Source organism: Cyrtonyx montezumae, unplaced genomic scaffold (assembly GCF_038088225.1).
Source record: "Cyrtonyx montezumae isolate F1298 unplaced genomic scaffold, pur_monq_1.0 scaffold_29, whole genome shotgun sequence".
In the NCBI taxonomy this organism is placed as follows: Eukaryota; Metazoa; Chordata; class Aves; order Galliformes; family Odontophoridae; genus Cyrtonyx; species Cyrtonyx montezumae.
The window spans coordinates 2,385,472-2,457,560 of record NW_027072033.1 but is presented as its reverse complement, the minus strand read 5'-3'; the positions used below and the strand labels follow the sequence as shown (position 1 = coordinate 2,457,560).

The following is a 72,089-nucleotide window of genomic DNA, read 5'->3' as shown; positions in this document are numbered from 1 at the left end:
ACTGAAGATGCATTTCATAGTTTTCTGATAAGCCTGCAGATAGCCATTTTTATTGCAGATATTTTGGAGCAAGGCTCAGCCAAGCTATTTTTGGTCACCAGAATTTACAAAGTCACCAGTTTTCTATGTATCTCCAGTACAGAAGGTATGCATTCATAAAAAATATGCTAAGTTTCAAGCACTGCTTGTTATCTATATGCAGGTAGAATTTAAAAATACGTAAGATTGCAGACTTTGTGGAATGAAGACCCTCTGACCTGAGATGACCTTAGTACTGCTATGCACAGAGATTTTACAGCCTTCTAATAGTCCAGGTGCCCTACTAGATACTGGCCCCAATCCCACACTAGTAAGGGTAATGGCAATTGCAGCCAAAATTCAGCTGGAAAAAAAAAATCAACATGGTGACAAAAAGTACTCTCAGGAATTTTTTTTTTTTTTTTAAAGAAAAGTTAAAAATGCACATGTAGGCTGGTCATCTCTGGTCAATGTATGTATCTGGTATTGTGCATTCAAGCTTTTCCAGTTTACACAGAAAAGATTCTTTTTACTACTGTTAGTCTTAAGTATCCACACAAAGTCATGCTGTTCTGATGACTTCAATAGAAAGTTTGCCATTTACTTGCAAAAAGATACTGTAAGTCACTTCAACTGTAGAGCTCTGTGCATATGCCATTTAGCTTTCAACAAAACCCTACATCTTTTCATTACGAATTGTCACTAATCAGATAAAAGTTTATCTCTTACTTCCACGACACCTTTTTCTGCCCCCAAATATTCTTATGCAAAGTTGGTAGCATTTTTACTGCACGTTATACAGACAGACTACACTCTGCTCAACTTTTCTTAGCCTTCAAAGATGTAATAGTTAATATGGGAAAAAAACCAAACCAAACCAAACAAAACAAAAAAAAAAAACCCTGAAAAAATAATCATATCATCTTTTTTCTTAAAGTTTTCTTAAAAAATTCTCCTTTGAGTGAACACAGAACTTGTGAAAGTGAGGCTTTTGAAAAAGCAGTAGCAGTTAAGGCTTCAGAATGAACCCTGTTGATTACTTACTGCAGTGTGTGTAGCCGCTGAAGTTATATGCACTGAGTGTTGAGCTCGTGAGCATGAGACACCAGAAACAGGGCTGCTACTACAAAAGAATTCACTGTATTCTAGGCTGACCAGAGCAGAACATTTTGACCCATGCCAGCAATTACATCTCGCTTTTCTTGTTATGCAGTGGCCTTATGCATCAAAGGTCTTCAGGATTATCAGCGCAGTAGCAACTACAGCCTTGACTGGAAAAACTGAAGGTTTCATAAAGTCATGAAAGTGGCTTGGTACAGCAGGTCAAAAACAGATATTTCAAAAAAGATATCACAAAATTGGGCTCCAGGGAAAAAGAACACTCAATATAGGAATAGGATTCAAGCAATCAAAATGCAAGCTCAAAGCCTTAGTCAGGAGATGTACAGTTTTAACCCCACACACCTACCAATCTGTAACAGTCAAAAATGCTATATCTAAGTTAAATATGGATATGAATACATCTCTTAACATTCTCCTACAGCAGATGACACATGAGAGGTAATCACATTCACCATTTAATTCATGTTTTTCCAGGCCCAAATACATGGCAACTTGACAGAAATCTCAGAGCTTCCACCATCTATCTCTTTCTCAGAAGAATCCAACCCAGCAGACTGGTTGAATGCTTATCTGAAGTGTGATAAATGCATAATGTATCTGGAAGAACTGAAAAATCGATTTCATTGGTGACAGAAGGAAAATGTACATGAGATGGATGAGATTAGATTTCTCATTTTAAAAAGAGGAGTTACACCTACTTTCACTTCTGTACAGATCAATCTACACTGACCACTGGAAAGATACATATGTCCTGAGATAAGGCCTAAAGTCCACTCCTAAGCATCACAGCCAAATTCAGGTTTGCTATCCTTGTTCTAGAATGTCAGGGGACAAACAATAGGGTATCTGTAGACAACATGAGTACTCTTTTGGAGCTATGAGTAGGAATAAGGTGATAAAAAACATTTAGCACAATGAAACAATTTGGAATCATCAAGATTTAAATGCAATAAAAGATCAAGTTTTACTGATGTATTGTTTATAAAATTACTTTGTTTCTCAGATGTAGTTGAAATTTGTCAACACAGACTGATCAACTTAGAAGATGAAGATGTCAGCAAACCAATTGGTTTCACAGAATCATAGAATCATAGGGGTTGGAAGGGACCTCAGGAGATCATTGAGTCCAACCCCCCTGCCAAAGCAGGTTCCTTACACCAGGTAAAGCTTTTTGTGACTATATGAATAATCTTAAACATGAGTAAGAATATGAACGAACCAGAATAGCCTCGGTATGCAAATACCTGTAAAAAAAAACTGTCTAAAGCCTGAGTCAAGTGAGAAAAAAAACAAAAACAACAATCCTGCACGCATGAATCTTAAAATACGTGGGCATGCTGAAAAGTTGATACTGTAGATCAACAAGAATTATAGATGTCTCAATTTTCTAATCTTCTAATTTTTTCAATTTTCTGCATGTTTACTACTGCAGCAGGTATTAATTAGTTTTCTGCCCATTCAAGGCCTCTCAGTAATTCATGAGTGCCAAAGAATAATATGGCAGGTAACGATAAGAAATTCTGAGAAGACGGAATCTTTAGAATCTGTTTTAGGAATGATGTTCAGAGGAAGAGAAACATAGAAATGGTCATTTTTATCACATATTGCTTTTAAATTGATCATGTCTTTACAATGTCATAAGAAAAACCCAGAAGTGACAGATTTGAACCTGAAGAAACTTTACAGATATAGGAAACTCATTAAGTTCTACAGAGACTGGAGGATAGCCACAAGAAGATAGTTCAATTTCAAATTTTGGATTATAGAAAACAGATGACAACACAAAAAGAATGTAGATAGAGTATGTGCACTTCACCTTGTACAAATAATAGTTGTTATAAAGTTTAATGGGCATGCACAGAATAGAACTCAAACAGAGAGGTATGTAACAGAATTATTTTGACTTAAGAAATAAGGCAATAAGCAAGATCGAAACCTTCAACTTCAGGAAAGTCAACTCTGTCATCTTCAAGGACCTACTTGGAATTATCTCATGGGCTAGAGCATTGGAAGGTAAGGGGACCAAATTGATTTGGTTGACATTCTAGCACTACTTCCTCCAAGCTCAAGATTGGTGCACCCCTAAGAATAAGAAATCAAGTGAAGGTGGCAGAAGACCTGCATGATTGGTAATCAATCAACTGGAGCTCATGGGAAAAGTTAACTGGAAGAAGTCTACTGAACGTGGAAAAAGGGTCTGGCCACATAAGAGAAATATGCACTGTCAGTTCATGCAGGGATATACAGGGATACAAGAAATGCTAAGGCCCTTGTGGAATTAAGTTAGGTGAGGGAGGCTGAGGACAACAAGAAAGACTTCTTTAAGTATGTGAATAGAAAAAGGAAGGCTAGGGAAAATGTGTGTCCGCTGCTGAATGAGGTGAGAGCCCTTTCAGTGGAGAACAAGTCTGAGTTGCTGAATGCCTTCTTCGATTCAGTCTTTAGTGCTAAAATTACCCCTCAGGAATTCCAGACACTGAAGGTAAGAGAGTGTCTTCCCACTAGTCAAGGAGGACCTGGTCGGAGATCATTTAGGCAAACTAGCTGCACAAATTGAAGGGCCTCAATGAGATGCACACGAGTAATGAAAAAGCTGGCAGAAGTGATCTCCAAACCACTCCTTATCATCTTCGAAAAGTCAAGCAGAATGGGAGAAGCGTCTGAGAACTGAAGGAAAGCCAGTGTCACTCCAGTCTTGAAAAATAAAAAGGATAAGATAGGAAAATACAGCCCTGTCAGCCTCACATCCATCCCTGGAAAGATGATAGCACAACTTATTTTGGATGTCATTGCCAAGCAAGTGGAAGAGAAAGTTATTTGGAATAGCCAACACAGATTCACCAAAGGGAAATCATGCCTGACCAATCTGGTAGTCTACTATGATACCATGACAAGCTGGGTAGATGAGGAAAGAACAGTGGATGTTGGCTACCTTGACTTTAGCGAGGCCTCTGACACTGTCACCCAAAACTTCCTCATAGGAAAGCTTAGGAAGTGTGAGATAAACAAGCAAACAGTGAGGTACATTGAGAACTGGCTGACAGGAAGAGCTCAGAGGGTTCTGATTAGCGGGCATTTCTGAAGGCTGAAGTTAGCAATTTTCCCAGGGGACAGTAATGGGTGTGGTCTTCTGAAACATCTTCATCAGTGACCTGGATGAAGGGACAGAGTGCACCCTCAGCAAGTTTGCAGATGATACAAAGCTGGGAGGAGTGGCTGAGGCACCAGAAAGATGTGCTGCCCTTCAGTGAGATCTGGACAGGCTAGAAAGTTGGGCAGAGAGTAACCTTGTGAGATTCAGCATGGCTATGTGTGGAGGCCTGCACCTGAGGAGTAACTGCATGTGTCAGTACAGGTTAGGGATGACCTGCTAGAACAGATCACTGTGGAAAGGGACATAGGTGTTCTGGTGGACAACAGGCTGGCTGTGAGCCAGCAGTGTGTCTCTGTGGCCAAGAAGACAGATGGCATCTTATAATGCATTAAAAGAGCATGGCTAGCAGGTCGAGGGATGTGATCCTCCCCCTCTACTCTGTCCTGATGAGGCCACATCTATAGTATTATGTCCAGTTCTGGGAACTTCTAGGGAGATTCCAGCACACTGCTACTGAGATTACTAAAAGCCTGTAGCATTTTCTTTTTGAGGAAAGGGGAGATCTTATAAATGCTTACAAATTTTTATAGGGCAGGAGTCAAGTGGATGAGGCTATGCTCATTTCTATAGTGTCCAGCAATAGAATAAGGAGCAATGGAAAAAAAAAAAACCTACAACACAGGAAGTTCCATATACACACAGGAGGAAAAACTTCTTTATTTTGAGGGTGATAGAGCACTGGAGCAAGCTGCCCAGAGAAGTTGGGGATTCTCCTCTGGAGACAGAAAAAAATTACCTGGACACTTTCCTGTTTACATGCGAAAAACGGGAACTCAGACATTAAAATGAGACAGAACAGGTGAGGTTAAGGATGCAGAGACTAAAACAGGTTAATTCTGACAGCAGGGGGAAAAAGGAGAGAAACATGAAGAATAAAATAAGCAGACAGAAAATTGGGATGTGAAACTTCACGTGTAAATTAGAAGAAACCAACTTATAAGTAAAATACAATGCCTGCAAGTCACTTGATTTTTATCCCTGAATAGGCCTGTCATAACATTTCTTGACAGTCTCTTTGAGAACTCTGCCTTGTTTCCTTTGCAGCTCAACTCCCCTAAGAGTTGACGCTACAGGTCACTATACAACCCTGATGCAAGTTTAAAATTTTGATAATTGACATGAAGGATGCTGATAACTTTCAAACCACGTTATCAACAAATTTAAAGCAATTGTTGCACTAGAATGCATTGACAGCTGTAGTTTGTGAGCATTTCTTAAAGCCTATGAGGCCATAAAACACTAAGTATTGATATAAGTGACTCCTCAAGATTGAGGTCATAACCTTGGCTATTAATGCCTGGGATATCCACTCTCGATTTTCTTTTCCTCCTAGAAAGGTATCTGAGAACTCTCCTTCCTACCCACCCACCAACGTTGTGCTTATACATAGTGCTTGCATCAAGTCACCTCAATAAGTTGCCAGCAAAATCTTCATGCAGCAAGGAAATTTTATAGAATTTGATCAAGTAAGCGACATAGCAAGAAACATGGGAAGAACTCTACCTAAAAAAAGATTTTGTGCTCTCCTCACATAATGATTATACCCTACAAAAGAACTGAAATGGAGTAGACTCAGACATGTGAAGAACATTGCATTGTCAGAACTGTACCTACTAAGAGCTCAGTATTTGCTGACTTGCTCATTTGCTTGCAATGGTTCTTTTTGTTTTGCCTTAACAGGGCAATTTAATGGCAGCACTGAAAGTTTTCTTCTTATGAGGTAGGTAAGCTTCTGTTTTAAGGCACGAGTAAGTACAGGAGAAGTTCTGAAGTAAGTAGTCACAAATAAATTTCTTGGGCATGTTATAAATAGGCATCTGACGAAGGATTACTGCCTGGAGAGAAATAAACCTCTGAAAACCACTGTCCAGAACTGGAATTACTGAACACTGTGCTGTGCTTTCAGCTCCAAGACCTCCAGAATCTATTCAGATACGTCACCAGGAAACAGGTGCTCATGCGGGGAATACATTTAGAACAGAAAGAGATTAAGGTGTTGTTTTGTTTATTGATACACCGACACTCAGGGCTTTTAACTAGCAAGGGCAGGCGGCAGCGGCCCACTCAACAGATAACTGTCACCGGCCAAGAAGCCCGGAGAACCTCTTTCCCTGGGGCTCAGCCGCCTCCCAGCCGGGCGGTCTCCCTGCTGTCCCCCGACCGCACCGGGCCACGCCGGGGTCAGGGCCCGCGGCGCCGCGCAGCCGCTCCGGGCGGCCCCGCCTGCAGCACGGGGGCGCTGCCCGCGCGGAGCGGGGAGGCCCTGCAGAGTGGGGCCTGCGAGCGCTTCCACGAAGCTCCGTCGGCGCCCGGCTACTCACCATCTCCTGCCTCAGGAGGCGAAGTTTGGTCTCCAGACGCGCGAGGGCGGCGGTGCGGCGCCGACCGGGGGCCTCAGCGGGGCCGCGAGCGGGCTCGGCGGCGGCGCGGCCCGGGTGCTCCTCCCCGCGCAGCGGCCGCGCCAGGCTCTCGGGCACCTTGCGCCCCAGCTTCTGCTCGACGTCGCGGAGGTCGGGGGCCGCGCCGGGCTCCATGGCTCGCCTCGGACGGGGGTCAGCGCTACCCGCGGCCGCCCGGTCGCTCCGCAGGCGCGGAGGCGCGGTAATCCGCGACAGCGCCGGGGCCGGCGCCCGAGCCGCGCGGGTGACCCGCCGCAGACATGAGGTTTCCCCGGCGCAACGACCCCAGCCCCCGCCTGACCCCGGGCCTCTTTTGCCACCAAAAAAGCTAGGAAGCGGGAGCGAGGGGAAAAGCCTTCCCCGAAGTGACGGGGTAGGACGAGCTCCGGCCCTGCTCCCGCCGCGGAACCGCGGTACGCCCTGGCGGCTGACCGCCCGCCCGGGGCTGCGGGATCCGAGTCATCGCGCGTCCCGGCCGGCTGCAACTTTAAAGCCCGCTGGCAGGTGGAAGAGGCGCACCCCGGCCCTCCTACCGTAATGCCTGGAGAAGATGCGCGGCTGCGGCGCGGCGCCCCCGCACGGCCAAAGGGGCAACCCGGCCGGCGGATCCCAGCTGCGCTTACCGAATGCGTGCTGCTCCGGGGGAGGGAGGCAAGGGGAGCTAGGTCAGGTACGGAAAGGAAAAGTGAAGTGAAATGAGAAAAGAGAAGAAAAGGAAAAAGAAAAAAAAAGCAAAAGAAAGAGGAAAGCAAGAAGAAAGAACATAAATAAAATTTAAAATAAAGGAAAAGGAAAAAGAAAAGGAAAAAGCAAAGAAAAAGGAAAACAAACAAAAAACAACAAGGAAAGAATGGAAACAAAAAAGGATTAAAAAAAAAACAAAACCCAAGACAACAAGAAACAGTTGGAATAAAAGTAAACAAAACCTGCAGAGTTCTGTGACCTTAGATCACTTTCTTACAGGGCTAGGAGTGTATGTACAGACTGAATGTGGTTCCCACTTCTTGAGCAGGTTTCACGGCAGGCAGGCTGATTTCCCCCTCATTTCAGTGCACTATTATTATTTTCTCTACCCTTTTCCCTTTAAAAATCAAGGAGTGTTAACTGCACAGGTGACTAAATCTGAAAACAACTTCCATGCTAGCCATGCTGATAGCAGTGCTGGAAGTGTTGTGTCATTCCTTAGCATAATGTGTTTCTCTGTAACACCACTGTGGCACTAAAAAACATTTTACACACTAATTGTGCCATGTAACCAGTCCCATCGATGGGGCTATTTCTTACATGTCATGGTGTTGAGTGTGAGGCCATCCACTGGTCACATCCCTTCTGGCAACTAGCACTGCAAAAACTGGTGTGGTGGAATTGTGAAAACAAAATATTTTTACAACAAACTAGATATTCCTTGACCAACAGTTTAATCAGCACTTTAAGAGTTATTGATCAGAGGACTTTGGAAGGGTTTGGTGCAGACAAGTAAAAACCCTGCTGGCATGAATGACAGTTTCGTAGGTGCATTGATTTAAGGCCAGGACCCTTACAGTCAATATAACACCATCTGAAAATTCTTTAATTGAGATGTAAACAAAGACATTTATGTCCCTTATGTTTTCTGGAACTGTTAAGTTCAGATGACAGAAAGCAGCAAAAATATTCCCATCAGAAAAGAAAGCCCAAAACAGCTACACACACAAAATCAGAATTGTCCCTACACCTTCCCCCTAGCCATAATATGTGTTCCAAAGTTCTGTTTTAATTTCTGTCTATTTGGAGAACAATTTTGGTATATACTCTAATTCAATTAAAATATGTTTTGTAAATCAACAAGGATTGTGCTGAAGTTCTTCCTGTGTGAACTATGATCATCTTGTTAAATGAAAGTTTGTGTTGCTGTTGCCACAGTACTGAACTATAAAAGGAGACTTTGTTATGTAAGAAGCTCATAATAAAAAAGGCATGGTTCAAATATATTTGAACTTTCCTTTTAAAATGAAAATACAGTATGAGAAGAAACAATCCATACAGCCCATGTAAATTTTTAAGAAGTGTTGCTATATCCCGATGAGCAGCATTCAGAAAGTAAAGTATGTGATGTAACTTACACATTTGTGAATTTATGCATTCCTGTCTTATGGTGTGATTCTCAGCCCTTTGCATTAGTATAGCGGTATGCACATCGATGGCTTTACTCACAAACTACAAAGATAAAACTTGGTGCATATGTTAAACCCACCCTCTCAGGTCCTCAGAGTTATCAGATAGATTGGTAGACAAATGTATTTTTCAAGGAAATACATAGACTTCTCTTTAAGTAAACAAAAACAATCTCTAAATGGCATTTTCATCCCTAGGGATAGATCCACTATCTTCATTTTAATACTATCGTTCTCTTCTGTGCTGTGCTTCCCACTCTTCAAGTAAGATATGTTTTGAATCCTTTGTCTTTGAATAAGGCCATGTGGAGCAATCTTTTCTAGCACTTTCAGTGCTTTTAGCTCCTCTAGCTCCTCCTACCACATTACTTCTGTATCCAGAAGTCTTGATAGTTCAACGGAAATGAAGCTATCCAATCTCCTGATGGATAGGCACTCAAATGTCAAAGCATTTCTTCTGCTTCTCTTACTGTATATAAAAGCCAAGGAATAAAAGTTTCTCCACATTTTGGTACTGAGCGCTACTTCAGATTTCCCTTAAGTCAAACCATGATTTTACATTTCCTAAAATAAGAAGTTGCAGAGTGGATGTTTTGTTAAATGCTTTGAAAATAAAGCAGTGGTACTAAGGGAATTCTACTCTATATCTTTTATTAACATCTTAAGTCTGTGAGATCTGAAACATGATACTATGCCAAAAGGCTGAAAATATTGTAAGCACAACACTAATGCCATCATGTCACACCTGCATTTTCCAAATATCACATTGTCAACTTGACTTCATGGACCTTGGTTTCATGGTTGGCCAGATCACTGCTTTTCAGCCTGTAATGTACGATATTTATTTCTGTGATCATCCATTGCAGGATTTAGCTCTTAGATGACTTCTGAGTTTGATCACACAGAAGTTGTATGGGCAAAGGTCATTAAACAAGGAAGAAACAGACATTGTGATGAGGAGGTTTTTCAGTTTATGCTTACTTTTCCTTTCTACAAAGGATAATGCTTATCAAGGAACGTAAAACACAAAGTGAAAAAGAAACAGAAAAGCATGCATATTCATTTACAGGTGTGTTATACATAAGGGAAGAGCAGTATCAGGTTAGTTATGTCATCAATTTTAATAACAACATATATTTATAACACATTTATTTTTAATTTGTAGTAAACAAAGTATTTAAGATGTCTCTCTGGCTGAAAAGTAATAGGAATATGATCCTGCAGTGCAGGAATTTTGTTGAAGCCATATGCAAAAAGGACATGCATAGTCAGGCCCTCCCTCAGCTAAAGTGCTATCCAAGATGAATTTGACCTAGCAGTGCTGTAAATGTTAGCTCAATCCAAAGACTACTCAGTGGTTTCCACTTAGCTGGATGGGCAGTCAGATGGATCTGGACCTTGGGCCACATGAAATGCTTAGCCATACTGAACCAGTGCTTGAATGTTGCCAGCACAGTTTTATAACTCATTGAAAGTTATACAGAAAGAATATCTTGAAAGGTGGTCAGCAAGTATCTAGGGTCCATTTGGGTTTTCTGCTTCCTTATTCTGTTGATTATATCAGACTAGTTCCTACGGTACAGCAAAATGTGTGGTTGATATTTAACCTGAGGTTACATCATATCGCATCAGGCTGTGGGCAAATAAGGACTGAAAAAATGAATAAAATTTTTGAGTTCAGTAAGTTTTTGGTGGTTATTTTTCATGGTGTAACAAAATTGTTTTTTTTTTAATGAATAAATGATTCTCAGTAATAATATAAAAATGTTAGAAAAAGACAGTGTTGTGTATAATGAAGAGAAAGTGTTTTTTGAATTGCTCATGCCAAAGAGCTGGGAATCCTGATGAATAAACCATAACGGATGAGTTTTTAATAATCTAGGCTCTGAACGAATCCTACATTCCCTCTGAAGTAAATAAGCTTTACATAAGTAATTTTTGTTAGTGGATCGTCCCTTGAAGTTCAGAGCTACTGAAGTGGGGCCTTTGTCTTCTCTTCAAAGGTTGCAGAATATTTAAAGGAGTTCCAGGTACATGAGAACATAGGGTGTGGTAGACTGGAGTCTTGCCTTACCTGCTTTTAAGTAGTTACCTCACTAATGACGATATTCTTTGTCAGAAGCTTCTAGGAAGCAATCATTATTTGTTTATTCAAACCAACACCCAAAGGAGGGTGAGGTGATTTTAGCTGAATGTTCATTGGTCATGCTTTAGTGTCACGTTGTATGACTCCTACTCAGGAAGGATAATGCTGAATTTTTCAATTAGATCCATTAGGAGAAATGAAGGTATTTGAAAACTGAAGAAACGCTGCAGATGAATAAGGCCAGGTGAACTAACAGCATAAGCCTAACAATAACCACTAAGGTGACTGTATTATTTAAATACACTAACTAAGCCTGTTTCTTGCTTACAGAGCAGGGAAAGTTCAGGTCATACCAATGTTAGTACTTTCTTCTGGGAAAATGCAAGAGGAAGTACTTGGGTAGTACACTCCAAAACAGGCTTTCCTCAGATTTAAGACTATACCCACTTTTAAGAAAGAGAACTTTGAAAGTCCTCAATGGCTATCATGGGCATTCTGCACTAAGAAATACTATCTCAGCAGCAGCAGGAGTACTGCTGCAATTCATTTGCCTGTGTCCAGAGCCCTCTGAATAGAGGAACCTTGTCACAGGTATGGAGAATGGAGCAGGGCATTTGATTTTGGTCAGTTTTCACACAGTGTCTCAGTGATGCCTTCTAAAAGTGATCACTCCCCTTTCCTGAGCTCGTCACCATGGACTAGAAAAAGAGAGCAAAAATAAGCATTTAAGAACACAGTTTAATATTTTGTTGGCTTTGTTTAAAGGGACGAGGTGATACCGCTCAACTTGCTGTTTCACTTGCTTTTAAAAGAAGCCAAGTAAATCAGAACTGAAGGCAGAGAAGGTCCAGTTTTTAAATTTGTTCACCTAAACTTGTACTCATACATCCTGCTGACTTCAGAGACATTAATTACTGCATATAAAGAACATACAGGAATATCTAATGCTTTGTTATTCTTTCTTTACTACTTTGTACATGTACATATATTATTTTATCTCATAATCACTGAGTAGGGATTGTGGATACCAGTAATATGTATGTTGCTCTGAAAGTAATGGCACATATTTATTTCAATAGAAATGACAACAGATACTAAGAGCACATTTTCTCTATTTGATAGAGAAAATTCTCCACCTCAAAACAGTATTTTTCAACATAGGCACCACCATTTGCTATGCATTTTTACCAGCAATGAACAAGAGCCTGCGTGTCTTGCTTGTAAAAATCTGCACCAGTGGAATTGACCCACCATCACTGTCACCACTGCTGAAATGCAACACCACAGACTCACTGTGCTCACATCCACTGTTTGGTCTCCAGAGACATCCAGCAAGTGCTGATGAATATCAGTGGTTGCCATTTTTTTTCTGCATGAAGGAATTGTTATGAACCTTTGCTTCATATGCACTTTTTTCTTCTGATGCCATTTGTCAGACTGCCCCCCTACTACCGACTGTCACATGGCGACAACATGTAATGAAATATTGTTTGAAGGTTCAACCCCTGTTGCCGTACCACCAACATCTGCCTTTGATGTGGTGGGCCAACATAATAAAATAAGAGACATTACTTTCAGAGCAGCCCTCATACATTTCAATCTTTAATTAAAAAATAAAATAAAATAAATAAATATATATATATAGAAAGTGAACTTCATCTTTGGTTACACTTAATATAAATGCCATAGTGTTTTATGGTAGGCATATATATCAGATGTTACTGCCCTTGAGTACATAAGGCTTCAAACAATACTAAAGACAGTAGAACTGTGGGCGACACCCAAGAACATGCAAGCATCATAATCACCTCTAAGTCCAGTGGTTTATTTTTTTTTTACTTTTCCCTAATTACAAAAATAATGTTTTCCTGCCAAATTGTACATCATGTTATGATAGCTTTAAACCTACTGACAGTGCTTTTCAGACTCCTTTGCAAAACAAGCCTAATAAAGTCACTGACTGAAAATCTACTCCAATGACCTATATTCCCAGTGCATAAACAGAACTCCGTTAGGTGATGTGAAAATCATACTTCAGATGAGTTTTACAAACAAAATGAAGAAGAGAACTCTAACCAATGTTACAGTCCAGATTGAAGGCTTTTTTTTTTTTTCCTGGAAAATGAAAAAAGATCCTCTTTCCCCCAGAGCTCAAATCCTCGTATCAGACTCAAATGTTGGATTACATTATATCTACAGCAGAGAGCAGTGCGATCAGACAAATAAAGAAGCAGCAGAATAGCAGCATCCTGTGAATTATGCTCATCCTTTATTGTTTTGACATGTCACAGGAGGAAACATGAAAATTGCCTAGGGGAATTTCAAAATTCTTCAATTGTCTTTCTTCCTAATATCACAGATTCATCATAATGCGAAGGACAAGTTTGAGGACAGCCTTTTCTATGAAACAGAATGTTACTGTTTTATTCCAATGCAGTTTTCAAACAATGCCAGTTTGGACCTTTGGAGACATTTTCATTTTTACTGCTGAGTGAGTTTACATGCACATAAGCACCAGTTGCTTTATTTTGATAAAATTCTGGCCTATACAGTGAATTAAGAAAACAGCATCTGGTGTCTACATATCTGACACAGTAAAGAAAACCTGAGAGGACGATTTTTAGTTTCTGACATACTGAAGTAAAAATGTTACTTGAAGATGTCTTTGGTACTGGAGAAGAAAGAACAATGAAGAGAACAAGCTAGGTGCACCAGCATGGCACAGATAGCCTAAAAATACTGACATTCAAGGGGCCTTAGTTAAGTTCTCAGGCCTTCTGAACACGGGGAGAATCACTTGAGGGCTGTTGGTACCACATTTCTGTCTGTAGAATGAATTAAATGGGGGATGGGTGGCCTCAGTTATGAAACTGATTCTAGTTATGGTAGTTCTTGCTTGTCCAGATGCAGAACAATTAGGAGTGTTGTTATTGTAAGATGTAACCATTAGTTTGGTTTCAGGTGGTTTGCTTCAAAAACAAAGAAACAAATAAATAAATGTAATCTTTTTTTTTTTTTTCCTACAAAGTGAAAGGCTTTCAGTGATACTGAAAACTCACCCACCTCTTTGTGGCCTAGAAGTCCAGGGTCTTTACTTACATAATTCCCACAGATTCTAATGAAAGCATTCCATGTATTTCACACAAGAGCCAAAAATACTCTTGCCAAAGGCAACAGCTTTTGTTTAAGTTTTATGAGAGTAGAACAACTTCCAGTCCTTCTAGCATGCTATAATAAAGCAAAAAGATCCCGTATGTTTCTCAGAAATTTTCATAGCAGCATGCAGAGGTACTGTTCAATACTCAGTAGGGTAGTATTAGATACTGTACACTTTTGCTTATTGCTTACTCTAAAAACAAAGCAAATGAAACAGAAAACAGTTGGAAAAAACTGCCCTGAACATTTGGGAACACATTTCCCTTCCACACTCTTAGTATTTTTCTTCTTGTTGGAGGAGTTTCAGCAACCTTGCTTTCTGTTTGCAGCCCTACATAATTGAGTTTTGGCCACATTGAGTCCTATTCTTTTACATCTCTGAAAATCATTGTTTTGCTTCAACCTCCATTTCTGTATTATCAACTGTCTACATTATCACATCTATTGCAACCGCTTCTGGTCCTATTATGAATGTGGGAAATATTTCACTGTAGAAAGACTGGGAAAGTATACTATAGAACAAACATGCTCATGTAAATGAATCCTTCAGGGTCCTCTTGCTCATCATCTCAAAGACAACCATACATGACAAAATAGTAGATTCATGTAGTGCTTGATGTTTTCATGTTTTAGAATGAAAATATTTGAATCATTTGTACTACGTTTGTTGCTCTGCAACTGATCCCTCCTATTTATTTCCATGAAAATTACAACAGATAAAAAGAATGCAATAACGTTGTTTGATAGTGCAAATTCTCTGCTACAAAACAGCTTTTCAACATTATCACCACCATTAGCTATGCATTTTTGCCAGTGCTGAAGAGGAGCCTGGATTCTCATTAAAATCTGCATTGCCATCTAGAGTGTAGCTTGCCTTTCACATTGCTGTTGTCACTGATGAAACGCATCACCCATTTTATTACTATGCTCATATCCACTGTTCGGCCTCCATAAACATTTACCAGGCACCACTGAATGTGAATGGGTGCAATTTTTTCAATTCAACACCTTTGCTACATACAGTCTTCCATGTCAGATGCCATTTTGTCAGACTACCCCTCTGCTGCCATCAGTCACAACAAAATGTAATGGAATATTGATGGAAAGACTCAGCCTCTACTACCGTTCCACCAACATCTGCCCCTGATACCATAGGCCAACATAGTAAAATAGGAGGCAATACTTTTAGATCAGCCCTTGTATAATACTTAGTGACTTGACATTTTACTTCAAGTATTGGAAAAAATAATCATTTTCTGCTATGACAACTACAAGTGGAGAGCCTTCACTAAACAACTTCAGTTTCCACTTACGATTTTGCCCTTCTACCCTACTTTTTGATAACCTCTAACATCTTCCTCCAGCGGAAGTATCCACTTCAATAGCAGTTCCAGAAATCAAGTACTCTGAAGTTTGGAAAGCATTGCAAGAATATATATAAATCTGTACAGGTCAAATCAAATTGTTTTGCTCTCTCATATTTTCTTTAATTTTGTGATTACAGGCTTTATTTTCACTCACATCTGACCTTTTCCCATTCAATTACTTCTTGACTTAACCTTATTTCTCTCACCAACACCTTTTAGCTCCTATCCTCAGCTTTCCTTTTTCAGTTTTACCCTTTTTGCCCTGTTAGAACTGAACTCACTGCTGAATGTCTGATTTCCCTTTTGCCAATCAAGTCTGAGTACAAATCTAACAATAACTATTTCTCTTTTTCCAGTTAGAGATGAGACAGCTTCTGAGTTCCCCGTTATATCTCCCAAACAATAAGAACCATTATATAAGGTCAAGGTGCTCTTTGTTTTACATCTTGTCTTTTCTCTTTGCTTAATCTCTGTTCTTTTGTTGTGTTCTGAATCTCCTTCACCTGATACTTCTTTTTTCCATCGTCTTTTACTTGGCTTTTCCTTTTTACCCAGTCTCTCATTCCTTAATCCACATCTGATTTATGATTATGTTTATGATAACTGCTGTTATTATTCTTTTTGCAGCATATAGCACATTTTTAATTCCCTTACTTCCTGAAGTTCACCATGATAGGCTCGGTAAAAAAAGGAAGGAGAGAGTAGTTTTCTGCTTTCAGATCTTGCACCTGACTCCTCATTATACTTGCTAAAAGCATACTCACTAGATCTGTACCATTAGTCAGTGACCAATGTAATGCTGCATATGCCTTCTCAATGGGCATATGCAGGGCAAGGGGACAGAATAAGCCTCTCTTGCCCTGCTCTCTGAGGGAGTACTTTACATGAGGAATTGTATGAGGAAGCATAAATCACTGGTAGTTTTATGAGTGGAGAAAGCCAGAAAGCACAGGTGAGTTACTGTTCTCAACAGCAGTTAGATTTACAAGATATGGCAGTATATTATACATGTTAAACTGGAAGGCAAGGAGGTGCAAGAAGAAAGGTGCTAGAAGAGAATCAATAGTTTCCAGTGGGAAAAATTAATGCATTTGTCTATCTAAACATAAAATGTGCTTGTCCCTGCCCAATTCCTCCCCACTCTTTATTTTCTTCTGAAGGTGTAGTGTTAGATGGTATGTTATAACTCTTGATTGAGTTTTCATTTCTATCTCTACCTTGTCAAACAAGGGGAAAACAAAACAAAACAAAACAACAAGAAAAAAGGTAGACTTATTTCATTAGTTGCCAGGAAAAATCTACCCTTTTACTAGATGTCAAGCTACAGCAAAGTTGCCTGAGGCTGTTGCAGGTGGAAAATGCTCAGAAGGTCAAGAGGGCACATCAATACTATGACCAATGCTCCCTGGCAAGCCCATTGTATTATCCCCTGCAGCTTGCTTCCCCTTTAAAGGGTGCCAACATTGTCAGATGTCTGGTGAACTTGTTGTTTTACTATTGTGAAAAACAGTTTAGAGTTTGTAATTAATTTATAGAAACAAAAACCGTGCTGCTATATGTTCATCACAATCTTCACAATCTTAATTTACATAAACAACAAACAAACAAAATAATTCCCCACACCAAAATCAAAATCATCACAACACTGACAAGGATGAACAACTTGTACACACTCGACCTCTCACCCCTTCATCATATTACAACAGCACAAATTCTCTACCTGAAGACATTGCTATGGATCCATGGATTTAGGAGTCATGGTTTGACCCTGCAAAGTGTTACAACAAAATAACAAAAGGTATGCCTCTATGATACAGTGGATTACTAAGAAGTTGGCCCAATCCTTTTTCTCAAAAGCAAACAATTTTTTTTTTTTTTTTTTACAATCTTACATATATATTTTCATATTAATCTACAGGTATTTGCCCAAGTTCAATGGAGTTACAGAAGAAAGGTTGTGTTTTAAGAAAGAGCTATCATTTTTGCCAGAACTTAACTGCAGTTAACGTGAAGCTACTCAGAGCTTCCAGAATTGCTAAAAGAAGCTTGTATGCTCACTGAACTATTCCTCAGAGGACAGTCATTCTTATACTCAAGGAAAGTACCGAAGTAGCTAACTACAGTTAGGTTCAAGCAAAGAACAGTTAAGTCTGATATACTGGGTACAAAATAGAAACTACGATCTCTTTTCTAACTGAAAGACCTGAGTGGAAACATCTTTGCATATTACATTGAAGTGAGATGTCTTTATTTGGAAAGTGATAGCAAAATAGTTAAATCGTATCTGAACTGAGAGATGAAAGGAGAAAGCATGGGATGCAAGATTATTAATGACAAGAACAACAACAGTAATAATACATATGTTTGTGCCAATCCAACTAATAAACTGAAAGTAATACAAGACTTTAGTTATTAGACTGATTCATAAGGAACAGCTGACTTGCAAAGCCATCCAAATTTGTTTTGCTTCATCTTGGCTGGACAGAGAATACTTTGTGGCTTTATTACTACAATTACAATGTTTTACTACTTTCTTGTACCATTAAGACGTTAAGGATCCTGAAATTTTAGTATGACATGAAACTGAATCATGTGAGGGTGTGTTTTTGGTTTCAGTGAAAGCGCAGTGAAGAAATTCCTATTTTTATTGTTCCAGCAGTATATGTGAAAGGTATTCCACACATCAATTGTGTTAAGAAGTCAAAGATAGGGTTGTTCTTGCTCCATAATTATGTATTTATCACCATAAAAGGTAACTCCTAACAGCAGGAACAGCAGGAGTTGGGCAGATCTTCAAGGAAAAAAATGACTGAAAATAAAAGAAAAAAACGAAAAAAAAAAAAAAGAATGATAGTTATAATAGACACAACTTCATCATCAGAACGTATACAGTCTCATGGGTAGCTAAGACATATTATTGCCAGATTCCATCAACTCAGTCTCAAGATAGGGTACCCATCAGTTCCTTTTGTATAAATTCATTATTGATATTAAGTCCCAATGAATGGAAATGTTAAGAGTACAGCTTAAAATTTTGACACCCAATGACACTGTCTAAACACGTCTGGAACTGCTTCCTCTCATGCATCATCCATGCAAAATCTGCGGGATACCATCATCTAGCAATTGTCTCCTTGGCGTTCTTCCCTTCTCCCTCTGCCTCAAGGAAATACTGACCATTTGCAAAACTACTTCCTTTGCTACTTTTCTGTCTTTAAAGCATGGGAATGCTCTTGCATGGCTATGGCTCCTAGATGATAAGATGATATCTGAAAACACTGAGTGTGTTATCCTCCATGTTTAGTTTCACTAAAAAAGAGCATTAGTGTATTCTTGACTATCAGCAAGAAACTGCTCTGCAGGTCAAATTTTCACAAAAAATCTGTGTCCACTCACTCTGGGAGGGCTGAGGGGGTGGGTGGAGGAAGGAAGATCAATGGGTACAAAATGCTTTTTACAGTATCAGAATTTGTACAGTTTGTAAAGGAGTGCATCAGTCTATCTTCAAATATGTAAATTCAAGTATGACAGATTTCCACCTTTTAAATAAATAAAGCTGTTTTATTTCCAATAAATTGTATTCACTTTATCTATCTATCTATCTATCTATCTATCTATCTATCTATCTATCTATCTATCTATCTATCTATTTGTTTATTAAATCTCCTGAATTTCTGATAAAATACTAGTTCACTTCAGGAATTAAATATTTTCATTTTGGTCAGTAAGATAAATAGTCCATTGGAATTTCAGGATTTCATAAGGTACATTAAACATCTCGGATTGCCACTAAGACTGTTTCTTGAGCTAAGAAAGCAGTATTCTTGTTGAGAGCACATTACTAGCTCTGCTACTGGTTCTGAGTTTTATAAAGAAGGAAAGTCTCCTGAGGAGAGCATAGCAGTCCAAACCCAGACTTGGCGCAGAACTGGGCTCTACTAGCAAAGATATCACATTCATTATTCAAAGTACGATGCTTCCCACCCTCCCTAGCCAGGCAGTGGAAGAACATGGGAGGTCAGGAAGAGCATGTAAAAAGGATCATGAACGCTGTCCTACTTTATCTTGCCGCTGAAAGTTTCACTTTTGACATTATTTATTAAAGATTGTTCTTGTGCATCCTCTTCCCTTTTCTCCTTTGTACACCACTTGATGTCAGCTAGTCTGCTTATTAGATAAACTAGGCAGATGTTTAATTCACTGAAGGAGTGGCTATGCAGACAGCCTCCAGACTTTGCAAAAACACCACAAGCTCTGCTTAGATTTACAGTGATAGAAAACACAAGATAGATGTCTATGAATGTGATTCTGAAGGCTGATTCTATTTATTGTTGAAAATGAACAGCGTTTTCACAGCTGCCAGGTACAGAAATTTCCTTTATTACAGACAGCATGGATATCTTTAGGAGGAATGAAATAAAGTAAATCCATTTAGTTGTTGGCATGAATGACTCCCCATCCTCCCCCAAAACAATTATTTTAAGTGCTGGAAGGAAAGGAAGTAGCTCATTATTTTAAGTAGCTTAAGTATGTTTCCAGTCGTCCTGTTTCTACTGGGAAAATATTAAGCATGGAACAAACACATTGGGATCAATAGTTTTCCTGTTGTCAGCTTTTAAGAGGAACTTCACTGACAGGTATGACCAGGGATCAAGAGGAAAAAAATTCCTAGGCTGAATTATTTCCTGCCTAGATAGGTAAAGCATACTCAAACTGTAATACATTCCTGATTTGATTACACACAATTTTCAGCTGATGTTTTTCAAATTATATACTTGTGAGTACAAACAGACAAGCACCACTATGCAACAGTGTCCACTCAGCTCAGCCAAAATATCCTTTATCGTCAAATAAATACTTTGATTTGATCTGAAATGAAAGTCTTTTCTGACTGTAGTAAATATGAAGCAAACCTCCAGCCTCAATTCAGCTTCAGCACTGTGGCTCTATGTCACTATCCAACCAGCAAGTTCAATTAAAATTATCTGTAGATCTGACCCAATGGACTCATCAACCTGATGTTGTCTCCTGGTCTTGACCCCTGACAGAACCTTATCCCTATTAGTTAGTGATAAGCAACCTATAGCCACTCACTTGACATTTTGAAGTCTAACAGTTTCATTTGCTCTGAGATCAAACATACTCATGATGTTGATTTAACTTGTGTTTTTTATTTATTTATTTATTTATTTCCATCTGCTAAATCAAGATCTGCTGACTTATATTCCACCTGTCAGATCAGCATACGATTTCTTACTGGTCTAAGTTTTAATAGCATGATAAACCAGTAACTCTTTATAGCACCTATGGATTTTATCACTATGTTTATTTTCTTTTATAATGATCTGACCTAATGTCATCTATTTCACTAGACAGCCCCAGTTCAGACCAGGAAACCTGTTTCAGACATTATAGTACTCACCTTCTCCTTAAAGGCATTCACTTTGTCACATACTCATCAAACCCAGTAAATATCACAATGACCTATATTTAAATGCTTCTTTATGACCTTGGCCACCTAGTCTTCACAGGCACCATCACTAGACATAGAACTATTCCTGAAACCTCTTCTCTTTAAAAAGTAATTCTAACCACTTTTCTGGCCTGCCAGCATTAATGTTAATCCCCATGCTATCACTGCTTTAATTAATCTACTCCCTAGAAATTTACCTTATGTTTTTACTCAAGTCTGAGTAAACTCGTAAAATCATTTGAGCTCGAAGGAACCTTTAAAGGTCATCTAGTCATAGAATCATAGAATGGGTTACTGAAAGGCCTCAATGAGGTCTTTCTAAGCCTTCTTTTCTCCAAGCTAAACAAGTCCTACTCCCTCCATCTTACTTCAAAGGTGTGGTGCTTCAGCCCAGCTCCCCTGCAATCAACAGGAATATCTACAGACAGACCAAATGCTCAGATCCTGGTCAAGTCTGACCTTGAATGTCTCCAGGATTGTAGCATCTACATTTCTGAGGAATCTGTTCAAATGTTTCACCACCCTTATTGTAAAGAACTTTTTCCTTATATACAGTTTAAATCTCCCCTCTTTTAGTGTGAAATCATCTCTCCTTTTCCTGTCACATTAGACCTTGCTAAAGAGTTTTTCCCCTTCTTTCTTATAACCTCCCTTTAGATACTGAAAGACTGCTACAAGCTTTGCATGGAGCCTTCTCTGCTCCAGGTTGAAGAGTCTCAGCTCTCACAGCCTGTTCTCACGGGAGAAGTGTTCCATCCCTTGAATAATTTTTGTGGCCCTCCTCTGGACACTCTCCGTCAGGTCTGTCTGTCCTGTCTGGAGGACTTCACATTTGGACACAGTACTTCAGGTGTGGTCTCACTACCACAGACAAGAGGGGTGGGATCACCACCCTTGATCTGTTGGCCACACTTCTTTTGATGTAGCCCAGGATATGCTTGGATTTCTGGGCTGCAAGGGCACATTGCTGGCTCATATCCAGCTTGCAATCCATCAGCATTCTCAAGTTCTTTTTGACTGGGCTGAGTGTCCAATCCATTCATCCTCCAGCTTGTGCTGATAGTGAGGGTTGTTGTGACCCAGGAGCAAAACTTTTCACTTGACATTTTTGAATCTCATGACGGTCCCTGACCCCATTTCTCAAGTCTGTCTAGGTCCTTCTGGTTGGCATCCTGTCCCTTAGATGTGTTGACTGCACCCCACATCTCGGTGTGATCTGCAAACTTGTTGAGGGTGCACTCAATCCCACTGTTGATGTAACTGATGAAAATACTGAACAGCATCTATCCCAGTACTGACACTTGAGGGATGGCAGTTGTCAGTAATCTCCATCCAGACACAGAGCCATTGAGACAGATGTAAAGCTCAGGCAAGTTGGCTTCATTTCTTGAAGTCACCTATCACTGTCCACCTGCAACCCTCTGCAAGTTCTTGATCATGGTAGATATAACCTATCAGCAATAATCTGTAATTACATATACATGACCCATGATATCATCCCCATGGATTATCCTTAGCTACTGGTGCCTACATGTACTAGACATGCAATTATGTTGTTAACCTAAATGACTGTAAGCATTAAATTTGTCTGAGCAGTCCCTGCAAAGCCTAAATGTGACTCCAGTTGATTCTGTCCTTCTGGCTTTGATTGTTTAATTCAAAATCTGACTCAGGCACATACTCAGGTATGTTTTAATAGTCCATAATAGTACCAGTTGCCTAGCACAAACTGTAGCTCTAGTCACCTCCCTTGGAATTTCCTGGTTTAATTAGTCTGCCTGCCACAGGGTAAGAGTCAGATTTCAGCCTGGTCAGGTTACTCAACCTCAAGTTCAGGTTCAGTTTTGATTTTAGGCTAAGGTTAATTGCAATCACTTGATTTTTACCGTTGCTGATCTTAACTTTACCAGATGACTCTGAGCAGCATGTCTGTCAAGTCCTAAATATAGTCAGCCATTTCATATATCTGCCAAAGCAATTCTTGAGCTTACTTTTCCTATCTTCGTGAACTGCAGTTGTTCAGAATCTCCTATTCCATGGAACCAACCTTTCCCTGAACTGATCTCTCTCTTAGGTTAAATCTAGCAAGGTAATGTCAGAAAGCACCCATATCTAGGTACAGCTGAGGAACTTACCAGCTGAAACTGTAACAATTTAATTTCTGTTTAAATTCTGTTTCTGTGTTGAATGGAATTTATCTCCTGTGCTTCTCAAAGAAACCTGCAGAAACAAGGTCTATGCTAATAGATAAGAGCATCAGCCAGGGATATGGAGAAGTGGAAATTCTACAGGTTGACTCTCTGTTGATTAGACATTTGGAAAGTTTTCTTTTGATATAGATAGTAATAGCATTTTCATTATTAAATACTTATTTCTAAACCTTGAACTATTTGAGAGTCACTTAAAATACATATAATCTCGACAAATAAATTGGCATCCAAGCATTTGATTTACAAAGCGACAAAAACATTCTGAAACTGTCCTAGATATTAAAACACACTCTGGTCTACATAGTTACCACTGAAGTTCAAGAAGAAATGGAGTACCTCACTGACTAGTTTATAGTGTCACAGGTATCCTTTCAGACTCTCATACCTATGGATAGAGGAAGGCTGTAGAAAAATACAGTCATGATCTCACCCTTCTCCTGACTTCTTGGTTTCGGTCTCCATGTGTCAAAGACTAGTCTGTACATGTGCCATCGAAAATGTATCCACCTCTTGGAAACTATCAGCAGTGACATGTTTAAGTGAAAATGCAACATTAACATCTGATTGTGGACAATAACAGTTTCCCTCTTGTCTCGCAGACAGCGCTTGTGAGTCAGCAACACAATTTTACTTAACAGCTACTGGAACCCATTTGCTTGTCGGGGTTGGAAACACAACGTAAGCCACCTGAGAAACCAGGTGTTTTGAGAAGGAAAGGGCTGGTGAGCTGGTATGCGGTAAACGCAGCGGCAGGCACAGCCAGACCTGAGCTCCTCCCGCTCCGAATGCAGCTGCCCAGCCCGGAGTGCGGAGGGAGCCTGAGGCAGCGCCACCTGGTGGCGAGCAGAAGGCAGGGCACCGCTCCGCTGCCTCCCGCGCCTCCACCCCGATCCGCCCGGCTACAGGTGAAAAGAGCGGCTCTGGATGGTCGGGAAGACTTGCAAAAAAACAAAGCTGATTCGCTTCCGAGACTTCTCAGGGGCTGTTGCCTTCAGAAAACGATGATTAGCGGAGACAGCTTCAGCCTGGATTTGGAACTTCTGAGAAAGTTCTTAGAAGGCTCAACAATTATTTTTAAATTATTTTTTTTTCCTGCAGTAAACCCCTATATGCCAACAAATAAACAAGTTTATTAAATAATAATAAATAAGTTTATTTGCTTTTCTAAAAACAAGGCTGTTTGAGGGGTCTAGAAGCAAGAGTTGCTTGGAGTATGGCTGTATAAATCGTAGGCTCGTGGAAAGGTTTGTGTTGGAAGTGACCTTTAAGATTATCCAGTTCCAACCTACAGCTGTAGGCAGCAACATCCCCCACTAGACCAGGTTGCTGTTTAAAAAAATAATAGAAATAGTTCATTTTAGCTCTCATTTCTCTTTACTGCCTCTCATCCTTCCAACAACAACTTCCAACAACATCCTTCCAACAACAACTCAGTTGTTGTTCCATTTATTTATTTAGACTTTTCAGGTCAAGACTTTATATGCACATGTTCTTCTAGAAGGCAAATTTTTGCCACATGTGAGTTCAGCCACCTGCAGAGGGTCTGCTTTCAGCAAGGTGTGATGCCAATCACCACTGACCTTCGAAAACTCAAATAGTGAATGAGTATTACGCATGAAGATGATTTTCTGCTTGAATGAGTCATCTATAATTACTTTTTTCTCTGTCCTCTTTAACAGAGGTCTCTTGAGGTGTTGAGCCCTCCAACACTGGCATCATAAGTATCAGTTCAGACATTTTCCACATACTGGTTGTTTGAAAATATTTGAAAAGCAAACTCACCTCTTATCTGTGGACTAACACATTTCCCTCACTATTTCTAGGCAGTATCTGAACAAAGTTTGAGAGAGGAGGCAGGACAGGAGGTTTTTAATATTTTTTATGGCAAAGAAGAGTGAACTACAATGAACAGTCACGGTAGAGAGCTGCTGCACCCTTGTATGGCCCAAGCAAAGGTCAGAACTGAGGCCCCTGCTCCAGGGGTTCGATATACAACGCCTAGGGGTGATGACAGGACGTGACCATGACTCAGCCACAGAGTATTCTGGGCAGATAGTCAATATTGGCTGATTGCCAAGAACAATGTTTGGACTTAGTTTTTCCATTCTACTATCCTTCAATGTCCCTTACTTTACCTCATGTCATCTTCACAGTTAAGAGGACAGGCCCTATCTTTCCTGTCACTTGGTTAACATCTAACGGGCAAGAGCCATAATTAACATGTATAGCCATTTGCCTCTAGCTCAGAAATAGTTTTGAGGTATTTTTTTCCTTCAGAATCAGCACTTATGATCTGTAAAACAGATAAAATGTGAAGTACTCTACTCTCTGACACTAAATCTTCACTCCTAGAAGAGACATTTTAAAGAGCCATGAAAAGTAATTCTAACAGTCCTCAGACTGATGACAAAATATGCAGAGAAGTAAAGAATATTCCATCACAGAAATATTGTTTCTGCCTCTTTTCTGTAGTTCATGGCCTGATTTTATCCACTTCCAAGTTAATTTTGATTAACAGTCACCATACGCTTTACAATATTTTTTGTTAGAATGTAACAAAGTATGAGTTCACAAGTTTTCTGCACTGAAAGTCTAAACTTTTTCACTCACTTTTGCAGAGGATAGCACAGGAGAAAGATACAGTGGCAGCAAGAACTGCCTGGTTGTCTGTGGAAAGCCCCTGAAAATGGATGCACTTTAGAGCATTGGGGATGCTCTAGGTTGACTCTAGCACCTCCAGCTGTACCATACTGAGGTGAAAATCCAGGTGATGAGTGGCAAGTCAGTGGTATTGTCCAGATGGAAGAAAGCCCCTCATGATAAATGTGCAAAATCCACATTTTCTTCTTGTTTGCATAAGCAGGGATGAAAAACAGAAAATATTGCAATCTCTTTCCTGCCTCTGCAGAAATTAATTATTTATTTTATTTATTAATTCAGTTTGATTTTCTCTCCCCAGTAGATTTTGTTTAGTTGGTGTCATTATAAAATAATAGTAGATATTTGACAGTTATCATTAATTCTTTTGAGGATATGTATTTAAAATAATAAGGATGGAAAAATTTCAGTGGTTTCGCAAATACAACGCAGCTAGTCTTATAGTAGGAAGATGAGGAATACAAGTTAAAAGGATTTTTTTAGTGAATTGCTTCAGGAACTTGAAGTCGTTTTTTGAGTTTGCAGGTAGGAAAGGTTTCTATCTCAGTTAACTTGAGTTGTTCAGTGACATGCCACCCTGTGGCAAGTAGCAAATCTCGTCATAGCAGGCAGCCCCCTGCAGGGGAATCTTACCACAAGAAATAGTGAAGGCATGAAGTTGTAGTATAGTTCATAACGATATATGAAATGGAAATTTCAACCTACTGCAAACACAGCACTTTTGTTTTATGTTCGTATTATTGCAGTTTCTTAGTAGCTGTTAGAATGGGTGACATTTTTTTGCTATGTAAATTAAATATGAAATACTGATGATCTCTGTCATCTAAGTCCAGCCTAAATTGGCATTTGCTCTTCTGATTCCTGCACTGTATAATCTTTCCATTGCTCTGTTTTATTTCCTTCTATTTTATTTTTTCTTAAACTATGCTGCTCATGCTGAGAATCATTCCCATTTATTGACTTGTAGAAAGTATTACAGATAGGCAAAATTCTTCTTGGAGGCCCTAGGTGCTCTGATATTGTATTACTTTTATCAGGTATATTATTGTCTAGCAGACTAGAGAGGAATACTGTTCTTCCTGCAAACTTCAAGCTTAATAGCCTGAGACTATTTCAGTTATAACACAACTTTCAGCCCCTGAACAAGCACTTTCTTCCTCTCTCCTCTTTTCCCTTGAGATTTTTCCACTGGGGAAAACAACAACAACAACATCAACAAAAACATGCAAACAATCAAAAAAACCCCAAACAAACAAACAAACAAAAAACTCTTCAGGAGAAAGTTTTTTATCAATATCAGTAGTTTACTCTTAACCTTTCTGAACTGAAACTTAACACCAGTAGTAAGCAGGAAGGCTATGTGAATATCTTAAATATTCTTCACAGGCAGGCATCCACAAATCAAGCGTGTTTAATTTTGCATTATAACATATTCATTTTGTTCACTGTAAGTACCACAGCTTCCACTGAACAGGAACATTATTTTCAGGAAGACATAGGACTCATTCCTTGATGGGATTGATTTTACTAGTGATCATGTCCAAATCCATACTTGTCTGATTGACAAGGCTCTTGAAGTCAGTATGTATGTGCATGCAAACATAGCATTCTGCAATAAATTACTACTTAGATTTCCTTATTTGACTCTAGCATTTGGTGGGACAAGGGAAAAACAGATACAGATGAATGTAATTTAGATATTTGGATATCAAGGACAGGAATGGCAGGATGATGTTAAATGATGCACACAGTTCTCTATATTTGAAAATCTCTGCCTAAATCAATGCAAGATTTCTATTAGTTGGAATTCTGACATTTTAATTCCCTCCAGTGAGAACCAAAAAACAGATACTGTGGCTGCCATTCCCTTTACTATCTCCTAAAACAGCACCTGAACAAAGCACCTGCTGAGGCCAGAAGTTTCTTTCTAAATTGGAGGTTAAATGAGATTTGAACATAAGATTGAACTTTTAGAGAGGGGATTAATAAATTCAGGTTCAAATTAATATTTTGAAAATAATCATTTTAGTTTTGATCAGAGATCCTTGCCAAATTAGTTCTTTTGTTACAAAGTTCTTAGTAGTGAGGCACTTTTTGAAGAATAAAAATATTGTGATGACTAACTAAATATATTTCAGCAATGCATCTTGAGAGTCATTCCAGTTCTATGTCAGTGTAATGCTACTGTTAACCAGCACTTCCAGACTAGAAGGAGTGAAACTTTCAGTTCAGAAATATTTCTCTTGGTTAAAAAAAGTAATCTCTGACCGAAGCAGACATCCATCTTTTAAACAGAAAGGGTATACAATACATTTATTGAACAAACAATGCTACAATATATGAACATTGCTTTTACTATCTTCATGCTAGTATCACACTGGTAGAATAAGTTTTTCTGTAATAAACTCGTTTTATTTACATATATATATCTATATATCTATATATCTATATATCTATATTCCTGACTGGCAAATTTTGCATGTGGGGATACAAATCCATTTTGCCAAAATACAGGGCAGGAGGGAGGATGTACCATATCACTTTCTCTTAACAGTCCTCTACTCAGAGTTCACAAGGTATTTCTACAGGTTCTCTTTATTATTTTGTGTGATCATTTCTGACTCTGTCCTGGAGGCAATGACTAGCCATGCACTGATGTTTCATGTTTCTGGGGAAAAGCTATGAAGTCTGACTCAGTCTTTGGAATTTGGTATTAAAGGGCTGCAGGGGCTGGTAGCTCTGCAATTTCTTCTGACACTGTCTATCTTTACTCTGGTCACCTCCCTACTCAGGTCTCAGATCGTGTTCTGATTCCTAGCTCTTCACGGCTTAAGCACATCAGTGATTTCACCACCAATGTAATTTCTGAATAAAATTTGTAAATTATCATATCTGTTGTATTAGGCATTAAAGGGGCTTTAATGAGATGTAACCAATAGGACCTCCCCTTGCTCTGTTATCTGCTATGTAAATCAGGCATAGCTGTATAGGCTAACGGGAAGTAGACGAAGCATGAAGAAGGATATATCAAGTCAGTGTTTGCAACTAATAAACGCCATTTTGTTGTCACCAGATTGGTGTATACCCTGAGCTTACTGGCCCTGATCAGAGTCATAGATCTTATCGCAGCAACAGACATCCTCTAGATCGGTCGCTAATTACAACAAATAGGTGCTAATTACAACACATATCCAAGAAAGCTATTAAGCTTGGTAACATAATGTAACTTTGGTAAATTGTGAATGTATTTTATACAACTGGTATTTTTTTTTTTTAATGGAGCCTGTCATGATATTGATTCAAAAATAATTAGCTTGCAGTTGCACAGAACTTTTTTGCTTTTCCTGTCCCATAAAATATCACTGTTCTCAATTACATAATAAATAATTAGCTCATATGATAAAATTATTCAGACACCTTACAGATGTGCTCAAGTTTTTTTTTTTTTTTGTACAGTTTTGAGAGTTCTTGGACAGATATCACTTGCAGTCTTGATACAGAAATACTAATTTTAATTTCTTTTTTGTAAGGCAGTTTCTGTACTCTCATTCCACAATTACCTATTTCTTTCCAAGATTAGTAAGTTCGTCTTACAGAAAATGGAGATTGATTATCACTGACTTAGAAAAATATATCTGAATCGTTCTATCTTGGCTCTCCCATTATTGGATTTTCATTTACGTAGTCTCTCTTCTTGAAGTTTCTCAAAACCTTTATCTGCTTTCAAGTCTGCAGATAATCTGAGTCACTTTTTCTTTATTTTAATTCTCTAATTACTGTCTACTTTCTTTTAATAAGAAAAATAAATTTGAAAACAAAAAGCAGTTGTTAGATACAGTTAGAGAACTAAGAAAGAAAATAAACTCAAGAACTTGTTAGCATCCTAATTTAAGAATGTTCTTAAAAGGCCTAAGCATATGTTTTTTCGTGATACAGCCACTGTTATATATGTGAAAATAATGACAGTATGGCATTTCATTAAGCTAATAACTTTTTGTGGAAAAAAAAACCTCTATCAGAGTACACTCCAAGGTTTCAATTCACTTCAATTTTTTTTTTTTTTGCCAATTTCTTTGTGATATATAAATCATACGTTTCTTACTGATGTGAAAGCTTCGGTCTGACAGTACTTCAGAGATCTCTGCTCACATCCCAATCTGAACTTTCTTTCAGTTTCTCCCTAACAAATCCAATTCCTTGTTCCTATGTCACAGATGATTTTTGCGTGGTCATCAGTGCAATATTAACTTCATTCTACTGTTTCATCGATTCAGGTAACTGTTTTACAACCTCTATACTAAGAAACCTTCCCATGGATATAAAACCCTTCACAACTACTACACTCAGAACTTTTCAGTTACTATATTTTCCAAATCTTCTTGTTTCTTCTTCTCTTTGTGATTTTATGCTACCTGCTCTTGTCTGCACAAAACTAGTGAAACGCTCGAAGTTATCAGTTTTCTGGTGCAACTTCGCCTTTCTTAATTCTGCTGGCAGTTTCAAATTTCAAGTCTAAACTAGATTTCCTGACATATTAGTTCAGGAGCAAACACCAATCAGCTGCAATGGCAAGTAGGGATGTTTGTCACTATACCCAGGTGCAATTCACCGAAGTCACTGAAGAATGTCACTGAAGAATGGATTTGTGAGAGTCTTTATCAATAATGTGTCACTCACACAGTTCTCCACATTCTTTCTCTTTAATTCCCATGCTTGCTGTTTCTTCTCTTCATAAATCTTTCATAATTATTTTCCTTGCCTCCTTCATTTATGTGTGGCAGTGCAACTAGTAGGCAAGTCTTTTTAGTCCTTCAACTACAAGCCAGCTCAAAATGTGAGTACATTTTCACTTTAAGCATTGAATGGCTTTACTATCTGAAGTCCTCTTCAAAAGACCTGATTTTACCATACAATTTTCCTTCCATAATCAAGCTTCTGAACATTTCATCCACAGAAGTAAAAGCAATCCATAATGACATTTCTATTATCTCCATTTTATAAATGAGTAAAACGAGTCACAGTGATAAAAATATCTTACCTCAGAACATTCAACAGGTCAGAAACAGAGCTAGAAAAAAAATCCAGGTCTCCTACCTTGATCCAAAGTATGTTGGGTCACTCTACTTTAATCCACTGAGATAACTAAAGAGGATGATATTTTAGGTCACAACACAGTGCAGGCAAGAATAACAGAAATGGGCATTTCAGATGAAATCTGAACTACTACTTGTGTAACTGCTTTACTAATACACTAAATCGTAAGTAAATCCAAGATTGCAACCCAAAAGTCTGTTGTCCTATCTACTTTTGTGATTTGACTGCCACAGTCTACATTTTTCTGCCTAAATATAAGCTACTTACATAACATTTTGCTGTTGTCCACATGTCATGGTTTGTAAACTATGTTTTAAGTATTTTCTTTATTATTAATAACATTGTCAAGGTGTAAAATATATATCCCTTTGCATCCTCTGCATGTTTTGAGCACACCTGATAGTCACTGTAGACACAGTGGTTAATACAGCAGGTAGAAGGAATGGCTGGAAGGGAATGAGTGGCCCTTTGTTGTGTCTCATAACTTACCAGCTAGCATAGTTCTTGCTTACTATAGGAGTTCAATCCAAGAAAGAGCTCAACTTCATAGTCTGATTATTAGAGGACTGAGTACCTGGTGTGGGATTCATTAATCTGATCCCAGGAATGTCTCTACATATTAAAAAGATGAATTCAGATTCTATAAGCAAACATGAGATGTTGATCAGGTAACTTGAATCAAGTGTGATGAGAGAGTGGAGGTGAAGTGTGAACTCCAAGTTCCTTAAGCACTTCCTCAGGATGTAAAGGCAGGCCTGTCATGGTTTTATGATTTTTCTTATATTACTGATATTCTACATCATAACATCATGTAGTGTATTGGGAGTTAAAGGGTTAATGCTCTAGCTGTGTGGATCATCAATAGTCACTGATATGCCTGTCTCAGAAGAGAGGAAGGACCAGAGGACTGTGGAATACTTTGTATTTTTACATGTTTCCGCCCAGAGCGAAAGATAAAAACTGTCTGCGGTCACGGGACTGTCTCTCTTCCCTTCGGGATGGACTCAGCAGTGGGTGTTTGTTGCAGCCGTCCGCCTTCAGCATTAGCGTAAGGCCTTCGATTTATTGAACAATCTCTCTTGCTCATTTTATTTTTCATTAGCCTCAATTCCAATTATAATGTATTATCTTGTGTTATTTTGCTTTCTGATATCTTATTTAGTAAATTAGCTTTTCTCCTCAGATCGTTGCCGCTGTTTTGTTCCTAGACCCATCTCCCTTCTCCTTTTTCCCCTTCCCCCTTCCTCTTCCCCAGGGTGAGGGCCTGTGGGTCCTCTGCCTCAATCGTCACAGTACCGGGTCAAACTGGCCCGCAAACCGTTGACAAGGCCTCAGATTGTTACTCTCCTGCTGGCTCATGAATACAGAGATTTTGGCAAAATATGTTCAATAACAGTTGAATATGACAGTTTTTCCAATTTAATTTTCAGCCTTATACCAAGGGACTTCTGTTAAAATACAAGTTGTTTAACTTTAAATTCTCTTGAGAGGAAGGAACTGAATTAATTTCTCTCATTGCTGAGGAGAACGTAATCTGTCAAGGAGATAATAGGAGAGACAAAGTGACTAATGGAGTGAATAAAAATAACAATAATTATTAATAATATAATAGATATAGAATATTATAATATATACAATATAGATTATTATATTATATATATAATTATATATATAATTATAATAGAAAAAAAGCTGCTAACAGCTGTCCTTTCAAAGGGATTAATTTTTCAAGCAATTATGTATGAATGCAGGGCTGAAGTGTCCAAGTGTTGGAGTGGCTTCTTGGTGGTGATCTTTTTCTACAAAGACGCCCAAAAGCACTGGATATTCAAAAGGGAATGATGGATTTCAGGCATAACATTCCTCTCAGTGTCCCCTTGTAGCTCTATGCCGAGTGTATTGTACGCACGTTTCTGCTCATCTAGATGAGAAGTCTGACTTACATTTTAGATTGTGCTTTTGAATCAAGTTGCCTTTGCTACTCAGCTCTGCAATTGCTCAGTCCCATTCTAGACTTTGCCTTATACTTTCACAAAAATACCCTGCAAACCTTGGTATAAAGGCTAAATTAAGTCAAATGACATGTCATGATGTTATTAAATTTTACCAGATCTTTTCAGAAATATGTGTGAGAAAGCCTGTTGGTGAGCCCTGGAGAATGAGTGAAATGAATGAACATAGAATTAGCATTTCAAAAGATCATTTATTGATGCCCGAGTGTGATGAGGGTAGAGTTGAAGCTTGAAACAAATATATCAAGACAGCTGATAGTTAATGCTCTTTATTTTAAAGCAGTTGGATGTCAAACATTTAAAAGTACAACAAAATAATCAGTTTTAGTCACAAGTAAAAAGTGCCATTGCTTCATACGACAGACTGGCTTGGTGTTGCTATGCCATCATAGTCATCTGAGTAGTGTTGATACTGATCAGTGAGAAGAGGCTGGTGCAATTCATCTCTATTTTTCTTGACACGTACAATGCATGCAGCAGCAGCAAAGATAATTGCAACAAGAACGAGTGCGGTCACTATTGCAATAGTTATCATTTCTGTTATACGGAGAGCACGACCTAGAGGAAGGAAAGCATAAGATAAAGTAATTAAAAGTAAATGCCATTAAAAGGATGGGTCAAATCACAATAAGTGTCATGATTTATTGAGTTCTGAATTAGAACTAACTGAAATTTTGGTTGAATTTTTGTTCCAAAATGTGAGAAATGGGCCTGGACCTCTCTTCTGCTATCTGGTTTGCATTCTTTCAAGTAACTTAAGGAAGACACATGAAATAGAAATAAGGACATGGTGCAAATGTTAGATCTAAATAAGAACTTCCTCAGAAACTCTGGTGGGTAGTGGGAGATGTTTGTAATGATTAGCTAACAATTTGTACTAAATCTCAAACATAACTGGTTTGTTAGACCAGATGAACAAATAGAAATAGACCTTTACAAAGCCATCAAATATTGTTTGTGTAATCTGAACAAACTTTATTGTATGGTATATAAACTTTAAGAAAGACTTGATGAAAAACAAATGAGTTAACACCTAGGTTAAACAGTTTACCTGGCCACTCAATGTCATAGCTGTATCCCAGGTTTTCTGGTGCAGTAACAAACATCTCATTATTGGTAACTGGAGGCCAAAAAGGCACCATGTTGTACTCCCGGTTATGTCCAATAGGGGCATTCTCCAGGGGATATGTTGAGATATCTAAATAAGAAATTTAAATCACACTTCTGTAAATAAAATCAAAATCATTATATCGTTTGCAGCATTTTATTTTATTTTATTTATTTTATTATTTTTTATTTTTGAAATAGTAACTCAGGGCTTTTGAGAATCTTCTTTCTTCTCTTCTCTTCCCATCCTTCTCCTTCACCTCCTTCACCCCCCCCCTATTTCTTTCACTATTCTTTCATTTCTTTCACTATTTCTTTCATTTCCTTTCTTTCTGCGTTTCAGAATAAGAAGAAAGGTCAGCAACAGTTACAACAGTTATTATTTAGATATGAAATGTCTAGAGAGGAGTAGCTATAGATGTGAATATGGTACTGTAATTCTAGTAATGAATGAAAAATGTGGTCAGAATCAATGATGAGGATGTGCAAGAGAACTGATTTTGTCTGTTAGGAGGAAATGCAAATTTTTACCCCAAACTTTAAGGGCTAACACTGAAACTCTACAGTGTTTTGAACTTAGATGGTTACACTGTCAGAGATAATTCTTTTGCACACTTTGTCGAATTATGCCTGGTATCTGTGTTCAAGTCTCTTCACACATAGTGATTTGAAAATTTATATCAGAGGGGTGAGGAAGCAAGCTCACTTGCTATTACTCTGCCTTCATTAACTTTACTAACTGCTAGAATTCAAGTCCTCTCTCCTGAGCTTAGAGGTATCTTTCTGTTCCACAAAAAACTGCTGACATCTTGCAACTACAAAGACTGACAACCTCCCCTCCCTTCTACATCCATGAACACATCTTACCAGCAGAATACCTTCTCAGCCACTCATCAAAAACAGCATCTGTAAAGGTGTGCAGGAGGACAAAAATGGGATCATTTGGTGATAAATGAGTTTGACCTCCTGTTCCATTCAAAAATAGATGGGCCAGGTTGTGAAGGCTTCGAACTGCTGGGTCATATTTCCCTGAAGGATCACTGTACCCTGAATATTCAAACAAAGAACAACACAAAATATCCCAGTAAACATTCTGTTTGGAAGCTGCAGTCCCAACTGGATATTATTTTTTCTCTGAAATGATTTCATGTTGTTGTGCTGCCTTGTTTGACATAAATGAGTAGCTTATCCTCCATCTCCTGGCATTTGAGAAATGTCCCTAGGATGCATAATTCCCAAGCATAATTCCCATGTGCAACTTTCAGACTGAAATATGCTTTAAGAAAGAATGCTGAGAATGTGGAGTGCAAGGCTGCAGGGATCTAAAGTAAAAACAGCCAAAATAAAGCACATAATAACAGGAAGATGAAGTTTTATATTTTGAACCCAAACATCTCACAGTGTAACTGACATAGCTTTTGATTGTGGGATTATGTTTCAAGATTCTACCTTCTACTCTAATTTGCCAGCTGTTACATTTTTACCCATTATTTCCTTGTATTCTTCTAGAACATTCTAGAGAGCTTCGCACACTTTTTCTTTTTTTTTTTTCAAAGAAGTCCCCCTACAAAACACTGTCAGTATCCACCACCTGGTAATTCCAGTGCCATAGGTCAAGATCTGAAGCATTCTGAAAAACTCCTGTAGTCAAGCAGGTCAATTTCCACAGACAGATCTGTACAATAAAATGGGCTGATGCCATTTTTAGAAACTGAGCACACACTTTTCAGATAAGCATTCTAAATGTCAATATATACTTAAAAGATTGGTTATGGATATTTGGTTCTGTTCTCCAAAAGCAAGAAAATGGGGGAGATCCTCCTCTGTCATATGAATGATGCTTCTTCAAGAGAGCCAGAATATTTGGATGAGGTTAGACAGTGATCAAAACTGTCATTTCATAAACTCTTCTCATAAATTTCAAAATTCTTTGTAAAAGTCTTTCCATTTAAAAAGTCTGGATTATCAAAGTGCAGAAGCAAGCACCAGGGTGCTGGGTGAATAATGTGGCTCAAATCTTTAAGCTGGTTTCTATGCTGGGATATGAATGTCCGTATCCCAGTGACTGAAAATTTTGTTTTAAAAGTGTAGAATTTGAGGAAGGACAGAGCTGTATGGCTGAGAAAGAAGGCCTGACCTGTCTACCAGTATGTCTAGCAGCTAATCAAGGAGACCTCAACTACTGCTACTTCAATGCAACTCCAAGGCTTTTTCTTTCTTTTGTTTGCTATAATTAACATACAAGAATAGATTCTGTGAGCACATTTGACTTGCTTAAGAATAATAAGGCCTCTTCATCTTTTTGTGGTTAAAGGCTCTCTGTTCTCCTTTACAGCAAGCTATTTCTAGGAGAATTGTACTCAGGATGGATCTCAGCTAGATTCTACTTAGTACACCAGTGACACATTTTTAAAGATTTTATACAAATGAAGAACTGACCTACACTATCAATTTACTTAGAATAATTATCCAGTAATTAATCCAGGGTTATTTACTTTAATACTTCTTAGAACAGTGTATTCTAAGAACAGTGTATTCGTAAGTATCCTTTAAGCTGTCTTCAAGTTCACTTTCAACAGGAAAAATGTTGTCTGCTCCCCAGAAATATTTGGAGTTGTTTCAGGTCCTTTTGTTCGCAGTACTTACCTTCTACTGTGTTACGGAAACTGTCTGTTGAATTGGAATAAAAAGGAGGGGTATCAAATATACCAACTTCCAAACACAGAGCAACATCCTCAGGCTCTGGGAGACGTTGTACCATAGGCCGTGCAACATTTCCAGCAGGATTTCTGCGGATGGGACCACCCTCAGTGCCTGGCAGTGGAGAGAAGTAAAAAACCAAAAATTATGAAGAGAACTTGAGGAAAGAATGCATCCTTCTAACGACTGAATTGTGGAGGGGGAAAAAAAAATAAGATCATACAAATGACTTTTAAACTAAACCAGAAAGTCAGATTCTTCTCTCAGGAAAATAACGTGAATCCTCATAAGCTTCTGTGTGGTAATCTGTGCGCTAGTACACGGCACAAGTAATTTCAGAAAGCATCTAGACCCTCTTACTGAAATTTGTGGTTTTATAAGTGTTTTCAGAAAATTTCCTATAGTTTTTCCACGTGATCTCCTAATAAGAACTAGAACAATATTTTGAGGACATTCCGATAGTGTAGCTGGGGAAAGAATTATAGATAGAGAGGGAGGCATTTAATTTAGTATTACTAATTAATAAATTGTAGTAATGATATATTATATAATACTCAATTTCCATGCAGAAATTTATTTTTTAGCTCTTGTAGTTAACTGTAATAAGATTCTGTAATCTTCATAGTCAAAACACACTCAACATAGCTAATGTATGTATTTACATATTTTTTCTGCTTAGAAACAGTAAATTGTGAGGGTTGTAAGAGGAAAAGTAAGAAAAAAGGATAAGGATAGGTTAAAACTTGACACTGCCATTTTAAATTATACATGGCACAAGGGGTAAGCAGGCACTGCTTAAGGAGGTACACATCTACTACAAGGACAGGCTGAGAGAGCTGGGGCTGTTCATCCTGGAGAAGAGAAAGCTCTGAGGTGACCTGATAGCAGCTCTTCAGTACCTGAATGGGAACTACAAGAAAGAGAGGGGACAGACTCATTGGATGGGTTCGTTGTGACAGAACAAGGGAAAAAGGTTTCAAACTAAAATGGGAGAGATTTAGACTGGATCTAAGGAAAAAGTTTCTTTTGATAATGAGAAATTTTGATAGTTTTATAATTTTGATAGTAGAGAAGCACTGAAAAATGTTTGCCCAGAGAGCTGGTGGATTCTCTGCTCCTGGAGACATTCAAAGTCAGTCTGTACAGGGCTCTGAGAAAGCTGATCTAGATGTAGATGTCCCCACTAATTGCAGGGAATTTGGACAAGATGACCTTTAATGGACCCTTCAAAATCAAATGATTCTATGATTATGTAATTTCTTAAGAAGTGGAATCAAAACATTTGACTCTGAGTTACAAGCTATTTAATACTTCAGTGAAAGACGGGTGATAACTCTTTGTTCTATCAGCAGACTGATGTGTGAATCTTGAGTCAAAAGTATCCAAAAGACACTTCAAGCCTTTTTTTTTTTTTTCTTTTATCTGGATAGATCCATTGCCATGTAAAATATTATTAGAGGAATGTTTTCTCCAAACGTCCTTCACTAGTCATACTTACTGTTACAAATGGTTCCCAAGCTATCATAGTCTTCTATACTTTCACACAGCACACGCCACTGTGAGAAGATTGAATTCTGGCTGATCAGAGAGACATCAAAATTGCTTCTAGCTCCCATCAAGTCATCTGAGCAGATATCACATGTGTTTTGTCCTGTTGCAAAGTTCCAGTATGGAAGGCTGAAAGTGGGGTCCTGTAGCATATTCTAAAACACATAAGTGTGGTACTAATAAATCTCTATTTACATGGGTTGATAATGATAGGACAAAGAGGAATGGTTTTAAACTAAGATGAGAGATTTAGGTTAGATGTTAGTTGGAAGTTTTTCACTCAAAGGGTGCTGACACACTGGAACAGGTTATCCACAGAGGTTGCGGATGCCCTATCCCTGGAGGCATTCAAGGCAAGGCTGGATGTGGTTCTGAGCACCCTGGTCTAGTGGTTGGCATGGGGGGTGAAAACTAGATGACATTTGAGGTCCTTTTCAACCCAGGCCATTGTATGATTCTAGGATTCTATGATGAATCTGCCACAGGCATCTATGATATATACTGCTAGAGGTATTTTATAAATTTGTTAAATATATCTTAAAAAGAACCAGAGTCCTGCTTTGTGGAAAGAAGAAAAGTTATAGATAAGATTTCAGTAGTTTTTCACTTAGATTTCTTCGCCTGTTCACCAAAACAAATTCTTAAGACTGTTGAACTGAATCTCAAATGCTCCCCTAATAAGATCCCCTCTTCCAGGAAATCATATTGTTAGCAGTAAGAAACATCATTTAATACTCATACCCCAGTTTTTCCAAATATTTTAAAGGCCTGACAACAGCAGTTATATTTGCAGCACACTGAAAAAGTAAGCCAGTTGTGGAAAAACTGAGGAGGTGTTGGAAGGAAAAGGAATACTGATCATTTAAACTGTTATTGTTTGGTTCTAGGATGGCATGGAATTTAACAATTCTGGAGCTTTCCCTCATTTCCAGTATGTATTCACCAGCATGTGTTGACCAGCCAATTCAGTTTAACTAATGATCTAGTTTACAAACATATGCAATAATTGTCATCAAGATTTGGAACTCCTCTGGGCTTCTACATAATGAAATGCCAGTGATATCATATATGAATTTTAGTTTTGAAGGGAATTTGACCCACCAGAACCTGAAAGTGTTAGCTCTTAAGCTAGTGGAAATATGTGAAGTAATTATATGGGCCATTTAACCAGGACCTTGAAAACTCATTTTCTCTTCTTTAAAAAGAGTGATAATCAGTATAATATTATTTTTATAAAAAATTCTGTGCAAAGAGAAACAAGAGAACCACTTACTTATGAAAGGAAACATTAATTGCTTTAACCAGTTGCACTAATTAAAGAAATAATATGGGATTCAGAATCTCTGCAATACTTTTCTTCAGAATTTCTGCTGTTTTGATTAGTTTAGTTAGTCAAGAATTGTGACCCTGGTACAAAACTAGCAATTAATTTTTTAGTCCAATAAAATCGTTTCTATGGGCTGGTCCAGAATATGTCTACATTTTCATACTGAGTTTTAAATTACTTGTGTTTTTCCTTTACTTCAATTGAAATTTTATTACTATTAGCATTCTTATGTCTGCCTAAAACTTAAATGCATTCTAGTAAGTTTGTTATAACTTTTTTGATACTGAAATTGGAACAAAATGATTTCAAAATATAAAAAAGCTGCTATAATTTTTGTCTATTATGGAATAATATGAGAATACAAAATTCTTCCATACAAAGCACAGTATGAACACACAACTCAGCATTAATGCTAACCTTACCTGCATGTCTCTTTCGAGTTGCAGTAGATGATACCTGTGCCATGTGACGAAAGCTGGTCCCTCATGAGAGAAATCAACTCTTTCAAAGCTCTGCTGTCCTGCACCAAGGAAAGTCTTCCTGACAGAATAATAGTGAGACCACACAAAGTAGTTATAAATGGAAATGTTCTCAAACTGTGGTGTGTTGCCATCTGGTCCAAATATTTCTTCACGTCTCCTTGTGGCAATGACAATATCAGGGTGGATTGTCACCTTGGCTTGGTGAAGAGCATTCACAAAACGCCTCCTCTCTTCTGTACTAAGATCCAAAAGATTCCTTCTGACTGAAAGGATAGAGAAAAAAAAATTAACACAGACCTGGAAACTGAAGGATGATGCCACAAGACTGATTTGTTTTGTTCCTAATAAATCTGAGTAAGTTCCTTTTTCTTCAAGCATTCCTCCAGATTTTGCTGGGGCAGATCAGTGTATAAATTGAAAATGCTATTATCAGAATGGTTAATTTGAATGAAAACAAAGCCAGAAACCTTATTCTTCCCTTTTGTATGTTATTATCTGCTATTGTTAAAAGTAGCTATGTGTTAGTGGTTATATCCCCAAACTATGATGGCTGTTCTGAAAGTAATACTTCCTACTTCTATTGCTCTGTTCAATAGAGTTATTGTGCTCCTTGTGTCTGTTGTAGTTCCCATGGAAATACGTAGGACGCATTATCTGTGGAGTGACCTACATATTTTAAATTATTTTCATACACATATATACTGAGAAAATTACAAAAGAGAGAAGCAGCTGACTTTTTGAAATGTCAGAGTATCAGAAAGGGAACAGTCACTTCAATAGCAGTCTCACAGGGCTGAGAAGATTTCATGCTATGTTTAGACCGAAACTGAGATAAAAAACCACAAAGCTGTTCTTCACAGTGCACTCATATTCATTATTAAATTTACTGTGCAATCTGTATTAGCCAAATGAGTTTATATTGATAAAAGAAACAGTATGCCTCCAGCATGAATAAAAAAAAAAAAAAAAGTGAATTAATGAAGTTTATTCAGTGAAGGGTACTTTAGCCTCACTGAAATTTATAGAAATGTTCTGAAGTGAGAATTTCATCCAGTGACTCTGAATCCTGAAGAACATGCTTTTCTGCTTGCAGACTGTAATTGATATTTTTTTGATGCTGACTTCAAGTAGTAAACTAAAAATTACAATCCAAATTTAATTTATGCACGTATCTTAACATAATAGTTTTTCCAAAATACATGTATGATCCTTCACAATAAAAGTTTTGGACTACTGTTAAATTTAGGCATGAATTTACAAGATATGAAGGTACTAAAAATCAATTTACAGCTATTTTATACGGACATGTCAAAATAATCCAGTAATTATTTCTAATGTCTAAGCAACAGAGGCCAGCTGTATGGATGGGCAGATGATGTGAAAGAAGATTGAAACATAAAGCATAATAAGAACTTAAGTTCTCATATTTAAATTAGCATTGTTATGCATGATAAATGTGATTTGCTTAATATTTTAGAGAAAAATAAAGTAAAAAATGCACTTACATCATTCACAGTTACTTTTAGTTTACTAGATTTACTATTCAGATTTACTATTCTGAGTTTCTGTGTGCTTTTTTTATTTGTTTTGTTACTTTTCAGAGTTGTCATCACTGTTAATGGGAATGGGCTAAGAGAATCAAAGAGTTCTACTTGACTGAGCCACTTGAATCCATGAGTCATGCTTTCTGCTGTGTCGTTTGCTTTTTGAAGCTCAAAGGACGAATAAAATCTTAAGGCCTTTCCCAGAGCCCTCTATCAGATGTTTTAAAGAAACATGATTATTAATATTTGAATTGGCAAACTTTGCTAATTGTTGTGGGAACATGCTCACATTAATGGAGTATTTCCTATATTGTGAAAATAATAGCAGTGCTGAATTTTGGTTCTGCAAGATGCATTGCACATTTATGTCAGAGACCTGTTGTTTCTTGTCAATCTTGTCAATGTCACCATCCATTTGAGGGATTATGAATTTTACAGGTTTTCAATATCATCTTTAAACTTCAACTGATAAGCAATAAAATATTGTTCATTCATATAGATTTGAGTTATGAACAAAGATCTGATATCATGTGTTTTTGTGTTTTTTTTTTTTTTTAATAATCTGCCAACAATATTCAGTATTTTTCTGATCTGTTTCATCTGAATAGCTTATAGCCTTTTGTTAAAGCTTTTAAAGATGTTAGTAGCAATTAGGTAAGTAAAAATTTTCAATGTGAGGTGCATAGACTGGAAATGTATTAAGAGACTACAAATCTGAAGAGCTGTTATCAAGCTTAAAGTATTTATAACATATTGATCATGGTATATAGATATGTATTCTTCAATATACTCACAAGCACACACAGATGTCTATACATATTGTTTTACTATTAAATAATTCTGAAGAATACAAGATCTTAAACATGAATCTGTTCTATTTGCTAATGGGCTTGGTCTTGCACTGACTACAGGTTTTGTTTCTTCTTTTAATTGTGTTGTCAGTGCAAGTGCTTTGTATACAAGTCAGACAGCTCTTTAAACAGCTGGCTTAATAACACCTATAGTATATTTCATATAAATATAAGGGGCATTTTATGTTTCAAAGGAAAAAGATAATCTAGGTGCATTTAAAATCAAAATGCCAACAGACAGTTCTCATGTCATATTTCTGATGCTCTTACCTATATTGATTCGCTGGCTACAGGTAGGTCCAGTCCATCCAGGGCGACATGACCCACAGTTGTAACCAGAGAAGTTACCACTGCACCTGCAGGTTTGGTTGAAGAAGCGTATGGGCCATTGCTCGCGGTCATCCCTCCCATCATGGATGTACTGTGGGCCATGGGGTCGTGAGTCTACTGTCACCTGCACACACCGGCCCCTCCCTGTAGACACTCCACACTGGTCGGAACCAGGCCCAAACACAGGGAAATAATCTGGGCAACACATGCCGCTTCTCAGAGACTCGATGGTAGTGCACTGGCGAGGGAACTGAGCTCCAGCTGGTTCGAGCATTAAGTTAAGTAGTGGCAGGGAAAGTAACAGCAGCACGGGGAACTGCATGGCAGCAGATTCAGCAGAGCTGATTCCTGAGAACTCAGGTCTGTACACAGTTTCGTCTCCTCTCCAGTGAGTGACAGGACACCCAGCTCCCTCTACGCCAAGAGAAAGAAAGATAAAGAATCAAAACAAACAATACAAACCTCCAGTTTACTCCTTCTACCTCAGCAAGTGCCTCTGAACCATGTATTTTGACAGCCTACCTAGGAAAGCCAAGAATTTCTACTAACGTTCTACGCTTCTCTAATTATCTGTGTGAAACATAGTAATAATCCACAGAGATATATTTACTCACTGACTTCTAAGCAATTCCTGAATGTTCATTCATGTTGTACATCTGCCAGACAGATTTACATCACTACCACAAAATATTTAAACATCTCTAAGGCACCAGTTTTTTGATATTTCTTTCATAAAGTTCACATTTTTTCCTTCTGCATTTAACTAGAGTATCCTATTTTCTAGCTAGTGTTATCCATCTGTAACTCCTTGTGGTTCTTAAAGGCTGCTTCATTGGAAAATGAAGCTACAATTCTCCATGCATAATACCTCTTCTGTCTTTCTTGCACCTCTTCTCTGCTGGGATCCTGTTGTATCTCTCTGCGTTCTGGGGCTGTCTCGAACTCAAAATAAACACTGCTAAGTTCTTTCCTGTTACAGTCTGCTTGCTAATCCGTATTCTACCAACACAGCATGGCTTGGCCTCACTCCCCTTCTGTTAATCTCCCTTTCTACTTCAGTGCCTTTCCCTGGACTTTAAGTACTTGAACAGCACATGATTTCTTTCATGCTTATCTCCTTGTGATTTTACAAGTTTTAGCAAAGGTCAGAGATAAGTACTTGAATTCAAAACAGAACAACTATGGAGGTTTTTGTTTTTTTTTTAAATTACTTGCGAAGAAAGGTTTATTTGAAAACATACAAAGAACACTGGGAAGTCTGCATATACCAGACTTCTTTGTTTTTTAATACTTCAAATGTTATTTTCAAGAGCAAGATGAAATGAATGACAATGATACATTATTTAGAAAATGAAACACTGCAATATATAACTTAAAGTTTTCTGCTTAACTGTTTATTCTAATAATCAAATAAAATTATATTAGAATTATATTGGAATATTCTGTAATGTTAAATTCTAAGCAGGTGCTGTGTAATGTAGTCAAACAATAATAAAAAGGGAAAAACAATATCTGGACTGAACAAAACACTACTCTAGTATTTGCATGGGCCAAAACTGTTCTCATTCAAGCTGTCACTCTTTTCTGATTTATCAGTAAAAATGATTTTCAGTGAGGCAAGAATTTTTTGTCAATATACATCTTAACTGACATCAAGACAATAAATCTTTTATGGTAAAAATTCCAGCTACAAGATAACAGGCAGTCAGCAGAGAAATGATTATTTACACCTACTTCTGCAGAAATAAAAACATGAGAGTACACCCACCTCTGGTAGGCCACTGAAATAGTTTTTTTTCTGAGCATTCCTTATTCATGCCAGTCAGTGACTCATGACAGCAGTGAGCTTTGCAATTACATTTGGTGTGTAACCACTCTGTAGCTTAATTCAGTGCAGTACCAATGATTTTATGAAGTTTCTCCATATCTCTACATCCTTAATTGACAATCCATTTTCAGGAAGTACTACTTGAAGACCCTTACATAAAAATTAGCTTTTCCATCTTTCATTCCATTTTCTGTTAGAATCTTCTTTTTTTTTTCCTATTTTTTCTTTTTCATAGTTTATTAGTTGTCAAGCCACTCTCAATCACATTTGAAAAGTTATAGCTGTCAGGTAAAGTCCCCAAGGACTTGAAAAAGGGCAACTTTACAACCATTTTACATAAAGAGAGAAAGAAAAATCCAGAGATACAGTCCAGTGAGCATCACATCTGTGCTGGGCTTGTTTAGCTTGAAGATTAGAAGGCTCTGCTGAGACATAATTGCGTCCTTCTAGTGCTTGAGGGAGCTTATAAACAGAAGGGAAATCGATTTTTTGCACAGTCCAACTGTGATAGGACAAGGGGGAGTGGATTTAAACTATAAGAGGGAAACTGAATATTAGGAAGAAATTCTTTACTCAGAGGATGGTGCACAGGAACAGGTCATGCAGAGAAGTTGTGGATGTCCTGTAGACATTCAAGGCCAGATAGGATGGGGCTCTGGGCAGCCTCTTCAGTGATTGGCAAGCCTGTCCATGTCAGCAGGTAGGAACTGGGTGGGCTTTCAAATCCCTTTCAGCTTATGACATTTTATGATTTAATGATTGCTTTGTAGGAATGGGGGAAGATGAAAGACAGTCCAAGCTTGGTGTCATGAGTGAATCCCTTCCCTGCCAGCCTCACTTCCCCAGGTGCCTCTTAGTAATAGATTCAAGGCATTGGACATTGAAGGGCGGGGGAGTGAGGAGGCATGGGAGGGTTTGTGGGTTTGCCTAAGACATTGCCAAGGGTGAGGCGGTTGACTCTGTGTCTCCACACTGTCCATGCCAGGAAAGATAGGAAAGTTGTTGTAGGTGATTTCCTCCTCAAGAGAACAGAGGGCCCCATTCGAAGTCCAGACCCAGCTTGTAGGAAGGTGTGCTGCCTCCCTTGGGCCTGGTTCAAGGACATAACTAGAAAACTCCTAGATGTGGTTCAACTCTCTGATTATTACCCACTACTGATAGTTCAGGCAGGCAGGGATGAAGTAGCTCAGAGAAGCTTATGAACTATTAAAAAGGACTTCAGGGCCTTAGGGAGGTTGGTTTTAGCAGGAGCACAGCCAGTATTTTCTTCAACCCCTTCTGGGGCTGCGAGCAGCACAGAGTAGGCTAGAAAAAGCAAGGAAATGAATAAGTGGCTGAGAGGCCGGTGTCATCACAGGAACTTTGGGTTTTTTGACCACGAGGTGATTTACTCAGCATCCAGTCTAGTGGCTGCAGGTGTCTGTCGCTTAACTCTAAGAGGAAAACAGATCCTAACCCAAGAGATAGCTGGACTCATCAAGAGAGCTTTAAACTAGGTAGGAAGGGGGTAGGGGATGCAATGAGGCTTGCTAGAACAGAGCAAGCAGTCTGGGATTTTATACTAGATTCAGTGAAGAGACTCAAGGGCAGCAGGACAAAGAAAGGCTTGGGGTTGCTGTCACACCAGGAGATCCTTTTCCCTTCCCTTCCCTTCCCTTCCCTTCTTCCCTTCCCTTCTTCCCTTCCCTTCCCTTCCCTTCCCTTCCCTTCCCTTCCCTTCCCTTCCCTTCCCTTCCCTTCCCTTCCCTTCCCTTCCCTTCCCTTCCCTTCCCTTCCCTTCCCTTCCCTTCCCTTCCCTTCCCTTCCCTTCCCTTCCCTTCCCTTCCCTTCCCTTCCCTTCCCTTCCCTTCCCTTCCCTTCCCTTCCCTTCCCTTCCCTTCCCTTCCCTTCCCTTCCCTTCCCTTCCCTTCCCTTCCCTTCCCTTCCCTTCCCTTCCCTTCCCTTCCCTTCCCTTCCCTTCCCTTCCCTTCCCTTCCCTTCCCTTCCCTTCCCTTCCCTTCCCTTCCCTTCCCTTCCCTTCCCTTCCCTTCCCTTCCCTTCCCTTCCCTTCCCTTCCCTTCCCTTCCCTTCCCTTCCCTTCCTTCTTCCTCTCTTCTTTGTTTTGAGTGCCATCCTCTGTATTTTTAAAAAATAAGATAGACCCTAATTTTACATAGAGGGCTTAGAATTGTTTTGGCTTTCATTTGGATTTCTTTTTCCTTTACAATAGAAGTAAGTAATGCTAGCAGCATAATAATTTATATAAAAACTAGAGCTAAATATTTCTTGATAACTGGGGCAATGATTCTGAGTGAGAATTATCCATCTCCTTCCAGAATCTAAGTACCTCAAGCTAAGCATGCACAGAAAATCAAGGTTCATGTATGAATCCTAAGTTTACATGGGATGTTTCTTTGTGAGAAAAAAAGTTAACAGAGCACGCTTGTTATGGTTTGAATAGTTAATCACTTATCCTCTCATTCTCCTGAGGAGAGGGAGGGGAAGGAAGAGGAAAAAGAACATCCAGTTGTGATAGAATAAACTAACTTATTAAAAGGAATGTGAGATAATGCACAATAATTAAGAATAATAAATCAAACAAACCTAATATAAACTGTGTGAGATAATATGCCCACATCTTTTTTGTCAGGTCCTCACAAGATGATTTCCCAGAAAAGATGAAAGAACTTGCCCAGAATCGGAGGATCAGAAAATTACATAGAAAATAGAATTATATAGAAAACTAATATTCCTTAGGGGGCCACAAGGATAATAAGGGGCCTGGAGAAAAGAAAATGGAAGGGGAATCTGATTAGCATTTATAAATATCTAAAGGGAGGTGTGAGCCAAATGAATGAGGCCAGGTTCTTCTTGGTGGTGTGTATCAGTCGGACAAAGAGTAGTGGCCTAAAAGTTGAACACAGAAAGTTCCATACAAACAGGCAGAAGAACTTCTTTATGTTGAAGGTGATGGAGCACTGGAACAGGTTTCCCAGAGAGGTTGTGGAATTTCCTTCTATGGAGGTATTCAAGACCTATCTAGATGCCCACAGTTGTGACCTATTGTAGGGAGTCTGCTTTAGCAGGGGTGTTGACTCGAAGATCATTTGAAGTCCCTTTCAACCCCTGAAATTCTTAGGTTCTGTGATTCTTTAATAAAGAAGTTAGTAACACTATTAACAAAGATATTTCTTTCTGTATAGCTATGCATAAATTAAACAAGATTTATAGATAGTGCAGTTAAGATGTCAGTAGAAGAGTACTGGAAAAAAAGATATTTCTGTCAATCATTTTAGAAGTAAACTTGTATTTTTCATGGAAAGGAATTTTTAGAGATGACAGGTGTGCTAGTGTTAAGATTTGTTGATGGATCATGTAGTATGCTAAGACCTTTATGTCAACTTGAAAATGCCTGTATTTTTTGAGATCTGTCATAACTGGTGATGTTTACAGTAAAAAAACATGTAAAGACATTTTTCTTTCTTTCTTTCTTTCTAAGTGGGGCTTTCACATTCTAAGTTAAACAAACAAGGTCATTTTAACCACTATTCCATCATACATTGCAATAAAAAAAAACAACAAACCAAGCTAGGTCAAACCAAAGCAAGCAACCAACCAACCAAAACCCACAGAAATTTAAAAGCAGATATTATGTGCTTATTAGAATGCAAAAATCAAAAGTAATCGTTTCCAGTAAAGATGGAAGAACCATCCTATGATATGTTTGCGACAAATTTGTGAGCAGCAGCCCATAGTCTGTCAGCTCTGTGGATTATATTCCCTTTCATGACACGATAATAGGATGAGATGAGTTGCACACTGAGATGAGATGAAAAACAGCTTTATCATAGAAACTTGGTCTGCTATCTTTCCTTGGGGTGGTGTGCAGATGATGTCTGATGTCTAGACCTGGACCCAGGGACATGACTTGCTAACTCGGCCTTGGACCTCTCTTGCTGCAATGGACTTACAGCATGACTTGCTGCCACAGTGCCCTGGGTTTGTTGGGATAAGACATTACCCTGCCTGCCTTACTAGCCTTTGCTCCTTCCTGACACCTTTATCTTCCAGGCTCGTGCCCCATTGTAGAGCTGTCTCTGTGTTCTAGGACTGATTTAAACAGTTCGGTAGAGATAGAATTTGGAACTATTTACTTCTGTGCTTTACTGGACATCCCTCAGTAGCCTTGATTGCCTATTTGTGTCATCAAATGTTAGTAACATAGTATAACACTGCACAATTTGGTAAGTGAAAGAAGAGAACAAGAGCTCATGCAGTAAAAATTAGTTAAAGATATGAGTTTAATGGTTTATGCTTTAATAATCCTCAATTGGATATTCTTGTTAGCAGAAAATGTTTCATATTTTAAAACAGATTCTATTAAATGTCCTGATAATTTTACCTATGTTACAGGTAAAATGTCATTTACAAATAGATGACACAGGTAAAGTAACTTGTATTATTAATTTTAATATGATTTCTAATAAAGATGATTCTTTAAAATACTTTATTGTGAAAATATGCAAAAAAAAACCCAAACAAACATGAAAACCTTAAATTTCAATTTCAAGAAAAAAAAAATGAAATTTCAGAAATGAACACATGAATAGATGTTGCAGTTGTAACTATGAGGTTACTGTGGTCTGACCACTTGGGAAGAATATAGGAATATTGTCAGGACCTGCAGAGACGTGATGAGGAAGGTCAAAGCCAGCCTGGAATTGGATTTGGCTAAGGAGGTAAAGGATAATGAGAAAGGTTTGTTACTTACGTAAACAGTAAAAGAAAGACTAGGGAAAATGTGGGTCCCCTACTAAATGAGGGGGGTGTTGTGGTAATGGAGGATGCAGAGAAAGCAGAGATACTGAACACCTTCTTTGCTTCTATCTTCATAGTGGGAACTCCCCCTCAGAACTCCTGGACTGTGGGGAGAAGTAAGAGGTTCTAGGGAATGGAAGGCTCCCCTTTAGTGAGAGAGGGGATGGTCCAAGAGAGTCTATGTCATGGTTTTATGATTTTTGTTAATGGTATTCCATGTCATAACATCATGTAGTGCATTAAGAGTTAAAGAGTTAATGCTCCAGCTCCATGGAACATCGATAGTTCCAGGTATACCTGTCTCAGAAGAGAAGAACTACATTCCCCAGAGGACTGTGCGATGCTTTGCATTGTTACGTGTTTACACTCAGAGGGAAAGATAAAAACTGTCTGCGGTCACGGGACGCTCTCTTTCCCTTTGGGATGGACTCAGCAGTGGGTGCTCGTGGCCGTCCGCCTTCAGCGTTAACGTAAGGCCTTCGGTTTATCGGACACTCTTGCTCATTTTAGTTGATTTATTAGCTTCAATTCGAATTACATTATACTATACTGTGTTATTTTGCTTTCTGATATGCTATTTAGTAAATTAGCTTTCCTTCTCAGATCATTGCTGCTGTTTTGTTTCTAGGCCCATCTCCCTTCTCCCTTCCCTTCCTTTTTCCTGGGGTGTGAGCCCAAGGGTCCCCTGCACAAATTGTCATGGAACCGGGCTGAGCCTGCCTGTAAACCGTTGACAGTCTAGGATATATCAGTGTATGTAAATCCTTGGCCCTGGTGGAATGCATCCACATATGCTGAGGGAATTGGCGGAGGTGATTGCTGAACTGCTCTCTATCACCTTCAAGAGGTCTTGAAGAATGGGAAAGGTACGTGAAGTCTGGAGAATAGCCAATGTCACTCTGGTCTTCAAAAAGGGCAAGAAGGAGGATCCTGATAACTATGGGCCAGTCAGCCTCACCTCCATCCCTGGAAAGCTGTTGGAACAGTCCTGGATGCCATCTCCAGGCAGTTGGAAGAGAAGAGAGTTTTCAGGAGGAGTCAGCATGGGTTCACCAGGGGGAGGTCATGGTCGACCAACCTGGTAGCCTTCTATGATATCATTACTGGCTAGGTAGATGGAGGGAGAGCAGTGGATGTAGTCTAGCTTGATTTCAGGAAGGCATTTGACACTGTTTTCCACAGCATCCTTATAACAAAGCTCAGGAAGTGTGGAATAAATGAGTGGATGCTGAGGTGAGCTGAGAACTGGCTGACTAGCAGAGCTCAGAGGGTTGTAAGTGGTGGCACAGAGCCCACTTGGAGACCTGTACTTAGCAGTGTTCCTCAGGGTTCAGTGCTGGGTCCAGTCCTGTTCAACATCTTCATCAGTGACCTTGATGAGGGGATGGAGTCCACCCTCAGCAAGTTTGCTGATGATACAAAGCCGGGAGGAATGGTTGACACAGCAGAAGGTTGTGCTGCCATTCAGCAGGACCTGAACAGGATGGATTGTTGGGCAGAAAGAGACCAGATGAGGTTTAACAAGAGAAAGTGTAGAGTCTTGCACCTAGGGAGGAATAACTGCATGCACTGGTGCAGGTTGAGGGAAGACCTGCTGGAGAGGAGGTCTGAGGAGAGGGACCTGGGTGTCTTGGTGGATGACAGGCTGGCCATGAGCCAGCAGTGTGCCCTGGTGGCCAAGAAGGCCAATGAGGCCCTGAGGTGCATTAAAAAGAGTGTTGCCATCAGGTCAAGGGAGGTGATCCTCCCCCTCTACTCTGCCCTGATCACCTCACCTGGAGTATTGTGTCTCGTTCTGGGCTCACCAGTACAAAAAAGACAGGGATCTCCTGGAAAGAATCCAGTGGGGGCTATAAAGATAACAAAGTGTGCGGAAAACCTCCCTTATGAGGAAAGGCTGAGAGAACTGGGTCTGTTCAGCCTTAAAAAAAGAAGACTCAGAGGAGATCTGATCCATGTCTACAAATATCTAAGAAGTGGAAGGCAAAAGGACAAGGTTGGACTCTTCTCAGCAGTGTGTGGTGATAGGACAAGGGGAAATGGCCACAAACTGAAGTGTAGGAAGTTCCGCAGAAATATGCGTGGGAACTTCTTCACAGTAAGAGTGACAGAGCACTGGCACAGGCTGCCCAGAGAGGTGATGAAGTCTCCTTCTCTGGAGACATTCAAGAGCCATCTGGACACCTACTAGTGCAACCTGGTCTAGGGAGCCTGCTTTGGTGGGGGAACTGGACTAGATCTCTGGAGATCCATTCCAACCCCTACAAGTCTGTAATTCTGTGATCCTTTATTTTCTATTTCTACAACTCTCCATTTTCCTCTAGAGTTGTTTTTCTCTCTGTTCGCAAGTACTTGTCTATGATCTCTGGGTTTCTTTTTATTTCATCCCCCTTAAGGTGCTAAGAATAATGATTTTCCTCTGTCAAACTGTGGCATGTTTAGGCCTTGGCACTCCTTCTCAATCTTGCCAGGTAATTCCATCCCAAACAGGCTCTGACTCCTCTCTCATCAATGCTAGAGTAATATCAGATGTGGATGCAGTGCTCAGTAGTTTGCATGCTATGCAATGTTTCTGTAGCACAGCCACCTTTGTCAGCCATTAAGAAAGCTCAGTACCAAGCATGATTAAAGTCAGATCTTCAGCTCTATTTCTCTTGCTGTACTCTTCTGTTCAAACTGTCTGTTCTTTATTTTTATCTGTACTTCTTCCAATGTTCTGTTTCATTTTTTCTTGCTTTTCTAGTATTGAAATTGTACTTTTGACACCCATTTATACAGACATTATAGATCAAGATGATTTTTCCAGTCCCTGATGTTTCACAGTTTTTTCTTTCCTACTTTTGAATTTAATGACTTTTTATTTTTTTAATTTGTGTAATTACAGAAGTAGAAGTAGCTGTTTAGATATTAGGTGCCTACGTCCAAGAAAACAGAATTAAGAACAAGAGGATTGCTCAGGTCAGAAAGAACTTGATCTCATTAATCCAATCTCTTGTTCAAAGTAAGGTTGACACAGAATTCAGACCAGATTTCTTGGCTGTGTGCAGCTGGATATTAAAAACCCAAAGCTCAACCTCTCAGTGCTGCAGTTCCATTGCTGGTCTCTCCTTTAATGAGGTGTTGCTGTTTTTCCTTATCCTAGAATCAGAATCTCTCTTGCTTATGATTGTGACTACTAGACCACTATCTCTTGTCTTGCCATCAGTATGACAGTAAAGCCTATAGATATGTCTCTCTGAAAACATTTCATTGTTTTTTGTTGTTTATTTATTTATGCAGGCTGCTGTTTGTTGCCACCAAAGCTGTCCACATCTGAAATAGTCATAATCCTGCAGGGCAAGGTTCTTGATGACTAGTTCTGAATTCAGTGTAATTATATGCCTTACAAATGTTGAGTAGCCCTTGTCTTTTGCCTGGTTATTGTGGCCACAACATACTCATGCTACTCTGGCATCTCCTGATCATTATTGTTGTACAATCACATTGATGGCACCTGCTGAGGTTGCTGTCTATAGAGCTCAGAACCAGCTCCCTGATATCACTATGCATGGCTCAGCCTAGCTCTTGTCCAATTTCCTGTGATCATCTTGGGTTATTCCTCACCACTGTCCAAGTTCTCCTAGACTGCAGTTCAGCTCTCAAGTTTAGCATCTAGTCCTCTTTTGATATTATCTGTAAATCTGTTGTAAATGACTTCTGTCCCCTCCTATGTGTCACTAGTAGAGATATCAAACAATACAGATCCCAGAATAGAACCTGTGGTTCCCTACTTGGTGTTTACCAGAACAGGACCACATTTTCTTTGTTTAGCATTTTTCTTTTAGTATTAACTGAGAGAAAATGCTCTTTTTGTTGCCTTTTATGTCTCTTGTAACATTTCAACTTTTCTGAGTTTTGGTTTTCCCATTCTCATCCAGTGTGGCCTGTAGTGCTTCTATATTTTTCCCTCATTATTCTCCTTGTTTCTGCATACTGTACATGTTCTTTTTCTATTGGCTCGGTTGTGAATTTTCTGTTTTGCTACAGTGTTGTTTTTTTTTTTTTTTCCACGATGCAGGCTAGTTCTTGTAACTGAATGATATTGCCTTCAGTAACTGCCAAATATTTTTTATCCTTCAGTACTCTTTTTTGTGGGATTTACAGAATCACGGAATGGTTATGGTTGAAAGAAGGGGCCTATGAGATTATCTAGTTCAACTCCCACCTCAAGCATGGACTCTCAGAGCAGGTTGTCCAGGACCATGTCCAGGAATCTTTTCGTCTCCAGGAATGGAGACTCTACATCATTTCTAGGCAACCTTTTTCAGTGCTTCATTGCTTATACAGTAAAGAAGTGTATTGTGAGGTTAAGATGGAACCTCTTCTGTTCCAATTCATGCCCATTGCATTTGTACTAGCAATCAGAACCACTAAGAGAGCATGGAAGCTTTTACCATACCAATTCCATAAATAACCCAAAGAATAATTCCTGAAGTCCAAGATCTGTGCTCTGGTATTCTCTTACCTCTCAGGACCTTGAGCTCCATTGTTTCATAGTTGCTATAGCCAATGGTTACCTCATTCACTACAAGTTATTTTTTACTATTGAGTAAAAGATGGGGATCAACAAGGGATATCAACCACATACTCAGAAAAGTCTTGGTCATATCCCTCTAGTATACCAGTTCTAATTACCCAACAATCCACAAATCTCCTGTAAGGTTAGCAGAGAGATGTTCTAACTCTTGCAAGAAGAAATTTCTAAAAACTGCTATGATTCTATATTTCTTTCTACAACTGTAGATATCTTAAGCTTTCAGTCTCTTCTGTGTTGAAAGTCCCCAGACATCTCTTACTCAAGTTAAGCCTTTACAGTAATTGATTTTTACCCACTGCATCCCCTTTCCTTTTTGTTTAGGTTATAGATTTTAGTGTGGAGCATAAATAGAATTCTGCAGAATCTGCTGTAGCTTGTACTCAGATCCTTCCATCTTGCATCAGTTCAGCGTATCTTGTCAGGAGACACTGACAAAATTTCCTCAGTGTATATTCAAAGTAGTCAGAAAGTTTAAAATTGGAAAACACATGTCTGTTTGTTCAGAGTATGAAAACAAAGTATTCATTCCTAAACTGTTCTAGAACACATGAAAAGCCATATGATTGTAATGATTTTGCTTCATGGTATTTCTATTGCTGTTAACAGTACCTTGAAAGTCATTAAATGTCAGTGCCAGGAAATAAATCTTTACTGAATGAACTCCTACATACTATACAGTGGAAGACTTTTCTATTCAGGTAAACATTCTTCCTGCAGTTCTTCAGTTGTAAGCTTATTTGCTTTGTAGTTTGGAATAACAGATTATAACAGTTAACCAGACTTCAGGTGTGGTGATTTATTAGCCGAGTATCTGAAATACAGAACAGCATGAATTTATTATCAAATTATGAAATCATATGAAAAAAACCCACCACTGGCATTAATTGATGTAAATAAAATACATTTATGTTTTCCTGTGGAAACGAAACTGATGGCAAACTCACTGATGGAGAATTTTTATTTAGTTTAACATACAGTAAAGCTGATACAAGGTGGTCTTCTATGTGTTATCTGAAATATAAAAGTACATAATCATAAGCAACACATAAAAGTCCCATTTATCCTACCAATAAAACCTTTACATTTTAACAAATTACATCCAACTAGTATTGGTAAATGCAACCATAAGCATTTAATCCTTAGTGGTCTGTTAAATATCTGATTTGCTGTAATGGTGAATATATGTCAGTCTCACATAATATTAACTAATTCAGCTCCACTGGTTTTAGTAACAGAATTACAGTGAACCTTCATTAACAGCAAAGAGTTGGCATATTTGTGTGGGTTGTGTTTTAGTAGGTCCATTCACTAATTACAACACTACAAATGTTATGTTTACTGTTTCAAGCAACAGCAGAGATTACTCGTTTTGTCTTCATAGTCTATATTTCTCTATTTTATTTAGAGAATTTAAAATAAAATAAATGGTTGACATCAAACCCCTCACAGCTCAAATTATATCTGAGATTTCCTTACACACTTTGAGTTATTCATTTTTTCCTGCTGTATTCCTTTTGTTGTGTAAGATTTTTGTTAAGTCCTATTATGTTACATCTCACAATATCAAGCAATCTTTTTAATAATTTTAAAAGTACATGCAGATGGGATATGGTAAGATTCAGTTCTAGATTAATGATAATTAAAATAACATTAGTCAATCATCTGTCATGGGAGATAATTTTCTTATATTCATCCAGCAATCTGAATTGTAATTAGTGAACATTTTATTTTGCAAGTGAGGCTAACTGAGTCTCCACAGAGGTAAAATTTGTATTAGTTGTCTTGAGAAAAAAAATACAAAACAAAAAAAGACTCTTAATTAATATCTAGAAAATGATAAAGAGCAAGATCTTTCTTCAAAATTTTGTATAGCTTATTATTTTTTTATGTATTAAGTCAATCATGTATTAAACACGTTTTAGGTTAATTGATATTGTTTTCTTAAAGTACTGAATTTTCATAATTAGACTCATGTATTCCATAATCATTTAACAGCAGATTAATTAAAATAATAGAATCATAGAATGCCTTACATTGGAGGGAACCTTAAAGATCATCTTGCTCCAGCCTTCCTGCCATGCAGATAGTTGCCACCCACCAGATCAGGCTGTTCAGGATTTCATCCAACCTGGCCTTGAATGCTTGCAGAGATGAACATCTACAACTACTCTGGGCAACCTGCTCTTGTGCCTCATCACCTTCTGAGTTAATAATTTATTCCTAATTCTAACCTACATCTACCCTCTTTTAGTTTAGTTTGCTACTGCTCCTTGTTCTATTAATATCAGACTGTGTAAAGAGATGGACCACCCTCCTGGTTGTAAGCTGACTTTGAATACTGGGAGGCCACAGTGAGGTCTCCCTGGAACAAGATAAACAAGTTCAACTCCGTCAACCTTTCTTCGTAGGAGAGATGCTCCAGCTCTCTGTTCATCTTAGTGGCCCTCCTCTGTATCCACTCTAATGGTTTTGTGTTCTTCTTGTACAGGGGCTGCAGGCTTGGACACAGTACTCCAGAAGGGACCTCACTAGCACAGAATGGAGGGGAAAACCATCTCCCTTCCTCTACGGGCCATCTCTCTTCTGCTGCAGCCCAGGATATTGTTTGCTGTCTGAACTGCAAGCACACACTATTGGCTCATGTCCAGCTTTTTGTACATCAGGACTCCCAAGTCTTTCTCCACAGAGCCGCTCCCAATGAGTTCAGCGCTTTTATCTGGGATTGCTTTGATCCAACTGCAACACCTTACACTTGGCATCGTTAACCTTATTAGAATATCATGTGTCCACTTTTCAAACATGTCCAGGTCCTTCTGGATGGTGTCCTGCCTTCTATTGGGTCAGCTGCAACACTCAGCTTGGTGTCATCAAGTCATGTCTACTTAAAATATGTGAAATTTTATTTCACTCAAAAAATGAAAGTTTACTGTGCTTAAACATATGTAACATTAATAATTTCTGAACCTGTTCTCCATATTCTCTCATGTTTCTTATTCTCTGGTAGTAAAAATGAACTTAAATCCGACTGAAGGTGAAACTGTTCTGCAGTGGCTTCTGAAAAAGCAAAGTGCAGAAAATTTGGTCTGTGTCTGTAGTTCAAGAGTTCACCTTCAGCAAGGAAACTTATATAAGTGATTGGAGTTTTTATTACTTTCAACAAACACAGACTTAGTGCCTAGAGAGAGATCTGCAGTTTCAAAATGATTCAATAGAGGTGACAAATAAGTGCCTACAGAGGAACGAGTGAGATCTGGAGGAGTGTAGCAGATAGGCATAAAATGAAAATAAGTGGCACTTGTCTAAGAGTTTGAAATAGCTCCAAAATAACACACATCACCACTTCTTCTTGTGGATATATGTTAGTTTTGAGAGCAATATTTCAGTGAAACAGTTGACTGACAAAAGCACAAGATTGGATAGAGGTTTCAGAATGTAGAAGAAGTTTTTTCCCCCTGAATTTACAGAATGATTCATACAATGAGCCTGGAGTCATGAATTTTACTTGATAGTGACTGTTGATTAAAGTGGACTTTTTCAGCAGTGTAAGATGAAGGAACTAAGACCTGCAGTAGATTCAGGGACATATCTGATGTGCTTTGTGTTGTGAACATATACAGTGAATATTCAGTTTTGATTAGCATGCTGCAATGGGAGCTGAGCAATGAAAACTCTTGAACTTTATTATTGCAAACGGTCTGACATGCTTTCCCTGGGGCACTGAACATAGACTGGCTGATGATGAGACCCTATGTGTCTCTACATATAGAGATTGAACTGTTCAAGTGTCCATCTGCAACAGTACAGTTGAACTGTTACCTTACCCCATGATCTCCTCTGATCCCTGACATCAGGGTTCAGCAAATTTCTCCTCCTCTGCTCCCACTCTGAGGAGCTATTTATGCTTTGTTTTCTTTGAAGACATCTTCTTGGCAACGAAACACTAAAGAAAATGGAAGTTTCTGCTTTAAAAAAAGCAACCATAAAAAAGCCATAGTTCAAACAAATCTTAAATAAAACAAACACAACAAGTAGATGGTTCTGGTAATTTATTTGTCCTCTTTCCTGCCGTTTCAGATCAAATAGTCTTCAAAGACAAAAATAGTATGCAACTAACACATCTTACCATTTACAAAGTATCATGAATCTGAAGGCACAAAAGGCCAGATCGGTGGACAAAACTATCATATTTCCAACAAATTTTACTGTTTAGGATATATCCATAGATGTCTCAGAAGTTATAGTGATGCATACAACGTATATTAACTGTGAATCTATTCCTTTGTACTTCAAAAAACGTAATCTGTATTTTAACCACTGAGCTGTGCAATAACAATCAATACATGTTTCACAGATTAATATATTTTGTTGAGAATTATTTTACCAAGCATATATATACAATCACAGAATGGCTTGGGTTGGAAGGGACCTTGAGAATCATCAAACTCCAATCCCCCGCCACAGGCAGCATTACTAGCCTTATTATTTGTAGTAGTAGCAAATTATCTTGAAATAATATTTATTGTAAAGTAGGTGGAAAATTGAAGCTCAGTGCAAGGAAAGTCACTTACTTGTTTATAGAAGAGACCCTGATAATTAATAACTACTGACTTCAAGGTCAGAGCTGTTCACAGAGCACACTAATAACAGTTTTTCTTTTGATTGTACTGAATTGTAGGCCAAGTCCATCATAACTGACAGAAATTATTAATATATAATGTAAAAACTATGCTGTAAGAAAACCAAGCTTTGCAAGTTTGCTTGAGGGATCTGGAAAAAATAATTTAACATGTAAGAACTCAGTGGCTGAAGATCTTTTGGGGTTAAAGAAACTTTGTTTTATATATATATTTATATGTAAATATAAATATTTTTATATATAATACTTATGACTATATACATACATACAGACATTAAATATATTTTATTTATTTATATTTTTTAGTGTCATGTTAGTCACTTCAGAAGTCTTTTCATCTATTAAAGTGAATGTTGATGCTGCCACATTGGAAATCAAATCAAATGAGTGAGATGCTTTCTGATTACAGAAATGCTGTACTGTCAATGGCATAACAGCTGCAGCCTGGTTTTTATAACTATCACAGTGCTAATTTTTATCTGCTTGAAAAGACATCTGCAGGTTCATTTTAAAATAAAGATTTGTATTTATTATTAATGAATATCCAAGTTCTAGTGACATCTTGTCACAAGAATGAGTTACAATAGAGTTCTTGAACACTATTCCAAATAACTGTATTACAGCCATTTAATACACCTCAGTATTTTCAATCAGATAGGATTGTTTCCTTCATTACAGTATGCAAACTACTTTATGGTGTCATTGTCTAGCCATTTATCTTTAAATGGGACAGTATTTCAATCCAGCTATGAAGTTGATATATGTGATAACTGATTTTCAGAATACTAAGTCCCATATCTCTAACTTGTCTTTGGGAATTTGACAACTGAGCAGTTTTCTGAATATCTCACTAATGCTTAATAGTATCAAGTCCCAGATCAGATAAACACTTTTGATGTACATGATCTGCAGAATATATTTACACTCTCTCTTACAGCTGTATTTGGAAAGCGTATTACCTGGAGCAAAACTGAAAGAAATGCTGAAACTTTCCATTTTGTAGAGAGTTTATAAAAGACAAGATGATTAAATATTTTTGATGTTGAAAATGGCACCAGTTGCTCAGAAACCCTTAAATAAATAAAGAAGTAGAAATGAGATGTAACACATCAAGGCTAAATTCTAGGGGGGCTCAATTTTCCAAAACCTGCAAAAAATGAAATCTAATTTCACTACAAAAATGTCTTTCCATGAACTTTTCAGTGAATATAAAAATATTTCCTTTCTATCTATAAATAGACTTAAATGAAGGGAAGACAACAACTTCCTCTCTAAAAAATGTTGGTAATTGTAGGAAATGTAACACAAACATCCTCTAGTAAACAAAGAAGCTATTCCTAGAGGAAGAAGAATACAGAGAAAAGTAAAGTTCCATGCTAACATTGCAGTTTCTTTATTTTACACAGGGCTTTTTAGAAGCACTGTAGTATTTTGAAGGTATAATGTCCTTCATCACTCAGACGAAAGTTCTTCTCTCCTGTATAATCTATGATATTTCCCCCCATGAAACTGGGAATGTCACTTTTCTTGAAGCAATGTAGGCATGGTACTGTGTTTGTTAATAAAATGATCAATTACTTTTTATCACTATTGCAACTACAAGCATTGCCAAGGAATCAATTATGTCAAATACTGTTAAAATGCAGAATAAAATCATACCTGATTGAAAGTCAAGAATCTGTAAACTAAAATTACAATTTTGTAGAAGAATATTTATCGTGCTAAAGAGACATAGTTCAGCAGAACAGCAGAATAGTAACTCTGAGTCTTTTTAGTAGACATTGACACTAGGAGAATTTGAAGAGAGTTTATAAGAGAGTCTATTGAAGAACAAGTGAGTACCTTTTATGTTTATATATTGAGGATTCTGCCAAGCCTGAATGATAGCCTAAGGTAAAAAGCAGAAAATATTTAACAAAAACAGGACCTGATCATTTGCAGTGGTGAATGAAACATGATCTGTATGGAGGAAAATATGTTGTGAAGACTCTTTCAGTAGGAGAAAATTAGCTTGTGTTTGATATGTCAGAGAGTTCAATGCTTAGAATGAAAAAAATTGGCATAAATTCAGCAATCCCCATGTAACACTTGAATATTAGTCTGACAAGAAATCTTCATGTTACCAGATAAAAGTCTACATAATTGTGACCATGGAAAACGTAGCAAATAGTATATATTCTGTGCATGTGCAACAAGGCAGTTTGTTTCCAAACCTTTAAATATTATTCTCATCACAGAATAAGATACAAATAATTTACAATAAAAATAGAACTGTTTGTTTACTAAAAGCTGACTTTTATCTACTACAGAACAAAGCGTTACCATGCTTCAGTATAAAGCCATAAATGTTCAATATATTTAAACTCTCTCTTCTATCTCTATAAAGACAAATACACATTATTCAGAAATTCCCTACATATCTTCACTCATTTCTAGCTTCAGAGTTACTTAGCTCACATATGCAAGAATAGCTGTTTACATTAGGGAAGACACATTTGTTAAACAGATGTAAGTAAATCCTGATGCCAACAAACTGTACTCTTAAGATTCTTTAAGTATAGAACACTTGATTATAAAAAAAATTGCAATTAATATTTATGACAAGATATGATGCTCAGGAAACAAGCAGACAAAAAATAATTTCAGAAAAAAGACAACTCTATGGCTGTAGATTGCTCTCAAAGTAATGAAGTAATTTTGGCTGCAAGGGTCCTTACAGTAGACCAGTAACATGAAGGAATACCCTCATGAATTTTGGTTGTGAGCTAAAAACTGGATAATCAGATGGATGTTGGTAAGTCTTTTTCACAGTATTTCACTGAACATTTGCTTGTGTTAAGCAATATAGTCAGAAAAGTGAAGACAAACGTTATATATTTATATGTACTTCTTACTGATACTGAAGAGTGGAAAAGAATTGCTAACTGTATTTTGTATCATCTTTCAGGAAATATAATTTTTGAAATAATGAATATTTAGAGAAACTATTTAAACAATTCAATCTGTGACAGACAATGGGGCTGTTACAAATCTGTCTGCAAAGTTGAATATATAGGGAATAAGAAAAAAAGGTAAAAGAAGTCAGAAGCATGAGTGTTTTTATCCTGTGCTTGATGAAACCTTCCTTGTTGAGATGTCCTGGGAACAGCTGAAGTGATACAGATTCCGTTTAGAGCATCTCTGCTTCACTGCCTTTACCCCTTCAAACTGCAATGCTCTCTCATAGCTGCATTTCTTAAGTAGCTCAGCTGATAGTAAAGGGCAACTATAGCTCTGTATCAGTGAACAGCAATTTCTGGAGAGAAAGGGCTCTAACAATTGAGAGCTACTAGTATGCTTGAATTTTGGAGTTTCTGTATTATGGGTTAGAAAAAAAAGCAATTTTCTGTTCAAAAGCATTGAAGTTCTTTGATTTTGTGTGTTTCGCTAAGAGCATCTATTTCTTCAGATTCTTTTTTCTTTTAAGGGTTGACTGAAAGAGGGTGTACATATGAGAACAAAAACATTTGCTAAGGCTCAAAATAATGACCAATATAGATCAGGCACCAGACCTCACCAGGGATGACATCTAGTTGCAAACATTAAACTAGCACCTGTAGACTCACTTCAAAAGAAAAAGAAGATTCAGAAGCAATGTGTTGTAAAATAAAGATGTGATATGGGACAGATGAACCATGTTCTAATGCATTTTTCCCCCCGCTTCCTACGAAGAGATCCAGAAGCAGGCAGTTGGATGCAGAGGACTAAAATTATACCAGCCTTGAACTATCCATTTTATCCAAGAAATCCACTTCACATTTATATGCAGTCCATATTTTACATAATTCTGAATGTATTAAGAAAATTGAATTTTTGTAAGATACTACAATGATTATACAATGAGACATTTTAAGACAGTGTTATTCTTATCTTTTCCTTCTATTAGGAGATATCTTTAACATTAGATATATTCATTTTCCCTACAGTACAAGATCCTTTCAAGAAGATCCACTAGCATGTTACCTTCAGTAAAGGCACACAAGATTTTCTACGTGTTATGTGAAGGTTTAAACCTAGACATAGTCTTAGCATTTCTGTAAAAGTTAGATCATTTTCTCCTTGTGTTCAGAGTTAGCACAGGGGAATTTTTAAAAATTTGTACCACAACTGTAATATGATGTTTGGATTATCATTGGCAAATAAATGATTATATCAAGCTCACTAGTAAAATACACTTTAGAAGCTCCTTAGAAAGCACTTTTTGGAAAAAAATGTAGTAAGCAACAGATGAAAATCTTTTAACAAATTCTTTTAATTTACTTTACAAAATAATTTATAACTTTAATAATGACTGATAATACCCACAATTTAAACTTAGAAGACATTTTTTAGTGTGGTCTTGAGTTACATATAGTCCTGCAGTACATACGGTCTTACTTAAGACAGAGAGCTATTAGTAGCCAGAAAATACACCAGTATATCAACTCATGAACTCCAGACTAGTTTAGCTATTTTACAGATATTGCATATGAATTTTCCAACTGTTGCTAACTAGTACCTACTGGAAATGATTTGTGATGGAACTATCTTATGATTTACAAGGACCAGAAAAGTTATTTTGCATGCTAAAGGTAACAGATGATTAGTAATAGAGGTACAAAAGAGGTACAATAGGTACAAATAGAGGTACAAAATAGAGGTACAAAAGATTTCAAGGGAGAATCAGGTGTCCTGGGTGAGTCCGCAGTTGCCCAGCTCATGCACTGGGGTCTACTGTGTTTTGAGTGATCTCTCCACAGCTAATGGACAAAACCCTTAGCTGGCATTGGGACAAACACAGGCAAGTTTCTCTGACAGGGGAGAGATTTAGTTTTCTACCCAAATTCATGTATTGAATTAGAAATGTTAATAAACATAGAGCTGCTTAGCTTAAGAAAATACACATAGTTCAAACTGTGAATACATTCCTTTGAACATTTCTCAGTTTTGTACCAAGTCACATGAAGCATATTAAAAACTGGGAATGTTTGAATTGATTAAAAAAAAGAGGGTCTGCTTTGGTCCTTTTCCTGTGCTTTTGACACAAGAATCACTTTTATCACATTCTACACATAATAAGTAATATCTATGGAAAACAAGTAGTATCATTTATTAGACTAATAATTATTTTATCAGTCTGTTCTTTTCAGCATATCTAAGTTATTCCCTTGCTGGCAATGACATAAGACGTTCATGTTTTCTTGTAATCATAAAATGGATTGGGAGAGATGCTCATCTAGCTCCAGCCCCACTATAGGCAGGGTAACACAGCTATAAAACCATGAATTTTTTTTTATTTATGATGAAGTAGATTATATTCCTATGTGCCTTACCAAAGCAATTGTAACCATACAAATTATGTTTAGCAGTGTAATTTCATTGTGAAATATCCACTTAATTCTCAATAAATGTCAGATCTATTCTTAAGAAGTGAAATGTGTATCATTACTTTTGCCCAAAACACTTAGTAATAGTGGAAAGATTGGAAAGAAAAAAGAATTAAGCATTAGACTGAATATTTACATTATCAAATAATTGGGACAATGATTGATATTGATAATATGTTAAAATGAAGGAAAGAACTGCTCTTGGGGTAGCAAAATCTTATGAGACCATTGAAAAGAAGTGCAAAATGTAGGGTGGGATGATATGTACTACATTAAAGTATCATGATAAAGTCAATACTATAAGGTTACTAGAGACAAATCTCAGAGATTCTTTGCTTGTCTTGTCAAAAGCAAGAAGAGAAAAATAACAAGGTTAATTTAATCACCTGTTTAATGTCCAGTATTGTTTTGATTATCAAATGTATTGTTCTAGGCCTGTATAGCAAGAAATCAAATGTGAATAATCAATTAGTGCTTGCAGACTCTCTTTCACAAATAATTCTGATTCAAAACCCCAGGAAACTTTCTCAGTTATATAAGAAAGCACATGACTAAGCTCTATCTACCCTTTCAAATCAAATTGTAAGCAAAAAAGCATTCTGGCTTTGCATCTTAACAGCTGACAGCAGCTCATGAATCTCTGCATTCAACTTTCCCATCTACGCGCTGTGCATGTGATTTCTTCCCTTAACCACTCCCATCTCCAGGACTGAGATCTGAAAAAGAGTCATATAGAGAAGCCTCTAGAACTAATAAAAATTGAAAATAAATTTCCATTAGGCTACAACAAATAATAGTAATAAGGGTAGAAGAGGGAAAAAAAAACACAAGCAGGACAAACTTTGAATAAGTACGATCTTTCCCTCATTTACACTAACAAATTTTTGTTTTATTTTCCCCTCTTCTAGCATGCATAGGTTCTGTGTAAATTGTTTCAGACTAATGCTGAAACAGCAGCAGAATCCAATACAAAGTAAAACATTATTTTAAAGCCATTACAATACATTTAAATTGGTAAAAGGTACGTTTTGTACATTCGTGCTCAGCTCTGTCTCATTTTCCACAATGAAAAACTGAAGAGTTTAAAAATTGTAACTGCTTATTGCTCCACTACATTTTTTATTCTTTTTTTTTTTCTGTGTGTGTAAATGTCACTGTATCTCACTATGTTCTAAAATACTGAACTCAGGCAGAAATTATAAGTTCTCACTGTAGAAATTAGACATTAGAGTTTTTTTGGATCATGTGGTGGCTGGAGCAGGAGATTGGAATTCTTACAGGTATTAAGGCAGATATGGGCAGGCATTGACACCAGTCATGAGTTGATCTCATGGAAGAAGTTTCTTGCAGAACATTTAACAGGAAACATTTGAAATAGTCTCTTATATTAAAAAATAATTTAAGTACTGCACCTTAAAAGTTATTATTACTTTACCTTATTATTTACTTCACACTTGAAGAAAAGATATTTCTTTTACTCCCTTTGATAAGATCTGATACACTTATCATGAAAAAGTCCTCTGTCATCAACCCAGGTCATCTCATGGATGGAAAAAGAAAACTGATTTCTAAGAGAGAGAACTACTGATTTCTAAGAGAGAGAACCTGACTAAACAACGATGACAGGCTTTTAGCAGAAGCTAGTTTATTTCAATCTATAAACTATACTGTTTTTCTTTGAATGACACTAGGAACCTAATTTTTAGATACTGAACTCTCAGAACATTTTCAGTTAGCAGCTTGATTAAGCTTAAGCAACCTTTAAACAAAGTTGTAATACATAATATTGTATGTAATTGACAATGGTGCTGTGTATATTTGAGATAAAAATTAAACTAAAGTGGGAAAATTCTCGTAGTAAACATCTAGTTAAATACTGAGATTCTATTCCCATACGAAATGGGGTTGCTGAATCTATTTTACATTGTACTCAAGAATCATATATTAGTTTTAGAAGATGTCAAATGTATGAATGACAAGATCTTGTTTCAAACATACCCTTCAAAAAAGTTAAAAAAAAATAAGAGTAATGTTTCAACTGTAGTTTGCAGTGTAATAATTACAGAGGAAAGCACACAGAAAATAATAATAAATAATTATAATAAAAACAATAACAATAGTAGCAGTAAAAATAGAAGTCTTAGCAGAGGTAAAACAGGAAAACTGATTATAACTTTTTCTAGTCTTAACATGTAGGAGTTTTAATTTCTTCCCAGGAATTTTTCAAGATCATGAGTTAACTGGGGAACAGAATGATTTACTGTGCTCATCCTACCAAAGGACATAATGTCTCATAGAAGCCAGGAAACATTTCTTGCCAAGAACACTAAAAGAAAGTACATTTATGTAATTCCTTATCAGACCTGCTGGGAGAAAAAGAGATGGAAGTCAGTCTGATAGTGGCCAAATCTAGGAGGGACCAAGATCAATACACTCATAAATTCTTGTACTGGAAAGCAACACTATGCTTTTCCTGTCAGGGTAAAAAACACCTAAGTGCCTGTCAACCAGAAAGAGTTAACATCAAATGCCTTTCAGTTTTTAAAACAAATGTGAATATGCATAGATAACATTTTCAAAATCAGAGTAAGAAAAATAGGTTTTCAGAATTATGGTATGATTGTAGTAGAAAAAAGTTATGCTTACAGGAGATATTGAAAACATAGATCTTTTACTTTTTCCAGTAAAAATACTTGCAAAACTGAGAGAACATCTTCATACTCCTGTACTCATTCTTTTACATGGGTAAGATTTTACCAAAACAGTTTTGCTTGCTTTACTGGTGAACATATCCTAGATTACACTCATCACTGTTTATACCCACATCACATTCTTACCCATTTAAAGACAGATGTATTGATTTAAAGAACACAGAGAACAGAATTATGTTCAACATTTCAAATATTTTATTCTAAATTTCTCATTGGCCATCAATGTTAGCTTTTGTTCTCTGTAAACAAAAATAATCTTCCTTTTCTTTGTATTTTTCACAAATTTTTAGGTTTTGTGCAATTGTATGCATAAATAAGAATAATATACTTTGTGAATTTGCTTTGGATAAGAGTTAGCAATGTAAAGATTCTAAATTAAACTTTGTTCTTGACTTATTTTCCCCCACCTGCCTTCTCCTTCTCCTTCTCCTTCTTCCTGCCTCTTTTCTTGATCTACATGTAAGGAAAAGAATGCAGCAATTTTCTTATTTTTTAAAAAAAATAATTATATATTCCAAAAACAAACTAAGGTTATTAAAGTAACATATAATGATTATTATTATTTATTATTATTATTTATTATTATTATATAATAGATTTACTTTGTAAAATAAATTAATCTGTTAAACAGCTTCTGAAATGCTTATGTTTTTGGCAGTCTGATTAACTCATGTTTTCCCATTGTGTGGTTTGAAAAAGAGTTTGACTAATAACAAATTGCTTCAAATTTGTATATTTCTTTGTGCTCAGTCTTTGAGATAAATTTCTTCTCATTAATCACCCCTACAGAACATTCTGTTATGTTCCCCAGATTTTCATATTTCCTTTAAGTTTAAACCTTTCTAATGAATATATTACACTAGTATTATTTTATTTATATGGAAGAAACACTCAATTAAGGAAAAAAATTGAATATGAAATAGTCAAAAATAATTGCATGTTCAAGTGTTTCTAAAGTAAAAATCTCCCATCTTAGACTAGCACATACCTTCCCACTATTATTTTCTGGCACTGACTTGATTCTGTGGAAGTCTAAATTGGTTTAGATCCTATTTCATAAATATTTTTCTACACTGTTCTCATCGAAGCCAAATCTGCCACTTATCATCACATCCACAGCACATCTTTCCTTGCTTGTGAACATTAGAACCAGTTTATATAACCCCAGATGATGAAATGATTCCCAGCATCTTCTAAAATTCTCAATTGCTTTCAGCCCACTGTACTACCCTGATGCTGGACATGAGAAAGCCCTCCATGAGAAACACTGTTTGCGACAGACAGACATCTTGTGGTTTGATGAAGGCATTGTCTGCTTCTTCAGTGTGGTTGAGTGAACGTATTCTGACTATGATGTCAATCTCATTGGTGCAATCTTCAGACATGGCCCTTGGTGCTAATACCTCATTTTTTGCTTATCTGAGAAATGGGTCCTATCTATCCAAACTACCTTTTCACACTGAAGGCAGCATCTCTGTCATGGTTTTATGATTTTTGATCTGGGTATTCCTCATCATGACATCATGTCGTGCATTGAGAATTAAAGTGCTAATCTCCAGCTTCATGGATAGTTATGGGTATACCTGTCTCAGAAGTGAAGAACTACATTTCCCAGAGGACTTTGCATAGCTTTTTATTTTTATGCTTTTCCGCTCAGAAGGAAAGATAAAAACTGTCTGCATGTCATGAGATACTTGCTCTTTCCTTTTGGATATACCCAACAGCGGGTGCTCGCTGCGGTCTCACCTTCAGCATTTAGTGTAAGACATTTGGTTTATTGGACACTTTCTCTTGCTCATTTTATTTGATTTCTTAGTTTTAACTCTAATTAAAATGTATTATATTGTGTTATTTTGCTTTCTGATATCGTAGTAACTTAGCTTTCCTCCTCAGATCATTGCTGGTTTTGTTTCTAGGCCCTTCTCCCTTTTCTCTTTTCCCTTTCCCCCTTCCCCTTTCACCGTTGACAATCTCTTTTTATTTTGTTCTCTTTCAGATATTCCACCTGTCCATTGTGCACTGCATTTTTTCTAGCTGTCATTTTTTTTCAAACAATACCCTAGTTCTGTGGCTGGAGATATTCCATCCATCTAGTTTCCCAACATGCATTACTTCGTAAATGTACTCTTGAGATTGGTATCATTTCATGCTGTTTCAAAATTCCTTAAGTCTCTCTTGTTGCTTTACACACCTTCTTTCCACCTATTTCCACAGTTCATAATTTCACTTGTTTGTGGCTTTCAGTCTCATTCTCCCAGTGGCCTGCCTATGGTCAAAAATGCCCTTGCTCCTCTTTCCCCGTTTCTGCTTAGCAGCTCCTGTTCCTCAAGGAGACATCTGTAACCACAAAAGCCCAAGCCTTGCTGATACTCCTAGCAATATAGTCTTACACAGGCCAGAATGAGCTTTTTCCTTCACCTGCTATCAGGGCACTGAATCTGTCATATACGTAAGAGAAAACAGCCTGGAGCAACACCAAAACTGGTTGAGCTCAAATCATGCAACAGTTGAAGAGGAGTGAGTGAATGGACAGTGATGGTGAGAAGATTTCTCAGTGTAGGATCAAAAAAGCTATCTTCTGACCTATGTTGCTGTCAAGGGAAGTTTGCTTCTTGTTGAGATTTTGGACCTGGGATGTTGCTAGTGCTATTGATGTTTTCCCAGATAGGTCTTTATTTTATATATATTTTATTGTCCCATGGAGGATTCATGATGGGGCAAGCGTAACTATTAAAGAGACTACAACATGGAGTGACAGGAGATATCAGGAATGTAGTCCCATTATTTGTAGTGTCCATCACTCACACTGGAGATGCAGAATAACCTGCAGTGAAAACATGGAAAGCCCTATAGCTGAGAAGGGAATAGACATTCATATAAATGTTTGTGTATTTGGTTTGCTTTTCACAGTTCCTGAATTAATGACTAGATGTTTATGACACCAAGCTCAGATATGCGTACAGAATGAGAGAAGAACTTGGATGTCTTGATGAAAACATGAGCCAGCAGTGCCTGTTTGCAGCATGGATGGCCAACAATAACCTGGGCTGAGTCAGAAGAGGGGTGGCCAGCAGGGTGAGGGAGGTGATTTGCCCTCTCTACTCTGCCCTCATGATGTCCCAGCTGGAATACAGCATACAGATCTGGGGCCCCCAGGACAGGAAAGATGTGGAGCATTTGGAACAGGTTGAGAGGAGTGCCATGAGGATGATCAGAGGGCTGGAGTACCCCTCCTGTGAAGATGAGCTGAAAGATCTGGCCTTGGTCTTCTGGGAGAAGAGAAGGCTGCAAGGAGACCTCATCACAGCCTTCCAGTATTAAACAGGAAATTATAAATGTGGGAGAAATCAATTTTTTACATGGTCTGATAATGATAGGAGAAGGGGGAATGGTTTTGAACTACAGGAAGGAAGACTTCTGGTTAGAAGGAAATTTTTCACTGAGAGGGTAATGAGACACTAACACAGGCTGCACAGAGAGATTGTGGATGTCCCACCCCTGGAGGTGTTCAAGGCCAGGTCGGATGGGGACCTGGGTAACCTAATGTAGTATTTGATCTAGCAGTTGGCTAATTGCAGCAGGGTGGTTGCCAATGGTTTACAAGCTGGTTCAGCTTGAGTTCCATGACGATTGTTGTGGGGGACCCTCACACCCACGTCCCAGGAAAGGGGAAGGGGAAATAGAAAAGGGAGATGGGCCTAAAAACAAAACTGGCAACTATCTGAGGAGGAACGGTAAGTTACTGAGATATCAGAAAGCAAAATAACACAATATAATACAATATAATTGGAATTAAAGCTAAAAAAACAAATAAAATGAGCAAGAGAGAGCGTCCAATAAACCAAATGTCTTACACTAAATGCTGAAGGCGAGATGGAAGTGAGCACCCACTGCTGAGTTGATCCCAGAGGAAAGAGAGTGTCCTGTGATTGCAGACAATTTTTACCTTTCTCTCTGAGCAGAAATGCGTAAAAATGCAAAGCATCACACAGTCCTCTGAGGAATGTAGTTCTTCTCTTCTGAGGCAGGTATACTCATAACTATCCATGGAGCTGGAGCATTAACTCTTTAACTCTTAATGCACTACATGATGAATACATGATGAGGAATACCAATACAAAAAATCATATAACCATGACAGTGGTTGGAACCTGTGTTGAGGTCCTTTCCAACCCAAGACATTCTATAATTCTATGATTCTATGGTTTATAGCTAACTGGTAATAAATTAAGTAAAAAAAATCATCAGTGTGCAATTGGTGTTGGATGACATCTATTCACATGTATAACCTGTACTGAGGTCATTGCAGGATGATACTCCGAGTTACCAGAATTGAAGTAAAATGTACTGGCATCTTTTGAGAAATAGAATTATTTAAGAAGAATGCTATTGCTTGAAATATTAAAATTTGGGTTTAGCTGACACTTTGTCAAATAAAAAAGTATCCAATGGAATTTCATGAAGCTGAAGAAATATGGCTTTATTTTATTTAAAAATCATTCTTTCCAGCTTAGAGAAATTGGCTCAAATTTCAATTTTCCAAAATCTAAAAAATAAAAGAGAGAAACACTGTACAAAGTCATTATAAATGACGAAAGGAGACAGATGAGAACTTGGCAAGAGAAACTGGAGCTACTGAACAGCCCTGAAAGGTCTTTGCTGATGACATTAGCAACCTAGTTTTGCTGAGTCACTGATCAAGTGATATTAAGCGATAACAGAGTCACTCTGTGAAAATATATCATGAGTTGCTATGCGAATAAAGAACATTCTGTGTCTATCTCATATGATACAAAGATCATCACCTAAAGATAATAAAGTTCCATTTTAATGAGAAGAATAAGTGCATAAATCATAATAGACTACACAGTAAAATATTGTGTAATGGAAAATCAGTGTAATTATGTGGAAAGTTAAAAGGAAGGCCAAATAGCCTATACTATTTTGTCTAATGTGATAAGGAATTTATGACCTTTGCCTTGGTAAAAAAATGTTTTTTACTATTTTTAAAGAACAGATTTCATATAACAAAAACACCTCATGTTAATTTGTTAATAAATGTAGAGTTGGACATAAACATTTATTTAAATTATTTTTATTCTTAATGAGAATCACTGGAAAAAACAAACAAACAAACAAAATTCCATATTGTTACTAAGTGGAAAAGAGCTCTACAAAAATTAAAAAAAACACCTAAGCTGAAATTATTTGTGTTCTTAGGAGTCAAATATTGACCAATAAATTAAAAAGTAGTTAAAAGCTGGAACTATACATGTACCTCTATGTTGAATTAGACACAGATTAAATTACTACATGTAGGACTTTGGAGGTAAGGTAAAATGTTA

At 37.8% G+C, this 72,089-nt stretch overlaps 2 protein-coding genes across 2 annotated transcripts in view; both read right to left on the bottom strand.

The window, feature by feature from the left end:
• The window catches only part of LURAP1L (leucine rich adaptor protein 1 like), a 17,971-nt gene extending 10,817 nt beyond the window's left edge, over positions 1–7,154 (bottom strand). Inside the window, exon 1 of the mRNA XM_065740567.1 lies at positions 6,616–7,154. Coding sequence (XP_065596639.1) covers positions 6,616–6,828 — 213 coding nt within the window. The 5' untranslated portion in view covers positions 6,829–7,154. The remainder of the gene's footprint in view (positions 1–6,615) is intronic.
• Positions 7,155–33,155: 26,001 nt separating this feature from the next.
• On the bottom strand, positions 33,156–43,826 carry TYRP1 (tyrosinase related protein 1). Its single transcript, XM_065740594.1, has 8 exons — positions 43,660–43,826; positions 42,732–43,205; positions 40,007–40,329; positions 38,208–38,412; positions 36,656–36,823; positions 34,877–35,056; positions 33,954–34,100; positions 33,156–33,460 (listed from the first exon to the last, which is right to left on the bottom strand). The coding sequence occupies exons 2-8, from the start codon at positions 43,111–43,113 to the stop codon at positions 33,255–33,257; spliced, it is 1,611 nt and encodes a 536-aa protein (XP_065596666.1). The 5' UTR covers positions 43,114–43,205; positions 43,660–43,826; the 3' UTR covers positions 33,156–33,254.
• Between the last annotated feature and the right edge of the window lie 28,263 nt (positions 43,827–72,089).

Coding starts and splice junctions, on each gene's coding strand:
- TYRP1 (XM_065740594.1), bottom strand. CDS start 43,113: ATGCAGTTCCCCGTGCTGCTGTTACTTTCCCTGCCACTACTTAACTTA. Junction 34,101..34,876: donor GCTGAGAAGGTATTCTGCTG/GTAAGATGTGTT, acceptor TTTCTTATTTAG/ATATCTCAACATATCCCCTG. Junction 33,461..33,953: donor CTATGACATTGAGTGGCCAG/GTAAACTGTTTA, acceptor TCCTTCCTCTAG/GTCGTGCTCTCCGTATAACA.